Source organism: Zea mays, chromosome 5 (genome assembly GCF_902167145.1).
Source record: "Zea mays cultivar B73 chromosome 5, Zm-B73-REFERENCE-NAM-5.0, whole genome shotgun sequence".
NCBI lineage: Eukaryota > Viridiplantae > Streptophyta > Magnoliopsida > Poales > Poaceae > Zea > Zea mays.
This window is the reverse complement of record NC_050100.1, coordinates 45,647,234-45,719,322: the sequence shown is the minus strand read 5'-3', so window position 1 is coordinate 45,719,322 and position 72,089 is coordinate 45,647,234. Positions and strand designations below refer to the sequence as shown.

The window sequence follows — 72,089 nt, the reverse complement described above, 5'->3', positions numbered from 1 at the left end:
ATATACGGTTATGCATAAAACCGGGGCTTGCCTTTATTTTAACACTTAGGTAGTGTTTGTTGGGGCAGGTACTCGCTTGGCGAGCATCCACTGGTTAAGTCCATCCTTCCTTGGGTCGTCCACCGGCTACACCTTGTGGTTGGCACCACATCACTTGCACGATCGTCTCTCGGTCCTAAATGAGATGCAAGATGCATATGTATGAATATAATGAAAAATATCACAAGATACTGCAAGCACATGATAGCGAACTAAGCATTAATTAGTAAAACACTGCAACGACTATAAGCACGCGCTAGCTAGTCGTACGTTATCGACATTCATCCTTAACACCATTAAAAAGACGACGACATTTTAGATACTTACGCAACACAATAATACATCACAATTAACTAGAGAAAGAAACGTATAAAAACATGGCACATATGTTATCTCTAGCTTAACCATGGCAAGTCTACATTACTTAAGAGCAAACCAAACATTTTTAGCGAGAAGGGTGAACTAAACAATCAAAAGCGCACTAGCAGAATTTTTGGACAGCAATACAGCAGTCGCTAGTTTTAATCATAACTCACAAGATATTTACCCAAAAATAGTAAACTAGGACTTTCTAGAAAGCTTGAAAGGTGTTTTACAACTTTGGTATTGTCATCACAGCATGATTAAACACTTAGCAAGGTCAAAAGGTGTTAACACAACAGCGCTGTCCAGATTTGGACAGATTCAGACTTATGACTTTAAAAATTCATAACTGAAGATTCAGGCATCCAAACAAGGTGATCCTAGACTTTTTGAAAAGCTTAGAAAAAGCACTACATAACATTTATAATCACTAAGAAGTGATTCAATGTTTAACTAAATCAAACAGCACAGTTTTCGAAATTTGTTCTGACAGTGGACAGAACACAGCAAGCAGTTTGTAAAATCCATAACTCTTAGACTATCAGGCCTGTGGTTATGAAATTTTAACACAAGCAAGATGAGAAAAGCATCTACAACTTCCTTATAATCGACAAGGACTGATTCTAACATTACATTAGGCAAACAATACAGTTTCTGAATCTGTACAGAATTTAGACAGATTTAGTCACTGAATTTATAAAAATCATAACTCCTAAACGATCAGACTTATGCCTGTCAAATTTTAACACCAGCAAGATAATCAAGTTATCTACCACTTTTCTATAGCACATATCTACAGAAAACACAATTTAGTTCATCAAACATACAGCACACCGAAAACAGTGCGTGCAGCCCAAAACAGCAATCAATACATTTTAGCTTCTATATAATTCAAGAATTGCGGCGTTCTAGATACTTAAATCATTCTAACACTTTGACAATTGTTAGAGTTAAAATAACTAAGTGAGAACTAACATGTAGACTTACTAGTTTTTATACAAGTTATTTTACGCACTAAAAGTACCATACTCAATTAACAATGCATTATCTATAACAATCAATATCGAAGCGCTTTTCACCAATAGTTTGCATTTTAATTTAGACATCACCTAAGCACTACTACTTTTTATTCGCAACCATAACCATACGCATTTAGAATACAACAAGCAAATTATCGTGGCTACGACCTTAACCAATTCATCGAACAATTTGGCTAACTAGAGCAACGACACGGTCCGCTATACAACATGCACGTCGACATACCTATTATTATCGCAGACTGAGACACAACATATACTACAACATTTTTATAACCATACATATTTATCATGTGAACAGAGCATTTCAATAATTACCCCAAAACAACTAACTCCATTACTCAACTTGTATTACGATCCTACTTGACTACCCGACGTATCTACTAGACTTCGCGAGTACAACCATATAATATATGCAAAGTATAATTTACGAGCACGTACCGCGCATCGACTCGACTCGACTTATAAACATAGAGGAGATGATGACTACCTTGGCATGTCACCACCTCCCTAATTAAGCCAAGACAATTTCTACCTATAACAGCCAAGCATTCATGTCGAGCACACTCTATTTTACTCTGTCTCGCATACAACCATATTGTCGCGCGCACTCGAGACTCTTCGGTTCAGCTTAACGAAATCACTACTACAATGCATTTCGACATATACGTTTGACAACATCATGCTCAGACAAACCCACACTTCTAGTCTACTTATCGCATCCAACCACACCATGTGACCACTGCATTCCTATAACCGATTTTTTTTAGCACAATTATTTATGACAACACTTAGCGACTAGACGAGTGAAACACCAACTGATTATTCATACATCCGCCTTTAAAACACTAATCATATGTGACATAATTTATATTTTCAACCCACTCTAACCTACACCATGATGAATACATAAAATATATTTACATAGACTAACTCATTAGCCGATTGCGGAAACCACCAAGTATGCTTTACGCTTCATTAACTTTGCCACACAAACACATTATTTTACGATGAAGCATTTTAACAATCAATTAATATATCGGCGAACTATCCTCGCGGCACGTAAATGAACTATCGCAGTCACACATGTTCAACACCAATATACACCATATCGACCAAAACATATTTAGACAAACTACAAATCGCACACATCAAACAACTTCTTGTTCTCTAACCGCAAATGTGATCCTACCAAAATATAAAAACATCCGAGTTCTTGTTCTACTTCATTCTCTTCTATATACGTATTCATTCATACAATTGTAATTCCACGCACATATTTACACACGCACATCATCGACCAACCACGTAAATAAAACAAATCGCAAATCATTTCAAGCGGACAACCTGGCTGAAATCCGATCAGAGTTGCACTTGCATGCCATCAGACGGGGCTTTTTGTCGACGAGCGACGGGCGAGGCGTGACGACGACACGGCTGCGAGTACGGCACATTTTATTACACGGTTTGCTGTTGCGGCCATTCAATCGAACACAAAAAGTGCGGGACAGCTAGTAGCTCACCGAGGTTGTTGCTCGCTGCACAGATTGACGACTAGCGGAGCTCGATGCCGACGTGCTGGGAAACGATGGCAGCCAGGGCCGTGTAGATCGACGGGGCTCGCTGCTGCGGACCGACATTGCTGCGCAGATCGGCTGACGCCGCACGGAGAGGGCCGAGCACAGGGGTGGATGGCGGCCAGATGGGGAGCTCACGGCTATGGGGTAAATGGAGCTGCGCAGGGAGAAAACAGGGGGCGTCCATTACAGGGGGATCCGGCCATGGCGAGAGCAGTTTGGGGGGAGGGAGATGTTGCTGCTGGGCGCCGGCAAGGGGTAGAAGAAAGGGAGCGCTGGTCTGCAATAGAGAGGCGATGAGCTAGAGGTAGAAGGCAGAGGTCCGGCCATGGTGAAGAAGCTCTCTGCTGGAAAAATCTGGGCGTCACGGAGGAAAGCAGAGGCGCCGCGCCATGGCTGGGAGGTGCCTGAGCACCGAGTTTTTGAGGAGGGAGAGGGATGGCGTGGGAGAGGGAATGGGTGGAGATGCAGTGGATCTCGGGTGCCTAGAGGCTGACAGCGATGGAGGCTTGGGCGAGCTCGGCCATGGAGCTCCCGCGCGCAGAGAAGAAAAAGCTCCCTGCTGCCGACGTTGTGGATAAGGGGGCGCTCCCATGGGGGCCCTGCTCCTGCGATGGCGTGCTGCTGCATCCTAGGGAGCCGAGGGGGAAGAATGGCGCTGTTGCTGGGTGGCCATGGTTGGAGCAGAGAGACCCGCGCCCATGGAGCAGGGAGGGCGTCGCTGGTGGCTGTTGCTGCCGTGAAGAAGAAGAGGCAGGGAAGAAAGAAGGTGGCGGCTGGGAAAAATGGAGGGGTGGGAGTGCAAAATTGCCTCCACTTGCAAGGAGATGGCTCCTATTTATAGAGAGGCACTAGGGCTAGGGTTTTCTTAGTGGGCTGGGCCGGATTTGGCCCAAATACGTACTCGGGCCGCGCTAATTTATTTTCCCGAATAAAAATGCTCCCGCGGAATTTGTCTCTACGGAGAACAGAGCGAATTTGGGTTTCGACGAACGGACGATTGAGCGATTAATTCGGCCGAGAGTTGGATTTCACTTTGCTCGGAAATAATTCCTCGCGCATGATTCGAAAATAAATCGTCCTGAGATTTGATCGGTTTTGGATTTTTAGTCGGAGAAATCGGATCGTGGTATTTTAAAATTGCCGTCGATACGGGGTTTTGAGTTCGGTTCGGACATGAGATATTTGGCCGAGTCGGATGAAATTAATTAGAGGATGACATATTGGGTATTCCGTTCGAGAGTATAGATTCGGATAAAATAGTCGAACATAGATCGAAGTTCGAGGAACTAGATTTGGGCTCAGATCAGATAACAGTCATCGAGAGTTTGATTTAAAGAGCTTCAGATGAGATTTATAAATCGAGATTGGCCATCGAGTTTGCATTCGTTCCGAGAATAAAAGTTTTAACAGGCTCCAAATTTGACCTTCTGTGAGACTGAGAAACTCCGAAATCAGTGAAACATAAATGAATAGTCTGGATAATCAGAGACATACGCGAGCGAGAAATAGAAATTTTCTCTGAGCATCCGAGATTAGGATAAATCTCGCGACGTAACACGAAACTGACACCTGGGGTGTCACAAGACAGTCATGGAGGGCTTGATTGCTAAATTTCAGGAATGTGGCTTGTATGAATTCATGGGGCAGAGGACTGATTTCAATGAACTGACAGTCAAGCAGTTTCTTGCCACTGCTAAAATTAATATTGAAGATCAGCTGATTATATGGATGACATGATTCAAGAGATATATGGCTACTTTTACTGAGTTTGCCACTACAAACAGTCTAGACTATGGTATGATCTCACATGGGATAGACCTTTATACTGAGGATCAGTTTAAAGACTATGCTCAGTATTATGAACCTGCCAGGCTAGGTATCCCTAGGCGTTTTGGAGAGACTCCAAGACTGAGGCATCATCCTGCTGTTATCAACAAGATTGCCAGGGTCACTATTCTTCCCAAGAGTGGGGACAAAAGCAAGATCAGAGATAAATTATGGAATATTATTGATCATGTAATGAAGGGTGAAGTGATGAATGTGGTTCTATTTATGATGAGGCAGCTCAATGACCTAAAGATGGATAAAAATCAGAACTTGGCCTACGTTCCATATATTATGGCTCTAATTAGGGGTCAAAACTAGATTTGAGAGGCGGTGTGAGACTGCTCACACTCCATTTAGGCCTTTCAAGAATGAGATTGGTTTTCTCACTAGGCCTCTCACCCCCTTTCCTGATGATGAGGGAGTTCCTGTAGATGACTTCACCGCTCAACATGAGGCACATCCAGTTCAGCAGATGCCACCTTCTCCACCTCCTCATCAGCAAGGACAGTACTGTCAGCCCGCACCTGGTTACTTAGATTCTAATTTTTAGCAGATGTTGCATAGGCTCCAGACTCATATGGATGGACGGTTCCAAGGCATGATGACACATGTGGATGGCCGCTTTGATGCTATGCAATCTCATTTTGATGGCCAGTATTTTGCTCTGGACAATAGATTCAATGTTGTTGACACCTAGCTTGATGGGGTACATTCATAGTTTGTTGATCTTCACACTCATATTCAGAATATTGTGCATGATCCCATTATGAGTAGAATGAACAACATGCAACAGAGCTTTCAAGACAATATGGGTGCTCTTTCTGGTCAACTCGAGACTCTGTCTACCAGTGATAGCATTCATTCACTGGATGAGAGGCAGCAGCAGCTTTAGAATGACTTCAGTCAGTTCACCTCCATCTTTGACAGCTTTAGCTCCCATTACTATAGATTGTATCCGCGTCCACCACCTGGTGCACACCTCTTTATGGAAATTGATGGCAAAGGGGGAGAGAAATGAAGATGCGAAGATGACAATCAGGGAGAGCTCGCATGTGGACATTCAGACATTTACATATGCATATTTATTATGTCTATGTTTTATTATGCTTTATATTGCTGAGTTGTTGAACTATGTTATTTTGAACTGTGTTTGACTTCTTAAGGTTCTATTAGTTTGAAATCTTGTGAACTTGTATTGGTTAATCGAGGTGTTATTTCTCTTGTTGTGTCTATTTTTCATATTATTATACGTGTATACCTCAATAACCATGATTATAGGAAGATCTCCACCAAAACTCTGATATATTATGTGTGTGAATTCTTCAACTGGATATTCTTCATGCACACATGTAGGGGGAGCTATTCCTACACTTTGAGTTTTCTGTGCTGACTTATCAATATTTCAGATGAACTTTAAAATCAAGATAAGTCATCAAAACTCATCTCAAATCTTTCTTATACCGAGTATGTAAGGAAGGTTTTAAAAACAAAATCTACTTCCTATGTAATATACAGTGTTGTCATCAATTACCAAAAAGGGGGAGATTGTGAATCATCTAAGCCCCTTAGTGGTGTTTTGGTAATTACTGACAACTGCGTGTGACTACCAGTTCTTGGAGAAATAAGAATGCAGGATTGGATCATAGGAAACAGGAAACCTTGGTGACTTATAACCATTGATTGTGGGTCAAGTGAAGGAAAAGGTATAACGTAGGTTTTGTTTTTGCCGGTCATCAGGAGTTTAGAGAAGTAGTTGACCGGATTAGTAAGCTAGATAGTCGTACTATTAAGAGGGGTCAATGAACTTGATCCGTGTAAAACTTAGTGCCTCATAGAGCATAAACTATTGCATTTGCATGAGGACTAACAACGCTTTGGTTTTCAAAAGTCAAAATCTTTTGTTAAAGCACAATCTAAAATTCTGGTCTCTAGGGTCGGCGGATTGTCCGAGCCAAGAGGTTGGACCGTCCGCGACTCTGCCAGAGGTGTCTGCTGGCGCACCTATCTCTGTGTTCCTGCGCGGACCATCCGGCCAAGGTCGTCGGACCGTCCACATGAGCCAAAATGAGTTTGGGCAGAGACGGCGTGTTTTTGGTTCATTGTACTATAGGCTGTCCGGGGTTTTTACATAGATAGTATGTGGTCCTGGGGCAGACCGTCCGACCATGGCTAGTGGACAGTCCGCCTGTGTTGTTCATTTTGGTCAGTGCTTTGGCATTTCATTTTGACAGGTCCCGGACCATCCGACCTAGGCTGGTGGACCATCCGGGCTTGACTTTTTCTGACAACACTAATAGGTTTCAAATGCCATTATAGTCGTTATCGGTACGGGGGACCGTCTAGCCATGGGGCGTGGACCTAATTGAGAGCACCTAGAGGGGGGGTGAATAGGTGATCCTGTAAAAGCTTAAACTTAAGGCCACAAAAACTTGATTAAGCGTTAGCACAATAATGCCAAGTGGCTAGAGAGGAGTCTAAGCAAGACACGATAACCACAAGAAGATCAACACAGATAGACACAGTGGTTTATCCCGTGGTTCGGCCAAGTCCAACACTTGCCCACTCCACGTTGTGGCGTCCCAACGGACGAGGGTTGCAATCAACCCCTCTCAAGCGGTCCAAAGACCCACTTGAATACCACGGTGTTTTGCTTTGTATACTATATCTCGCTTGCGAGGAATCTCCACAACTTGGAGCCTCTCGCCCTTACACTTTGATGTTCACAAAGAAGCACGGAGTAAGGGAGGGATGAGCAACGCACGCAAGAGACAAAATCAGAGTGACAAAACGCACACAAGTCGCAACAAGAGCTCACAACACAACCCGACGAGTTCACAACTCAAATAGAGCTCTATATGCTATCACAAGGAATCAAATGCGCGGAATCGAGGTCTTGGTGCTTTAGAATGCTTGGGGAATGCTTGGTGTACTCCTCCATGCGCCTAGGGGTCCCTTTTATAGCCCCAAGGCAGCTAGGAGCCGTTGAGAGCATTCCAGGAAGGCAATTCTTGCCTTCAGTCGCCTGGCACACCGGACAGTCCGGTGCACCACCGGACACTGTCCGTTGCGGATTTCCTTCCTTATTTGGCGAAGCCGACCGTTGCAGATTGAGAGCCGTTGGCGCACCGGACACTGTCCGGTGCACACCGGACAGTCCGGTGCCCCATTGTGACCGTTGGCTCGGCCACACGTCACAGGCGGAATCCCCGGCCGACCGTTGGCCCGGCTGACCGTTGGATCACCGGACAGTCCGGTGCACCACCGGACAGTCCAGTGAATTATAGCCGTACGCCGTTAATCATCTCCCGAGAGCGACGAGTTCTCCTGTGAATGGCTCACCGGACAATCCGGTGCACCACCGGACAGTCCGGTGATTTATAGCCGTACACCGCCGTCGAAGTCCCGAGAACAGTGAGTTCGCCAGAGCCAGCCTGGCGCACCGGAAACTGTCCGGTGCACCACCAGACACTGTCCGGTGCACCACCGGACAGTCCGGTGTACCCAGACTGAGCAGACTTTGGCTGAACAAAGCTAAGTCTTTTCCAATTCGATTTCTCCTGTTTCCAGCACTTAGACACAATACATTAGTTCTAAAAACAATGTACTAAGTCTAGAAACATACCTTTAGACTTGATTTGCACTTTGTCCATCAATTGGCATAGATTTACACTTAAGCACTTGTGTTGGCACTCAATCACCAAAATACTTAGAAATGGCCCAAGGGCACATTTCCCTTTCAATCTCCCCCTTTTTGGTGATTTATGCCAACACAACAAAAAGCAACTAAAGGAAGTGCAACATCAATACAAATGAAAACTCAAAATTGTTTTGATTCAAATTGGCATATATGGATCATACTTTGCCACCACTTGGTTTGTTTTTGCAAATCAAACTCAATTTCCTATCTCTAAGTCAAATTCACTTGTAGAGACATAAAGAGAGATATTCCAAGAGAAATTGATCAAAGATTCACAAACTCCCCCTTTTTCCCATAATCAACTACTCTCCCACAAGAAACCAACTTTTGGCAATAGAGACAACAAGAGAGTTTTGACAAACCAAAATCTCTATTCTACTATTTTCAAAATTTCTCAAGTGGTAGCTGATCCATTTATTGCTTTGGCCTTATTTTCTCACCCTTTGGCATCAAGCACCAAAACGGGATCAATTTTGGCCCTTGAACCCCATTGCCTCACCAAAATCTTCAAATAAGAATACAAAGGCAATAAGAGTATATGAGATGAACTTGGAATAAGTTACCCTCTCATCGGAGTGCAGTGGAAGTCTTTCATAGTCCAAGTCCATCTTTTCCCTTTCAAACCTCCTTTGAGACTAAATCAAGCAAACTCAAGCACACGGTTAGTCTCAAAGGGTCAAGTTGTAGCAAATCTCCCCCTAAATATGTGCATCAATTGCAAAAGGACTTGTGAGGTCCAGGGAGTGTTTGTACAACTTGAGCACCACAAGTAAACAACAAAATGCATAAGGAACATGATCAAGGCATAAACATATGTATGCTATAAATCAATCCAAGTTCCGTGAATCTAAGACATTTAGCTCACTACGCAGCCTGCAAAAGGTCTTCTCATCTAGAGGCTTGGTAAAGATATCGGCTAGCTGGTTCTCGGTGCTAACATAAAACACTTCGATATCTCCCTTTTGCTGGTGGTCTCTCAAAAAGTGATGCCGGATGTCAATGTGCTTTGTGCGGCTGTGCTCAACAGGATTTTCCGCTATGCAGATGGCACTCTCATTGTCACATAGGAGTGGGACTTTGCTCAGATTGTAGCCAAAGTCCCGGAGGGTTTGCCTCATCCAAAATAGTTGCGCGCAACACTGTCCTGCGGCAACATACTCGACCTCAGCGGTGGATAGGGCAACGGAAGTTTGTTTCTTAAAATTCCATGACACCAGGGACCTTCCTAAGAATTGGCACGTCCCCGATGTACTCTTCCTATCGACCTTACATCCAGCATAGTCGGAGTCTGAATATCCAATCAAGTCAAAGTTAGACCCCTTTGGATACCAGATCCCGAAGCAAGGCGTAGCGACTAAATATCTAAGAATTCGCTTCACGGCCACTAAGTGACACTCCCTTGGATCGGATTGAAATCTAGCACACATGCATACGCTAAGCATAATATCCGGTCTACTAGCACATAAATAAAGTAAAGACCCTATCATTGACCGGTATGCCTTTTGATCAACGGACTTACCTCCTTTGTTGAGGTTGGTGTGTCCGTCAGTTCCCATCGGAGTCTTTGCGGGCTTGGCGTCCTTCATCCCAAACCGCTTTAGCAAGTCTTGCGTGTACTTCGTTTGGGAGATGAAGGTGCCATCCTTGAGTTGCTTCACTTGGAACCCAAGGAAGTAGTTCAACTCGCCCATCATCGACATCTCGAATTTCTGCGTCATCACCCTGCTAAACTCTTCACAAGACTTTTGGTTAGTAGAACCAAATATTATGTCATCGACATAAATTTGGCACACAAACAAATCACCATCACAAGTCTTAGTGAATAAAGTCGGATCGGCTTTCCCAACCTTGAAAGAATTAGCAATTAAAAAGTCTCTAAGGCATTCATACCATGCTCTTGGGGCTTGCTTAAGTCCATAGAGCGCCTTAGAGAGCTTACACACGTGGTCGGGGTACCGTTCATCCTCGAAGCCAGGGGGTTGCTCCATGTACACCTCCTCCTTGTTTGGCCCGTTGAGGAAAGCGCTCTTCACATCCATTTGGAACAACCTGAAAGAATGGTGAGCAGCATATGCTAGCAATATATGAATAGACTCTAGCCTAGCCACAGGAGCAAAAGTCTCCTCAAAGTCCAAACCTGCGACTTGGGCATAACCTTTTGCCACAAGTCGAGCCTTGTTCCTCGTCACCACCCCGTGCTCGTCCTGTTTGTTGCGGAACACCCACTTGGTTCCCACAACATTTTGCTTGGGATGAGGCACCAGTGTCCAAACTTCATTTCTCTTGAAATTATTGAGCTCCTCCTGCATGGCCAACACCCAGTCTGGATCTAGCAAGGCCTCTTCTACCCTGAAAGGCTCAATAGAAGAAACAAAGGAGTAATGCTCACAAAAATTAACTAATCTAGAATGAGTAGTTACTCCCTTGCTAATGTCACCCAAAATTTGGTCGACGGGATGATTCCTTTGAATCGTCGCTCGAACTTGAGTTGGAGGTGCCGGTTGTGCTTCTTCCTCCATTACATGGTCATCTTGTGCTCCCCCTTGATCACACGCCTCTTCTTGATGAACCTGTTCATCGTCTTGAGTTGGGGGAAGCACCATTGTTGAGGAAGAAGGTTGATCTTGCTCCTTTTGTTCCTGTGGCCCCACATCTCCAATCGCCATGGTGCGTATTGCGGCCGTTGGAACGTCTTCTTCATCTACATCATCAATATCAACAACTTGCTCTCTTGGAGAGCCATTAGTCTCATCAAATACAACGTCGCTAGAGACTTCAACCAAACCCGATGATTTGTTGAAGACCCTATACGCCTTTGTATTTGAGTCATAACCTAACAAAAACCCTTCTATAGCTTTGGGAGCAAACTTAGAATTTCTACCTTTCTTCACTAGAATGTAACATTTGCTCCCAAATACACGAAAGTAAGATACATTGGGTTTGTTACCGGTTAGAAGCTCATACGAAGTCTTCTTGAGGAGGCGGTGAAGGTAGACCCGGTTGATGGCGTGGCAAGCCGTGTTCACGGCTTCCGACCAAAAGCGCTCGGGGGTCTTGAACTCTCCAAGCATCGTCCTCGCCATGTCTATGAGCGTCCTGTTCTTCCTCTCTACCACACCGTTTTGCTGTGGTGTGTAGGGAGCGGAGAACTCGTGCTTGATCCCTTCCTCCTCTAGGTACTCCTCCACTTGAAGATTCTTGAATTTGGACCCGTTGTCGCTCCTTATCTTCTTCACCTTGAGCTCAAACTCATTTTGAGCTCTCTTTAGGAAGCGCTTGAGGGTCCCTTGGGTTTCAGATTTATCCTGCAAAAAGAATACCCAAGTGAAGCGGGAAAAATCATCAACTATAACAAGACCATACTTACTTCCTCCTATGCTTAGATAGGCGACGGGTCCGAAGAGGTCCATATGAAGCATCTCCAAAGGTCTTGATGTGGTCATCACATTTTTGATATGATGAGAGCTTCCCACCTGTTTTCCTGCTTGACAAGCTGCACAAGGTCTATCTTTTTCGAAATGCACATTAGTTAGACCTATCACGTGTTCTCCCTTTAGAAGCTTGTGAAGGTTCTTCATCCCCACATGTGCTAAGCGGCAATGCCACAACCAGCCCATGCTAGTCTTAGCAATTAAGCATGCATCTAGATCGGCCTCCTCTTTTGCAAAATCAACTAAATAAAGTTTGTCGTCTAGTGCACCCTTAAAAGCTAATGAACCATCACTTCTTCTAAAGATAGACACGTCTACATTTGTGAATAAACAATTATATCCCATATTGCATAATTGACTAACGAATAACAAATTATATCCAAGTGACTCAACTAAAAACACATTAGAAATAGAGTGCTCGAATGAAATAGCAATCTTCCCTAACCCTTTCACCTTGCCTTGGTTCCCATCACCGAATATGATTGAATCTTGGGAATCCTTGTTCTTGACATAGGAGGTGAACATCTTCTTCTCCCCCGTCATGTGGTTTGTGCATCCGCTGTCGATAATCCAGCTTGAACCCCCGGATGCATAAACCTGCAAGGCAAATTTAGGCTTGGGTTTTAGGTACCCAACTCTTGTTGGGTCCTACAAGGTTAGTCACAATGGTCTTAGGGACCAAAATGCAAGTTTTATCTCCCTTGCATCTTGCCCCTAATTTCCTAGCAATTACCTTCTTATCCTTTCTACAAATAGCAAAGGAAGCATTGCAAGTATGAAAAATTGTAGAAGGTTCATTAATTACTTTCCTAGGAACATGAACAATATTCTTTCTAGGCACATGATGAATATTTTTCCTAGGCAAATCTCTATCATGCACAACATGGGAACTAGAAGCAGTCATAGCATATGAATCATAAGCACAGGTCCTATACGCATTTCTAGAAAATTTTCTATCACCATAAATGAAAGCATGGTTCTTTTGAACACTACTAGCCATAGGGGCCTTCCCTTTCTCCTTGGTGGAGATGGAAGCCTTATGGCTTGTTAAGTTCTTGACTTCCCTCTTGAAGCCAAGACCATCCTTAATTGAGGGGTGTCTACCAATTGTGTAGGCATCCCTTGCAAATTTTAGCTTGTCAAATTCACTCTTGCTAGTCTTAAGTTGGCCATTAAGACTAGCCACTTCATCATTCAATTTAGAAATTGAAACTAGGTGTTCACTACAAGCATCAACATTAAAATCTTTACACCTATTACAAATTGTAACATGTTCTACACAAGATGTTGATTTATTTGTTATTTCTAACTTAGCATTCAAATCATCATTTATACTCTTTAAGCTAGAAATAGAGTCATGGCATGTAGACAATTCACTAGAAAGCATTTCATTCCTTTTAATTTCTAAAGCAAGGGATTTTTGTGCCTCTACAAACTTATCATGTTCTTCATACAAAAGATCCTCTTGCTTTTCTAATAACCTATTCTTATCATTCAAGGCATCAATTAATTCATTAATTTTATCAACCTTGGTTCTATCTAGGCCCTTGAATAAACATGAATAATCTATTTCATCATCATCACTAGACTCATCCTCACTTGAAGAAGCATAAGTAGTATTCTGAGTACATACCTTCTTCTCCTTCGCCATGAGGAATGTGTGACGCTCGTTGGGGAAGAGGGTCGATTTGTTGAAGGCAGTGGTGGCGAGTCCTTCGTTGTCGGAGTCGGACGACGAACAATCCGAGTCCCACTCCTTGCCAATGTGTGCCTCGCCCTTAGCCTTCTTGTAAGCTTTCTTCTTTTCCCTCTTGTTCCCTTGTTCCTGGTCACTATCATTATCGGGACAGTTAGCGATAAAATGACCAACCTTACCACATTTGAAGCATGGGTGCTTCCCCTTTGTCTTGTTCTTGTTAGGCTGCCCCTTGCGTCCCTTTAGCGCCGTCTTGAAGCGCTTGATGATGAGGGCCATCTCTTCATCATTGAGCCCAGCCGCCTCAACTTGCGCCACCTTGCTAGGTAGCGCCTCCTTGCTCCTCGTTGCCTTAAGAGCAATGGGTTGAGGCTCATGGATTGGACCGTTCAACGCGTCGTCCACGTATCTCGCCTCCTTGATCATCATTCTCCCGCTCACAAACTTCCCAAGTACTTCTTCGGGTGACATCTTGGTGTACCTAGGATTTTCACGAATATTGTTCACAAGATGTGGATCAAGGACAGTAAAAGACCTTAGCATTAGGCGAACGACGTCGTGGTCCGTCCATCGCGTGCTTTCGTAGCTCCTTATTTTGTTGATGAGGGTCTTGAGCCGGTTGTATGTTTGGGTTGGCTCCTCTCCCCTTATCATTGCAAATCTCCCAAGCTCGCCCTCCACCAACTCCATCTTGGTGAGCATGGTGATGTCGTTCCCCTCATGTGAGATCCTGAGGGTGTCCCAGATCTGCTTGGCATTGTCCAAGCCGCTCACCTTATTGTACTCTTCCCTGCACAAAGATGCTAAAAGGACAGTAGTAGCTTATGCATTTCTATGGATTTGTTCATTTATGAACATGGGACTATCCGAGCTATCAAATTTCATTCCACTCTCTACAATCTCCCACATGCTTGGATGGAGAGAGAACAAGTGACTACACATTTTGTGACTCCAAAATCCGTAGTCCTCCCCATCAAAGTGTGGAGGTTTGCCAAGAGGAATGGAAAGCAAATGTGTATTTGAACTATGCGGAATACGAGAATAATCGAAAGAGAAGTTTGAATTAACCGTCTTTCTTTTCTCGTAGTCGTTGTCGTCATCCTTTTGGGAAGAGGAAGATTCGTCGTTGTCGTCGTAGTAGACGATCTCCTTGATGCGCCTTGTCTTCTTCTTCCTCCCATCTTTTCATTTGTGGCCCGAGCCCGAGTCGGTAGGCTTGTCGTCCTTCGGCTCGTTGACGAAGGACTCCTTCTCCTTATCATTGATCACAATCCCCTTGCCCTTAGGATCCATCTCTTCGGGCGGTTAGTCCCTTTCTTGAAGAGAACGGCTCTGATACCAATTGAGAGCACCTAGAGGGGGGTGAATAGGTGATCCTGTAAAAGCTTAAACTTAAGGCCACAAAAACTTGATTAAGCGTTAGCACAATAATGCCAAGTGGCTAGAGAGGAGTCTAAGCAAGACACGATAACCACAAGAAGATCAACACAGATAGACACAGTGGTTTATCCCGTGGTTCGGCCAAGTCCAACGCTTGCCTACTCCATGTTGTGGCGTCCCAACGAACGAGGGTTGCAATCAACCCCTCTCAAGCGGTCCAAAGACCCACTTGAATACCATGGTGTTTTGCTTTGTATACTATATCCCGCTTGCGAGGAATCTCCACAACTTGGAGCCTCTCGCCCTTACACTTTGATGTTCACAAAGAAGCACGGAGTAAGGGAGGGATGAGCAACGCACGCAAGACACAAAATCAGAGTGACAAAATGCACACAAGTCGCAACAAGAGCTCACAACACAACCCGACGAGTTCACAACTCAAATAGAGCTCTATATGCTATCACAAGGAATCAAATGCGCAGAATCGAGGTCTTGGTGCTTTAGAATGCTTGGGGAATGCTTGGTGTACTCCTCCATGCGCCTAGGGGTCCCTTTTATAGCCCCAAGGCAGCTAGGAGCCGTTGAGAGCATTCCAGGAAGGCAATTCTTGCCTTCAGTCGCCTGGAGCACCGGACAGTCCGGTGCACCACCGGACACTGTCCGTTGCAGATTTCCTTCCTTATTTGGTGAAGCCGACCGTTGCAGATTGAGAGTCGTTGGCGCACCGGACACTGTCCGGTGCACACCGGACAGTCCGGTGCCTCATTGTGACCGTTGGCTCGGCCACGCGTCACGCGCGGAATCCTTGGCCGACCGTTGGCTCGGCTGACCGTTGGATCACCGGACAGTCCGGTGCACCACCGGACAGTCCGGTGAATTATAGCCATACGCCGTTAATCATCTCCCGAGAGCGACGAGTTCGCCTGTGAATGGCTCACCGGACAGTCCGGTGCACCACCGGACAGTCCGGTGATTTATAGTCGTACACCACCGTCGAAGTCCCGAGAACAGTGAGTTCGCCAGAGCCAGCCTGGCGCACCGGACACTGTCCGGTGCACCCAGACTGAGCAAACTTTGGCTGAACAAAGCTAAGTCTTTTCCAATTCGATTTCTCCTGTTTCCAGCACTTAGACACAATACATTAGTTCTAAAAACAATGTACTAAGTCTAGAAACATACCTTTAGACTTGATTTGCACTTTGTCCATCAATTGGCATAGATTTACACTTAAGCACTTGTGTTGGCACTCAATCACCAAAATACTTAGAAATGGCCCAAGGGCACATTTCCCTTTCACTAATGCGTATGCGCAGAACATGTGCTAATTGCACATAATGGCTAGCTTTGTGTTGGGGGCTATAAATAGAAGTGGAGCTCGTGTGTGAGGCCTCTCTTGGCCATTCCTAGCACCCATTGAGCTCATTTGTGATCCTCTAACTTAAACTCTCACACTCGTTGCTTGAGATTGCATTCAAGTGAGTGATTGAGAGCTTCTAATGCATTTACATCCATTGTGATCTTTTGAGGCACTAGGTGGTACACCGGGCAAGCGTCATCGAATTGTTACTCTTGGAGGTTGTCGCCTCATTAACGGCTCGGGTGTTGTCTCCATCGAGCTCTCTGTGAAGATTGTGGAGGAGCCATGGTGTTGGTTGTGAGGGGTTCATGCCCACCTCGCCAGAGTGGCAAAGGCGACGCTAGTGGAATCAAGGTATTGAGTGAGTTCTTGTCCACTTGGCTCAAATATCAAGTCGTGTCTTGATAGAGAACCAAGTGAGAGCTTGAACTCCACTTCAACGTGGATTAGGGGTGATTAGCAAATCACCGATACCACAGGATAAATTTCAATGTCATTCTCTCACCCTTTACTCATTACTTGCAAGTAGTTAGTAATTTGTGTATTGTCTATCATTTGTAGTATTGACATAAATTGCTTAATTTTGTTAGCCTATCAAAGCTAGGAAATTTATATCTCTTGTTGTTGTGATTAAATTTTTCTAGTGTCTTTATTTTTAGTTAAAACAGTCTATACACCCCTCCCTCTAGCCGGTGTCCTAGATCCTACACCAACGTTGATCTGGTTCTTCTTCGTCGCCTCCGTTTGAGGGACTGCACCTCGTATACCTTCCTGCATCGACTGTGTACGACTACATCGAACATACACACGAGATGTCTCTTGCGAATGGAATCACTGATACCTTGATCATCGGTCCCTCCGTAGGGTACATTTTGTTCTCTGTATTTGTGTATGTTTTACTGTTGTTTACTGCTTATGTGAGTAGTGAAACACAAATGCACATACATGTCATCACATACATCACATTGTTTTTCTAGATTAAATTAGAACTGATAATTGCTAATTCTCTAACATATTTCACCTCTTGGGGTTTGTGTGAAAGTTGGGATCGCAGTCACGGTGTTGTTCTCGAAAGAGAATTTTTAGTGGCTCCCATTCATCCTCTGGTTGCCTCACCAGTCCTTCATGATTGTAAAGGAAAAGGAATGAAAGAATGCCGCCTGGGTGAATTGTTATGGTTATGTTCCTTATATTATGGTTTCCATGTTACAAATGAATACAGTTATACCTTTTGATGACTCGGGTTGCCATCTCAAGATAGGGGTCAATACAACTTTGAATGAGCAGTAAATTATGGTCACACAAATACGTGAATCCTTATCCCCTGTGTGTCACACTCGGTTTTGAAGATAAACCGAATGCGAACCATGTACGTGCCAGGATCAGAAATTCACATACACAACGATTACATAAATGACTCATCATAGCACAATGCTTCGAATAACAATAAAGAGTAAGTAATAATATTTAAAACTAGAGTCATTTACATATATGAATCAAAGTGCACATAATAGAAACGTAGCCAATGTAAATAAACCCACCATAGGCAGCTGACTGGGGGAGGTCGCTAGCCTAATCCTTGAACTCATCGACGTTCTGGAACTCCTGGAGATTCGCCTCGACGCCTTCTTCTCTTTCTTTACCTGAGCATAGATTACACCAAAGGCAACCTAGTATTTTGTGAAAGCAAGGGTGAGTACACATCAACATACTCAGCAAATGTCCCGTTTGGCTTAGGTGGACTAGCTTTATATGGGGTTAGGGTCAAAGTAGTTGTTTTAGTTCGTCGGGTATTTATTATTAGTAAAAGCCAAGTTTTAGCAATAACCAACCTGTGAATCATTTCCTCATCGAGGAACATCATTATCATCATCGAACCAAAAACCATTAATAGAACCATTGCATCTCAAACCATCTGTATCTCTAATCAAAGAGGATCTCAAGGCTGCTCTTAACCGTGAGCACGACTAATATATCAGTTTCATTACACTCTACAGAGGTTGCACACTTTACCCATGAGCCGTGATTCCCTTTCTGTCCAAGGAGCGCTACTCCCCATTGATCACTACCTAGGTGGTCTGGCAGGGTATCACTACATATCCTTTACAAAGATTCCCTAGAGGTCATAGCCGCCCGTTAGGTTTCTCCAGTTTGATAAACACAGTACCTCTCCCCACAGGAAGGGTGACTAACAAAACCAAATCGAAAGAACCTCGGCAACCAGCCTTGGCAGAGCAAGTATTGTGCCTGTACCCCATTGACGGCACGATGGCAAAGCCGGCTACACCTCAAGTTCCTCTTGAAAGTCGCCTAGAGGGGGGTGAATAGGGCGAAACTGAAATTTACAAATATAAACACAACTACAAGCCGGGTTAGCGTTAGAAGTATAATTGAGTCCGAGAGAGGGTGTGAAAACAAATCGCAAGCAAATAGTGAAGTGAGACACGAGGATTTGTTTTACCGAGGTTCGGTTCTCTCAAACCTAATCCCCGTTGAGGAGGCCACAAAGGCCGGGTCTTTTTCAACCCTTTCCCTCTCTCAAACGGTCCTTCCGACCGAGTGAGCTTTCTCTTCTCAAATCAACCGGGAGCAAAACCTCCCCGCAAGGACCACCACACAATTGGTGTCTCTTGCCTTGGTTACAAGTGAGTATTGAACACAAGAAAGAATGAAAGAGAGAAGGCAATACAAGCGCAAGAGCTCAAATGAACACGGCAAATCTCTCTCACTAGTCACTAGGGCTTTGTGTTGAATTGGAGAGGATTTGATCACTTTGGGTGTGTCTAGAATTGAATGCCTAGCTCTTGTAAGTGGTTGAGAAGTGGAAAAACTTGGATGCAATGAATGGTGGGGTGGTTGGGGTATTTATAGCCCCAACCACCAAAAGTGGCCGTTGGGAGGCTGTCTGTTCGATGGCGCACCGGACAGTCCGATGCACACCGGACAGTCCAGTGCCCCCTGCCACGTCATCACTGCCGTTGGATTCTGACCGTTGGAGCTTCTGACTTGTGGGCCCACCTGGGTGTCCGGTGCACACCGGACATGTACTGTTTGCTGTCCGGTGTGCCAGCATGGGCGATTCTGACTCCTGCGCGCGCTGCGCGCGCATTAAATGCCGTTGCAGGTAGCCGTTGGCGCGAAGTAGCCGTTGCTCCGAGGTTGCACCGGACAGTCCGGTGCACACCGGACAGTCCGGTGAATTATAGCGGAGCGGCGAGGGAGAGAACCCGAGGCTGTCGAGTTCCGGAGGCCGACCTTCCCTGGAGCACCGGACATGTCCGGTGTACACCGGACAGTCCGGTGAATTATAGCCGAGTCGCCTCTGGAAATTCCCGAAGGTGGCGAGTTTGAGTCTGAGTCCCCCTGGTGCACCGGACATGTCCGGTGGCACACCGGACAGTCCGGTGCGCCAGACCAGGGGTGCCTTCGATTGCCCCTTTGCTCCTTTGTTGAATCCAAAACTTGGTCTTTTTATTGGCTGAGTGTGAACCTTTTACACCTGTATAATCTATACACTTGGGCAAACTAGTTAGTCCAATTATTTGTGTTGGTCAATTCAACCACCAAAATTAATTAGGGACTAGGTGTAAGCCTAATTCCCTTTCAATCTCCCCCTTTTTGGTGATTGATGCCAACACAAACCAAAGCAAATATAGAAGTGCATAATTGAACTAGTTTGCATAATGTAAGTGTAAAGGTTGCTTGGAATTGAGCCAATATAAATACTTACAAGATATGCATGGATTGTTTCTTTCTTATATAACATTTTGGACCACGTTTGCACCACATGTTTTGTTTTTGCAAATTCTTTTTGTAAATCCATTTCAAGGATCTTTTGCAAATAGTCAAAGGTAAATGAATAAGAGTTTGCAAAGCATTTTCAAGATTTGAAATTTTCTCCCCCTGTTTCAAATGCTTTTCCTTTGAATTAACAAAACTCCCCCTAAAGGAGATCCACCTCTTAGAATTCAAGAGGGTTTTGATATATCATTTTTGAAATACTACTTTCTCCCCCTTTTGAATACAATATGATACCAATTGATAAATACTCTTGGAGAACACTAAGTTTTTGAAATGGGTGGTGGTGCGGTCCTTTTGCTTTGGGCTCATACTCTCTCCCCCTTTGGCATGAATCGCCAAAAACGGAATCATTAGAGCCCTTAAAGTACTATCTTCCCCTTTGGTCATAAGTAAATGAGTTAAGATTATACCAAAGACGAAGTCCGGTCCTTTTGCTTTGGGCTTTTACTCTCTCCCCCAAAGACAAGGTCCTTTTCTTGGAGCGATGGCGAAAGATGAGTTACGGAGTGGAAGCCTTTGTCTTCGCCGAAGACTCCAATTCCCTTTCAATATACCTATGACTTGGAGTGAAGTGATCTTGAAAAACACATTAGTCATAGCATATGAAAGAGATATGATCAAAGGTATATAAATGAGCTACGTGTGTAATCTAGCAAAAGAAATTGCGCGAATCAAGAATATTGAGCTCATGCCTAAGTTTGGTAAAAGTTTGTTCATCAAGAGGCTTGGTAAAGATATCGGCTAATTGATCTTTAGTGTTAATATAAGAAATCTCGATATCTCCCTTTTGTTGGTGATCTCTAAGAAAATGATACCGAATGGCTATGTGCTTAGTGCGGCTATGCTCGACGGGATTGTCGGCCATTTTGATTGCACTCTCATTATCACATAGCAAAGGGACTTTGGTTAATTTGTAACCGTAGTCCCGCAGGGTTTGCCTCATCCAAAGTAGTTGCGCGCAACAATGACCTGCGGCAATGTACTCGGCTTCGGCGGTGGAAAGAGCGACCGAATTTTGCTTCTTTGAAGCCCAAGACACCAAGGATCTTCCCAAGAACTGGCAAGTCCCCGATGTGCTCTTCCTATTGATTTTGCACCCTGCCCAATCGGCATCCGAATAACCAATCAAATCAAATGTGGATCCCCGAGGGTACCAAAGCCCAAACTTAGGAGTATAAGCCAAATATCTCAAGATTCGTTTGACGGCCGTAAGGTGGGATTCCTTAGGGTCGGATTGGAATCTTGCACACATGCATACGGAAAGCATAATGTCCGGTCGAGATGCACATAAATAAAGCAATGAACCAATCATCGACCGGTATACCTTTTGATCCACGGACTTACCTCCCGTGTCGAGGTCGAGATGCCCATTTGTTCCCATGGGTGTCTTGATGGGCTTGGCATCCTTCATCCCAAACTTGCTTAAAATATCTTGAGTATACTTCGTTTGGCTAAGGAAGGTGCCCTCTTGGAGTTGCTTCACTTGAAATCCTAAGAAATACTTCAACTCCCCCATCATAGACATCTCAAATTTCTTTGTCATGATCCTACTAAATTCCTCACAAGTAGATTCGTTAGTAGACCCAAATATGATATCATCAACATAAATTTGGCATACAAACAAATCATTGTCAATAGTTTTAGTGAATAGAGTAGGATCGGCCTTGCCGACTTTGAAGCCATTAGCGATAAGGAAATCTCTAAGGCATTCATACCATGCTCTTGGGGCTTGCTTGAGCCCATAAAGCGCCTTAGAGAGCCTATAAACATGGTTAGGATACTCACTGTCTTCAAAGCCGGGAGGTTGCTCAACATAGACTTCTTCCTTGATTGGTCCATTGAGGAAGGCACTTTTCACGTTCATTTGATAAAGCTTAAAGCCATGGTAAGTAGCATAGGCTAATAATATGTGAATTGACTCAAGCCTAGCTACGGGTGCATAGGTTTCACCGAAATCCAAACCTTCGACTTGGGAGTATCCCTTGGCCACAAGTCGAGCTTTGTTCCTTGTCACCACACCATGCTCGTCTTGCTTGTTGCGAAAGACCCATTTGGTTCCTACAACATTTTGATTAGGACGTGGAACCAATTGCCATACCTCATTCCTCATGAAGTTGTTGAGCTCCTCTTGCATCGCCATTACCCAATCCGAATCTTGAAGTGCTTCCTCTACCCTGTGTGGCTCAATAGAGGAAACAAAAGAGTAATGTTCACAAAAATGTGCAACACGAGATCGAGTGGTTACCCCCTTATGAATGTCGCCGAGGATGGTGTCGACGGGGTGATCTCGTTGGATTGCTTGGTGGACTCTTGGGTGTGGCGGTCTTGGTTCTTCCTCATCCTCCTTTTCTTGATCATTTGCATCTCCCCCTTGATCATTGCCATCATCTTGAGGTGGCTCATCTTCTTGATTTTGCCCTTCATCAACTTGAGCCTCATCCTCATTTTGAGTTGGTGGAGATGCTTGCGTGGTGGAAGATGGTTGATCTTGTGCACTTGGAGGCTCTTCGGATTCCTTAGGACACACATCCCCAATGGACATGTTCCTTAGCGCTATGCATGGAGCCTCTTCATTACCTATCTCATCAAGATCAACTTGCTCTACTTGAGAGCCGTTAGTTTCATCAAACACAACGTCACATGAGACTTCAACTAGTCCAGTGGACTTGTTAAAGACCCTATATGCCCTTGTGTTTGAGTCATAACCAAGTAAAAAACCTTCTACAGTTTTAGGAGCAAATTTAGATTTTCTACCTCTTTTAACAAGAATAAAGCATTTGCTACCAAAAACTCTAAAGTATGAAATGTTGGGCTTTTTACCGGTTAGGAGTTCATATGATGTCTTCTTGAGGATTCGGTGAAGATATAACCGGTTGATGGCGTAGCAGGCGGTGTTGACCGCTTCGGCCCAAAACCGGTCCGGTGTCTTGTACTCATCAAGCATGGTTCTTGCCATGTCCAATAGAGTTCGATTCTTCCTCTCCACTACACCATTTTGTTGAGGGGTGTAGGGAGAAGAGAACTCATGCTTGATGCCCTCCTCCTCAAGAAAGCCTTCAATTTGAGAGTTCTTGAACTCCGTCCCGTTGTCGCTTCTTATTTTCTTGATCCTTAAGCTGAACTCATTTTGAGCCCGTCTCAAGAATCCCTTTAAGGTCTCTTGGGTTTGAGATTTTTCCTGCAAAAAGAATACCCAAGTGAAGCGAGAATAATCATCCACAATAACTAGACAGTACTTACTCCCGCCGATGCTTATGTAAGCGATCTGGCCGAATAGATCCATGTGTAGGAGCTCCAGTGGCCTGTCACTAGTCATGATGTTCTTGTGTGGATGATGAGTGCCAACTTGCTTTCCAGCTTGGCATGCGCTACAAACCCTGTCTTTCTCAAAATGAACATTTGTTAGTCCTAAAATGTGTTCTCCCTTTAGAAGTTTGTGAAGATTCTTCATCCCAACATGTGCTAGTCGGTGATGCCAGAGCCAGCCCATGTTAGTCTTAGCAATTAAGCAAGTGTCGAGTTCAGCTCTATCAAAATCTACCAAGTATAGCTGACCCTCTAACACTCCCTTAAATGCTATTGAATCATCACTTCTTCTAAAGACAGTGACACCTATATCAGTAAAGAGACAGTTGTAGCCCATTTGACATAATTGAGAAACGGAAAGCAAATTGTAATCTAATGAATCAACAAGAAAAACATTGGAAATGGAATGGTCAGGTGAAATAGCAATTTTACCAAGTCCTTTGACCAAACCTTGATTTCCATCCCCGAATGTGATAGCTCGTTGGGGATCTTGGTTTTTCTCATATGAGGAGAACATCCTTTTCTCCCCGGTCATGTGGTTTGTGCACCCGCTGTCGAGTATCCAACTTGAGCCCCCGGATGCATAAACCTACAAAACAAATTTAGTTCTTGACTTTAGGTACCCAAACTGTTTTGGGTCCTTTGGCATTAGAAACAAGAACTTTGGGTACCCAAACACAAGTTTTTGACCCCATGTGTTTGCCCCCAACAAACTTGGCAACGACCTTGCCGGATTTGTTAGTCAAAACATAGGATGCATCAAAAGTCTTAAATGAAATGCTATGTTCATTTGATGCATTAGGAATTTTCTTCTTAGGCAACTTAGCACGGGTTGGTTGCCTAGAACTTGATGTCTCACCCTTATATATAAAAGCATGATTAGGGCCAGAGTGAGACTTCTTAGAATGAATTTTCCTAATTTTGTCCTCGGGATAACCGGCAGGGTATAAAATGTAACCCTCGTTATCCTGAGGCATGGGAGCCTTGCCCTTTACAAAATTAGACAATCTTTTAGGAGGGGCACTAAGTTTGACATTGTCTCCCCTTTGGTAGCCAATGCCATCCTTAATGCCAGGGCGTCTCCCATTATAAAGCATGCTACGAGCAAATTTAAATTTCTCATTTTCTAAGTTGTGCTCGGCAATTTTAGCGTCTAGTTTTGCTATATGATCATTTTGTTGTTTAATTAAAGCCATATGATCATGAATAGCATCAATATCAACATTTCTACATCTAGTACAAATAGTGACATGCTCAATGGTAGATGTAGATGGTTTGCAAGAATTAAGTTCAACAATCTTAGCACGAAGTATATCATTTTATCTCTAAGATCGGCAATTGTAACTTTGCAAACATCAAAATCTTTAGCCTTAGCAATCAAATTTTCATTCTCTAATCTAAGGCTAGCAAGAGAAATGTTTAATTCTTCAATCCTAGCAAGCAAATCATCATTATTATCTCTAGGATTGGGAATTGAAACATTACAAACATGAGAATCAACCTTAGCATTTAAACTAGCATTTTCATTTCTAAGGTTGTCAATCATCTCACGGCAAGTGCTTAGCTCACTAGACAATTTTTCACATTTTTCAACTTGTAGAGCGTAAGCATTTTTAACCTTAACATGTTTTTTATTTTCCTTGATTAGGAAGTCCTCTTGGGAGTCCAAGAGATCATCCTTCTCATGGATGGCACTAATTAGTTCATTTAATTTCTCCTTTTGTTCCATGTTAAGGTTGGCAAAAAGAGTACGCAAATTATCTTCCTCACCACTAGCATTATCATCACTGGAAGACTCATATTTAGTGGAGGAGTTGGATTTAACCTTCTTCTTTTTGCCGTCCTTTGCCATGAGGCACTTGTGGCCGACGTTGGGGAAGAGGAGTCCCTTGGTAATGGCGATGTTGGCGGCGTCCTCGTCGTCGGAGGAGTCGCTTGAGCTTTCGTCGGAGTCCCACTCCCGACAAACATGGGCATCACCGCCCTTCTTCTTGTAGTACCTCTTCTTCTCCTTTCGCCTCCCCTTCTTGTCGTCACCTCGGTCACTGTCACTAGATATAGGACATTCAGCAATAAAATGACCGGGCTTACCACACTTGTAGCAAACCTTCTTGGAGCGGGACTTGTAATCCTTCCCCCTCCTTTGCTTGAGGATTTGGCGGAAGCTCTTGATGACGAGCGCCATTTCCTCATTGTCGAGCTTGGAGGCGTCTATTGGTTGTCGACTTGGTGTAGACTCCTCCTTCTTCTCCTCCGTTGCCTTGAATGCAACGGGTTGAGCTTCGGATGTGGTGGCATCATCAAGCTCGTTGATCTTCCTCGAGCCTTCGATCATGCACTCAAAACTCACAAAATTCCCGATAACTTCCTCGGGGGTCATTTTAGTATATCTAGGATTACCACGGATCAATTGAACTTGAGTAGGGTTAAGGAAAATAAGAGATCTTAGAATAACCTTAACCATCTCGTGGTCATCCCACTTTACGCTCCCGAGGTTGCGCACTTGATTCACCAAGGTCTTGAGCCGGTTGTACATGTGTTGTGGCTCCTCCCCTTTACGAAGCCGAAACCGACCGAGCTCCCCTTCAATCATTTCCCGCTTGGTGATCTTAGTGAGCTCGTCTCCCTCGTGCGCGGTTTTGAGCACATCCCAAATCTCCTTGGCGCTCTTCAACCCTTGTACTTTGTTATACTCCTCTCTACTTAGAGAGGCGAGGAGTATTGTTGTTGCTTGAGAGTTGAAGTGCTCGATTTGGGCCACCTCATCCTCATCATAGTTCTCATCCCCTACCGACGGTACCTGTGCACCAAACTCAACAACATCCCATATACCTTTGTGGAGCGAGGTTAGATGAAATCGCATTAAATCACTCCACCTAGCGTAATCTTCACCATCAAAAGTTGGTGGTTTGCCTAATGGGACGGAAAGTAAAGGTGTATGTTTGGAAATGCGAGGGTAGCGTAGGGGGATCTTACTATACTTCTTGCGCTCTTGGCGCTTAGAAGTGACGGAGGGCGCATCGGAGTCGGAGGTCGATGTTGATGAAGTGTCGGTCTCGTAGTAGACCACTTTCCTCATCCTTTTGTGCTTATCCCCTCTCCGATGCGGCTTGTGGGAGGAAGATCTCTCCTTCTTCTCTTTGTGGTGCGAAGAAGATTTCTTCTCCTTCCCTTTGTTGGAGGAGCTCTTCTTCTTCTCCTTCCTTTTGGTGTGGGACTCTTCCGATGAAGTGCTCCCGTGGCTTGTAGTGGGCTTTTCGCCGGTCTCCATCTCCTTCTTGGCGTGATCTCCCGACATCACTTCGAGCGGTTAGGCTCTAATGAAGCACCGGGCTCTGATACCAATTGAAAGTCGCCTAGAGGGGGGTGAATAGGGCGAAACTGAAATTTACAAATATAAACACAACTACAAGCCGGGTTAGCGTTAGAAGTATAATTGAGTCCGAGAGAGGGCGTGAAAACAAATCGCAAGCAAATAGTGAAGTGAGACACGAGGATTTGTTTTACCGAGGTTCGGTTCTCTCAAACCTACTCCCCATTGAGGAGGCCACAAAGGCCGGGTCTTTTTCAACCCTTTCCCTCTCTCAAACGGTCCTTCCGACCGAGTGAGCTTTCTCTTCTCAAATCAACCGGGAGCAAAACCTCCCCGCAAGGACCACCACACAATTGGTGTCTCTTGCCTTGGTTACAAGTGAGTATTGAACACAAGAAAGAATGAAAGAGAGAAGGCAATCCAAGCGCAAGAGCTCAAATGAACACGGCAAATCTCTCTCACTAGTCACTAGGGCTTTGTGTTGAATTGGAGAGGATTTGATCACTTTGGGTGTGTGTTGGGGACTTGTTCTCAAATGCTAAAAGTTAAGAACAAGGCAACATAGAAAATGTTAATCGTTAATATCCTTCGTCCTCCGAAGCATTATTTCCCTTAGGAGATAATGACTTGCGGACGAAGGTGATGAAGGTCATACCTTCATCAATTCATCAAACAATGACGAAGGATGAAATATAAAGAATGTAAAAGAAAACGTGAACAATCATTTATTATTATTGAGCATAAACAAAGATATTATTGAATTACAAGTGTACCTTCAATTGGAAGGGAATGACAGTACAAGCGTGACGCAAAAAGCGAATGCCAAGTCAGCGTGAACAGTACGGGGGTACTGTTCACCTATTTATAGGCACAGGGTACAACCCATACAAAATTACATACATGCCCTTTACATTTGGTGATAATTCCATAACAATCTATCGAGGTCTAAATGGCCTTTTCATCTTTAAGTCGGTTCCCTTTTCTGCGAACATGCCGAAGCTTTCCTGCTTCACAGCTTCGGCGCTGTGCCAACCTTCGTATCTTTTGAGCTTCTCCCTTTCTGATACGAGTCCGAAGATGCCTGTTCACACATTATACTCCAGAAACATTGTTAAATCATGTTTTGAGGACCTTCGGAAGCCGAAGGTCCCCAACAGTAGCCCCTCGCAATATTAATTTGTTCGAAATAATAAATTTAGATTGCGATATGGACGAAGGCTTTACGCCGAAGGTCCGAAAAAACACCTTCCCTTTGCTAGAATAGCAACATTCAATGACAAGTGGGGTCTTTCAGCTTTCAACGCACCGAGCGTATAAATACGGCCATACCGCAAACTCATTTTGCACGCTTTCTGGCCAACCACTCTTGCTCATTCGATTTTTAGCTTTTGCGTGCTAAGATTCCCTGAGTCTTTAGTTTTAAAGCTTCGGCATTGAAAATAGTTTTTTAGTGTTTCCGAAGATGTCTGGAGACAAGGAAGCTGTTACTGAGACAAAACTGTCTCTTGATGAGGAGAAAAACCTGGGGTTTCTTATAGCGATGTCGAAGACAAACACGGAAAAAATCACCAAGGAAATTCTGGAAGGCTTGTCTGAAGATACTGGTGACAGTGACAGTTTTGATGTAGATAGTGGCGGCGAAGACTCCGAAGATCGCCCCTGGCGACCAAGCCATGCGGTTTTCGGCAAATCAGCTATCAAAGAAAATCATCTTGCCAATATGAGGGGAAGGTACTTCCGGGATCTGTCCATTGTGAGGGCGGACGAAGGGGAAAAGACTTGTCCACACCCTGAAGAAAATGAAGTTGTGGTGTACCGAAGCTTTTTGAAAGCTGGATTGCGATTCCCCTTGAGTAGCTTCGTCGTGGAGGTGTTGAAAATCTTCGAAGTCTATCTTCATCAACTTACTCCTGAGGCAATTATAAGGCTAAATATCTTCATGTGGGCCGCGAGAAGCCAAGGTCTGAAGCCTGACGCAAGAAGCTTCTGTAATATACATGAATTATTATATGAAACAAAGCCTTGGGGCAAAGAACAGTACCATAATAATTTTGGCTGCTACAGTTTCGTATCTTGGTCCGGGGCAAGCTGTCCCGTACCAACCTTTCGGAAGAGATGGCCCGGGGATTGGATGACAGAATGGTTTTATGTGAAGAATGACCTATCAGCACGAGAAGACATCAAAGGTATAATTATGCGTCCTATTTGGCAAAGCTTCGGCCTTCGGAGGCCGAAGGTGGAAATGAATGAAGCTGCCGAAGAATGCCAGAGGGCCTTCGGTGTTATCTGCTCTTTTATTGGAACAAGAGATTTAGTACAAGAGCATATTGCCTTCCGGGTGTGGCCGCTTGCGGAGAAATGGGAAATGCCTCAAGAAACCACAAAAGAGACCGACGAAGGTGGGCTTGTGAGACTGAAGTACACCTTCAAGTTTGGAGATAAATTTACTGAGCCAGATGACGACTGGCTAAAGAGTATTGAAAATTTAAGTGACGAATTGCTTGGTGCTTATTCGAAGGCCGAAGATACTGCGATGTCAGCAGCCTTCGGAGGCCGAAAAAAGAAGAGGCTGAATCGGGTATTTGATGCAATTGGGTTTGTTTACCCCGACTATTGCTACCCCGTCCGAAGGCAGAAAAGAAAGAACATAACCTCTGCAAAAGAAGAAGCTGCAACTGCTCCTAGCGAGCCAGAGCCTGAAAGAAAGAAAATAAAGGTCCTCACTCACCGGCCGCGTTATATCGAACCAGCTTCGGTGCCGGAGTTTACCGAAAAATCTTCTTCGGTCACCGAAGCTAAAAAACCAGCCGAGCCAACTTTGCTGCCAGAAGTCGCAGAAACGGCCGAAGTGCCAACAAAGACAAAATTGGAGCAATCAAAGATTCTGTTACCAGAAACGAAAGAGAAGGCCGAAGCGCCATTCACAGAAAAAATGGAAGAGACAAAGGAAACAACTGAGGGCTCCAAAACATCAGAAGTTTTGAGTCCTACAGCAATCATTGGGACAACAAAAAATGAAAAAGTGCCAGCCGTGACTCCGAAGAGAAAAAGAATGGCGAATGTGCTAGATGTTCTAGAAACGATCAAATCTTCGAGCACACCTCCGAAGAAGGCTGCTGTTATTCCTGAAACAACAGTTGAAACTTCTGGTTCTACAATCCCAGAGCAAGGGGCTGAAGCCGAAGCTGGGCCCTCAGAGCCCGTAAAGGGAAAACCTTTGGAAAGTGAGGTAGAAAAAATAATAAAGCCAACTTTTGTTGAAGAAACCGGTGTTGTTGCCCCCGAAGCATCCCTCAAAATTCGTGATTATATTTTCCGTCATGCTTCGGGGAAAAAATTATCAGAAAAAGAAGAACAAGAGGCCCAGCATTATGCCCAAAAACTGAAATATCCAAAGGGGGCGTTAATATTTAATGGCAGTGGAGAAGAAGACTTCTTGTATTGTCTTCCCGACAGCAAGGAAATTTCTGTCTGCCGGGAGATGAGCAAGAGCTTCGGATTCCCGACCTTAGAAGACGGGCTCTCAGTGCTGTCGAAGAATGATCTGGCCGACAGCCTGGCTTACAATAGCTTAAAGGTACGATATATGAAATCCTTGTATTTTTCCGTTCGTTTAAACCCACTGACACACACACATATTTCTTTTTGCAGGGCTTGATACTTAGCAATGCCCTTAGAGCACAGAGAGATGCTGAAGACGAAGGGTGTACAATAGCCCTGAGCAACCTTCGTTCCGAAGTAATTGAACTGAGGAACGAAGGTCTCGAAAAAGACAAAATATTATACTCATTGATAAATAAAATAAAAGAGGACGAAGCTGCTTCTAAAATTCAAGCTGAAGCTCAGAAACGCGAAACTGAAGACCTTCGGAAACAACTGGCCAGAGCCAAGGAAGAACGCATACTTGAAGAAACAAAGCGTGAACTCAGCGATCAATGGGCAGATCACCTAGAAGTGACTGTTGAAGAGCTTCGTTCGTCCAAAAAGAGATGCTACAGTAAATCTATAGATTGTGTCAAGAAATTAAAGGCTAGCTTCGCCAAGGTCGGCGCATTCTCAAGTGAGGAAAACTTTTCAAGAGGCAATCCCGAAGGTGTCATCGAATGGATTAACCACGAAGCTGAAGCCTTTGAAGAAATTTTAAATAGCCGAGGAGATATATGTGCCTTCTCTGGCGCCAGAGGGATTGCCACTATCTTAGAGAAGGAGGGCTGTGAACATGTAAAAATTCTAGCACAGTCCGAAGCTGCTTTGTCCTTTGAAGATACAAAAGATCCTTCGGCCGAAGCTAGTATAATTGGTGGAAAGTTTTTTACTGACATCTGGGATAATGGTGGCCGAGAAATGGCCGGAGAAATTATTCGAAGAAGTGAAAAGGGTATTCACGATGCTAGAGAAGTAGCTGAAGCTGCTAAAAAGAGCGCAGAGGCCGAAGGTCAATTAGGTATCAGCTAATAGTTTCTATCGTATTGTAATCTTAGGTTTTAAGATTTGTTTATGATTTGTAATAGCAAAGTAGCCGTGTTCTGTCCTTCCTCAGATCCTACTGAAGTATCCCCGGGTACACGGCCTAAGGGTGACGATGAGATTAAAAAGATGGCTGAAGCTATTATGGATGGAGTTGTCGATCGACTGTTGAACGAAGCTGCAGAAGTGGTACTTAGGGAAGACTAGGTGCTATTGTAAAAACATTTTAAATGTAACATGTGTAATATCTTGTAATCCTGTATGTAACATATTTGTTTTATTTTTCTTTGTGGTTCAATTCTTTACGATGCATGAAACTTTACATACGTACCTTTTTTGAGCCTTTGGCGAAAAAACACCTTCCCTTCTTTTCATGCTTCGTGAAGAAAAATTTTTATGTATCACAACAATGTCCATAGTGCTCAGATGAAGAATATCAAGCTTCGTGAAAACATTCTCCGAAGCTATACTCCGAAGATGAAGATTATGTCTCCTTGTGACAACACGATTTTCACTCTTTCAAAGCATACTTCCGAAGCAATATTGTGTCCCCTTCTTGTGTCATATGCAACATGATGTATGATGCTTATGCTATGCAAAATGATGTGATGATGTTATGTTACGTAGATGACATTTGTTCCGAAAGATACACACATATCCCCACACAATATTTTTGTATCAGCGCTGATTTTTCGCTGTAAGCTCTGCATTCCCTTAGGAACGTCTTTGGAGCTTCTTTGCCTTTTACTTAGGCGGTATAAGCTCTGCATTCCCTTAGGAACGTCTTTGGAGCTTCTTCGCCTTTTACTTAGGCGGTATCAGCGTTGACTTTTCGCTGTTTGCTCTGCATTCCTTTTGGAACGACTTTGGAGCAGAAAACTTACGCTGCGCTCCCTTCGGAACGACTTTTTGTGACTTCGTCAAACTTACTCTGCGTTCCTTAGAACGACTTTTTGTTGCTTCGAAGAATTTTCGATAGTCCGAAGGTCCTTTTTATTATCACAAACCTGTGAAGAAAACATATTTTTCTTGTATGAATCAACGAAACTAATTACATAAAACCTAAACAATGTCCTTTATTACAGAAAATAAAACTGAATGAAAAAGATTGCTATTAAGGTAGGATATTTGTCAATAGATGTGCTTTGATTCTGGCACAGTGCTGTTGACCGTGCGAGCTTCGGACTGTTCTCTGAAGTCCCTTTGATGCGGAGCATATTGACTCCCTTCTGGCTGCTGGCCTTGTTGCAACGGAGGTGGAGGCGGAGGCTGTTGCCAGGAAGCTTGAGGCTGACTCGCCGAAGCAGCAGAGACTGCAGGATGGTTGCCCACATATTCTGGGATGTAGGGCGAATGATACGAAGCTGTATGCATGACCTGCTTCGGCTGGGCTTGTTGTGCTGCTGCTTCAGCTATTTCCTTTTGCTTCTGTATAGTAACATGGCACATCCTGGTAGTATGGCCTTTGTTCTCACCGCAGAATAAGCAAAAGATTCTTCTCGGTTGATCGCCAAATCTTCCTCCGAAGCCCCTGGCGCCTCTGCCTCTTGGAGCTGGTGGCCGGAAGGAGCTTTGCTGTTGTCCAGAAGCCTGTGAGGAGCATTGTGGCCTTTGCTGTTGGCTTCCTCTGTCATCATTTTGTGTAGAATTGTGAATTGATCTCACATGCCTCGGGTAAAACCTCCCTCCGAAGCCCCTGGTCATTTCAGAAAACCTGAAAGCCTCCTCCCTTCTTTGGCGAAAGTCATTGTCGGCCCGAATGTATTCATCCATTTTCTGGAGAAGCTTCTCCAAAGTTTGAGGAGGCTTTCTGGCGAAGTACTGAGCTGACGGACCTGGCCGAAGCCCCTTGATCATGGCCTCAATGACAATTTCATTGGGCACCGTTGGTGCCTGTGCCCTCAAACGCAAGAACCTTCGGACATATGCCTGAAGGTATTCTTCGTGGTCCTGAGTGCACTGGAACAGAGCCTGAGCAGTGACCGGCTTCGTCTGAAATCCTTGAAAGCTGGTTGACAACAAATCCTTCAGCTTCTGCCATGAAGTGATCGTTCCTGGTCGAAGGGAGGAATACCAGGTTTGAGCAACACTTCTGACAGCCATAACGAAAGATTTGGCCATGACTGAAGCATTGCCACCGTACGAAGACACTGTTGCTTCGTAGCTCATCAAAAACTGCTTCGGGTCTGAATGGCCATCAAATACGGGGAGCTGAGGCGGCTTGTAGGACGGAGGCCAAGGTGTAGCCTGTAACTCAGCGGACAGGGGAGAAGCATCATCAAAAACAAAATTCCCATGATGGAAATTGTCATACCAGTCATCTTCGTTGTGAAAGCCCTCCTGATGAAGGTCTTGATGCTGAGGCCTTCGGTGTTGCTCATCCTGAGCAAGATGACGAACTTCTTCAGAGGCTTCATCTATCTGCCTCTGTAGTTCAGCTAGCCTGGCCATCTTCTCCTTCCTGCGTTGAACCTGCTGCTGAAGGATTTCCAGATTTTGAATCTCCTGATCTAGATCATCCTCCGGAGGTGTTGGACTGGTAGCCTTCCTCTTCTGGCTTCGTGCCTCTCTAAGAGAAAGGACGTCTTGATTGGGGTCCAGCGGCTGCAACGTGCCAGCCCCTGGTGCTGAAGCCTTCTTCGGCGGCATGACGAAGGTGATGCTTGCCGAAGGTGTTGAAAAGCTCAAAAAATGGAAGTGAGTTCACCCACGGTGGGCGCCAATGTTGGGGACTTGTTCTCAAATGCTAAAAGTTAAGAACAAGGCAACATAGAAAATGTTAATCGTTAATATCCTTCGTCCTCCGAAGCATTATTTCCCTTAGGAGATAATGACTTGCGGACGAAGGTGATGAAGGTCATACCTTCATCAATTCATCAAACAATGACGAAGGATGAAATATAAAGAATGTAAAAGAAAACGTGAACAATCATTTATTATTATTGAGCATAAACAAAGATATTATTGAATTACAAGTGTACCTTCAATTGGAAGGGAATGACAGTACAAGCGTGACGCAAAAAGCGAATGCCAAGTCAGCGTGAACAGTACGGGGGTACTGTTCACCTATTTATAGGCACAGGGTACAACCCATACAAAATTACATACATGCCCTTTACATTTGGTGATAATTCCATAACAATCTATTGAGGTCTAAATGGCCTTTTCATCTTTAAGTCGGTTCCCTTTTCTGCGAACATGCCGAAGCTTTCCTGCTTCACAGCTTCGGCACTGTGCCAACCTTCGTATCTTTTGAGCTTCTCCCTTTCTGATACGAGTCCGAAGATGCCTGTTCACACATTATACTCCAGAAACATTGTTAAATCATGTTTTGAGGACCTTCGGAAGCCGAAGGTCCCCAACAGTGTGTCTAGAATTGAATGCCTAGCTCTTGTAAGTGGTTGAGAAGTGGAAAAACTTGGATGCAATGAATGGTGGGGTGGTTGGGGTATTTATAGCCCCAACCACCAAAAGTGGCCGTTGGGAGGCTGTCTGTTCGATGGCGCACCGGACAGTCCGGTGCCCCCTGCCACGTCATCACTGCCGTTGGATTCTGACCGTTGGAGCTTCTGACTTGTGGGCCCACCTGGGTGTCCGGTGCACACCGGACATGTACTGTTTGCTGTCCGGTGTGCCAGCATGGGCGATTCTGACTCCTGCGCGCGCTGCGCGCGCATTAAATGCCGTTGCAGGTAGCCGTTGGCGCGAAGTAGCCGTTGCTCCGAGGTTGCACCGGACAGTCCGGTGCACACCGGACAGTCCGGTGAATTATAGCGGAGCGGCGAGGGAGAGAACCCGAGGCTGTCGAGTTCCGGAGGCCGACCTTCCCTGGAGCACCGGACATGTCCGGTGTACACCGGACAGTCCGGTGAATTATAGCCGAGTCGCCTCTGGAAATTCCCGAAGGTGGCGAGTTTGAGTCTGAGTCCCCCTGGTGCACCGGACATGTCCGGTGGCACACCGGACAGTCCGGTGCACCAGACCAGGGGTGCCTTCGGTTGCCCCTTTGCTCCTTTGTTGAATCCAAAACTTGGTCTTTTTATTGGCTGAGTGTGAACCTTTTACACCTGTATAATCTATACACTTGGGCAAACTAGTTAGTCCAATTATTTGTGTTGGTCAATTCAACCACCAAAATTAATTAGGGACTAGGTGTAAGCCTAATTCCCTTTCACCTCTAATTAATCAGCTAAGGGTATCCCATACCACCCTCATGGTTGCACTGTTTTCCCGGGTGGTCTCTCAACGAATAGGTCCTTACAAAGAGGTACTCAGGAAACAGCTTGAGTACTCTAAAGTATCACAGTTCATCATCAAGATAACATCATCATATCATAAATATTCTCATCATGTTCGTTGATTTAAAGTAAAGCAATAGCATGAAGCTAACCATAATAACCCAAAAGGTAATTAAAGACCAAGTAAATACAAAGCTAGTCAAACCTTAGGTTTCAATTAAGTAATGCGGGATAGCGAATTATAAGTAAGTAGGACATAATGGGTTAGACGACACTTGCCTTCACCAAACAGATGCTCAAGGTCTTCAACTTTGTAGAACTTGAAGAACCTGACCACTTGGTTGCTTAAGCTTGACCGTCGATTCCTTGAAGCTCAGAAACGAATCGCGATCTAATCTCAACGAGAAGAGAAGACGAACAGGCACAAGCAAACAAACATATATATATATATATATATATATATATATATATATATATATATATATATATATATATATATATATATATATATATATATATATATATATATATATATATATATGCATAAGAACATTACACCATTCAAAGAAAAACATAATAAAAACATGCAATACGAAATAGAGCTCGCTACTATGGTCACGCGACGAAAAGAAACGTGACAGTCGGAGCTACGGTCGAGAAGCTATCGCGTTTACGCTAAACAAGTACTAGTTAAAACATTTGATTCAACGTAATTATAATAATTGACATTTATGAAATATAAGTTAAAATTACTTAGTTTTGACTAACTTACTGTTTTAATTGTAGATAATTAAATAAATAACTAATTAACTAACATGAGTGATTATAAGCGAACGATTTAATCTCACGCGCGAATGGCGAGCGACAACGTGTGCGAACAGCACGTGCGACACTTACGAACGACACGCGACAATGCACGCGAAATAGCACCGCGACATGCGCCCGGTACGCGCACGGCACGCAGGCCGACACGATACGCGAAACTAATAAATAAACATGATTAAACTAACCAATTATTTAATAAGAATAGTTCAGTTAACATTAACTGCGCTGATGTTGATTTATATTCGTAATTTGAAATTATAAATTAGATTTAAATAAAATGTCGTTCTATTAATCTCCGGTCAAACAAACGTTTAAATAAATTAAATAAAATATACAACAGTAGGAAAAAAAATACTTCTAGCATGTAAATAATTTTAATATGAATCTAACGCAACTTGAACAGATTGAATTGGGTTTAAAACACAAAAGTTATCACTGTTTTAAATTAGACTAAATTCATGCGTACGGTTTTGAAATATGACAGGGGCGTTTTCGCAAATTAATCATCTTCTTCCTCACCTCTCTCTCACGCAGGAACTTCCATGGCCATGGAGGAAAGAGGGAGGGGTGCACGCAGGGGAGGGGAAGAGGGCCAGGCCGCGCGGGGCACCGCCACCGGGCAGGCATGGCGGCCGAGACGCGGGCGGGCGTGCCAGCCGCCGCAGGGGCAGGGGCAGGGCGCCGCCGGGCCGAGGGGTGAGGGAGAGCGGCTGTCGAGCGAGGGAACCTCCATGGGGAAGGAAAACGAAGAACTAGGTTGAAAACAATTGAAAAGTATCACCGGAAAAGTAACCTTCGCCGGAGCCGAGGAGAAAATAGTCGATTGACGGAGATTCGGGGGTCCGATCGACGAACCGAACGCACCGAGACGAAGCCCTCGACGAGACAAATACAGTGGTGCCCACAGATTCCACAGATGATGCACGGATTGGGAGTAATTGCTCGCTGAAGTTGGAACCACTCCGAACTTCGGCGAGCAATTCCGGGAGCTGGGAATTGAATATGAGAAAATGGTTTCATGCTCTGAAACGTGCTCAACGAGGAGAAGTCGGGCATATATATAGGGTTCGGACGAGATGAAAATTCGGGTCAAATTCGGATTTTACCATTTATAAAATTCATAAAAGCCTAGAAATCTATATTTTGTGCTCAAAATATTGTAGATGCTTCCAAAAATTCTAGAAAAAAATCCTATAAATGTTTTGGCACCTAATGAACTCAAAAAACATATTTAGAGTTTCTAAAAACATTTTTAAGTATCTCAAACAAATAGATTTTGGCTTCCGGAAAATAAAAAAATATTTCGAAAAATATGAAAAATCTACCGAGAGCTTCTATAGGATATACTTACATGTTTCAAACAGATTTTGCACTTAGAAACATCGTGCAACTGCACAAATGCAACAACCAAAGTGTCTCAACGGCTTATTCCACTAGGCTTATGCTAATATAAAACAAAATAATTCTCCATTTTTAGGAAAAGAGAGGGAAAGCAAAGAAATGAGAGAGTAACACCTGAATTTGTTGGATGAGAAAAGAAATTTTATACCCCAAATTTAAAGTGTTACACTGTGTCTATGTATTGTCCATCTATTTATAGGGACGAGCTCGTATACAACTATGTGTCATAGCCTTGAACCTTGTACCTATAGCTACGAAAACGGTTAGTGGTAGCATCTTCATTTCTTCCCGAAATCGTGGTGCATGCATTGGTGGGTCCCTTCTTTACCCGCTTTGGATTAAGATCGTGAAGTCGAAGCTATTCTTTTCTCTTTGGCTTATATCGTCGAGATGAAGTTCCAGAACAAAGATTGTATTCCTTATTCCTTCGACAGGAGAAGGCCCCCAACAAGAGGTAGAGACGAGTAAGATGTTGAAGATAGCCTAATAATCTATTTTTATGTCTGTTTTACTTTTGGTATATTGAGCATGTTTGCTTTGACAAGGGTACCTGACCGGTCAGCCCCTGAGGCGGTTGGTTTCCTAACGTGACAGGCCACTCAGCTAAGGATATATACCACTATGTTTTGAGGTTTCTAGAGGTAAGTAAAAAATATAAATAAATCATATTTTCGTCAAGTTATATCTTTGATATGGTTATTTAAGTTTAAAGATCAGCTTCACTTTTACAATCATCATTATTCGTTAATGAGCCGTGTTTTAAGAAGTTTTTAAGAAATAACATACAAAACTTATATGCACTCCATTATATCAATGTATATGTCTTAGATGTCTTTTTAAATTTGAATAACCATACCCCTATATCTGATTTATATAACTAAGTAAATGATGTATATACCTAAGTAAACACGTCCAACATGCATATACCGATCAAGCAAACAAGCCATGCGTGTACCGACTCACTTAGCCCACACATGCGTTGCTTGTTAAGGAACCTTTTTATGAAGGGTTAAACCAGATGCTAACAAATTCTTCTAGATGATGTCTTTAATTTGCGCTTGTTATATATAATGGAGTGTTTGGAGCAAACTATTTTTGAAGTTTTGAGGTAAAACCATGTTATTGGATAATACCATAGTATTTTTGCCAAAAGGTGTTTGGCTACGTGGTACAAAACTCTATTTTGAATATGATGATTTTGTAGATAACATAGTATTTTTGGAGTATTTGAAACTCTACTCCAACCCAAAGTTTTGTCTATGACTAGCCTTGCACATGTATACTCAATATCATGGTTTAAGATACTTTGTCTCTAAACACGTATTGCTAAGAGTGATGGAAAAATACTACGGTTGTGTCATGACATCTTAAAACCGTAGTATTCTAAACCTATAGTTTTAAAATATTTTTCTTCCAAACACACCCTAAATGATAGTATGCACTATGCTTTAGGCTTTGTTTGGGTTGGCTTTAGCTCCAAAAAATTTGGAGTCGGTAGAGCAAGATCAATAGCTACTCTAGTAAATTGTGATTTTATTTATTATTTAAATATAAACCCTAAAACCTTTAGATTAAATAAGTTATTCTATTTGTTATTTAAATTAAAATGTTTTTGAAATCATTTAAATTTATATTATAAAACTACAGCTCCCGAAACATGTAGGAGTCACAAACACCAACTTAATTTCTTTAATTCACTCACGTTCCTTACACTCGGATCAAGAAGCAAGCGGAACACCAATATTTATTATAAAAAGCTTATTTTTCTAAACTCAACCGGAGCGTCTGGCTTCATAGGGCATAGAGAACAAACAAGTGGTTCAAATCGTTTGCTTAAATTCTCAAAAATCTCATCGTTCCGCTTAGAAATGCTTTATTCCAAATTGATTTTCAAAGATAGAATAATATATCATACTTCAATAAGGCTGAATTTATAGGGCCATTTGTCCTAATTTATAATTCGTTTAATTTTTTTACTAAATTTGGTTTACCTTATTTAATATTTTAGAAAAAACAAAAAAAAAATTGAAGTCATATTAACCACAGTAAAATTAATAATAATTATTAAAAAAGTCAAACATAAGGTTAAAAGGTCAAACGATTGGGAGGGATTGAATAAAAAAAATTCGGTATTTTTGTACTAGCCGGGAAGGACGTCGTTATCCAGCAACGTCGTTATCTGGTTACAATGTACTAGTTAATCCACTGATAACGACGTTGTAACAGTCAACAGCAACCAATGATGCCTTTCGTATCCTTGCAGAGCAAAGATGCAGTGGAAAAGTGAAAACAAAAGCACCGTCTGGATAAGCGGTATTTGAAGAACAAGGCAGACAACGAGTTTCAATCTGACGATTTGCTCAATTACACAGCTCGACGACAACATGTACGCTCACAGAATGTTTTCTTGGACAAGATTTTATTTGAAGTCTATCAGCAGCTTAAGATGTAAAAGACGAACTACCACAGTTCCAGGCTACTTCATTCAACTCAATGGAAGGGTCAGATCACCTGCATATAAGAATAAGACAAGACTGATGTAGTTACTCATGTAGTTCAATACACAATGGCTATTTAACGTTGCTTGCTTATTCCATAAGTGATTTCTATAGATACGCAAGGATTGTGATGATAGATACAACAATAAAGCATTTTGTCCAAAACTAGTTGAGGTGGGGTAGAGTTGAAACCCATCACACACTACAATTCAAGATTTAAATATGTGCATAGCTGTTTTTCATTCGCTCCTATTCAAGGCTAAACCTTTAGATATATTCTATTTTTAAAAGTCTTCTTTTAGTGTCTCTTCTCATGTCAACTTTGGTCTTCTCCAACCTCTTTTTCTATTACTATCGTGCTTTAGGATTCTACTATGCACTAATAACTCTCGAGCATTGTTATTAAAACATCGTTTAAACGAGAAAACATGTTTAAAAGTTGAAACGTCTGAACGTTTTAGGTTTAGGGCGTAGAACGTCCGTTTCAAGTGTTTAAACAACATTTAAGCGTCCAAATAGCGTTTTAGACGTTCTATCCGTCCTAGGCCTTTAGCATTTTCTAGGTCATTTCCTAGGCACTGCCCGCGCCCTCACTCCCTCAGCCAGCCGCCGCCGCTCTGCTCTCCTCTCCTCAGCCACAGCCGGCCGCCCTCTTCTTCAGCGCCAGGCGCCGCTCTCCTCTCCTCTCTCCTCTCCTAAGCGACAGCCAGCCACCGCTCTCTCCTCTCTCCTCTCCTCAGCCAGGCAGCCAGCCGCTGCTCTCTGGTGCCCTCAGCAGCCCAGCGCCCCAGCCGCTGCTCTCTGGCGCCCACAGCAGCCCAGCCGGCAGCCGCTGCTCTCCTCAGCCAGCAGACCATATTGGTGAGTACTGATTTTGTGCAACCATATTGCCCACCAGTGGATCAATCATTCAAGCTCTATTTGCGCAACCAAGTTGATGAAGCTATTGGTGCATCTGCACATCTCAGAGGTCGTAATTTTCCTAGGAGAGCTGCTGGTGGGTGTGTGAGAAGGAATGAAGACCTTGAGGAAGAGAAGACTAATTTAGCAAATGAAGATGACGAGGATGAGGAATATATTCTTGATGATCTTGATGTGGAAGATAAAATTGAAGGAAGCAATAGTGAAAAAGATGGTGATGATCAAGGTGTGGATGCTCATGGTCTTCATATTAATGAGTTCGATGATGGTTACTGATCATGCATAAAAGTTGTAACTTATGTGGTTGAACTTGTGTTGTTGAACTTGATCTGTTTCTTTTTATGCTATTTGGTTTGTGAACTCAACTTATGTACGAACTTATTCTATATTTGAATTTCTATGTCAAGTCTGAAAAGACGTTTTAACATTCGTTTAAAAGTTAAAAGTTAGTTCATAATGTTTTAACGTTTTACCGCTTTAATAACCATGCTCTCGAGGTCTTCGTTGGACATGTCCAAACCATCTCAATCAATGTTGGCCAAACTTTTCTTTAACTGGTGCTACCTCTAGCTCTAGCTTATTATTATATCATCGTTAAGATAGTAATACCTTCTTTCTTTTTTATGTGTGAGAACATTACAGAAGATATAATAGAAAATGATGTCCATATTAAAAATTAATAGTATTTTATACTATTCAGATCAAACTCAAGAATCAAACAAATGCTATATAAAATGATACAAAGATGCTCTTCATTCTTCTAAAAAGAATTATCTAGACAGCATGCACAGACTTTGAACTTTTGGAGTTGTATGATTGTATAATGTTTCCCAATCTTTTCACCTATTCACAAATTAGTAATGAGTATTTTCAGCCATTCAATTTGTCATTAGCCCTGATCACCCGTTCAAACCTGGTACTAATAAAGCAGTAGTTTAACAAATCTTTAGATATAACACCACTCTGAAGGCAGTCTTGCATAGTTTCATGTAATCACTGTTCTAGGCTGAATTAGGCCCCCTTTAGAATACAGGAACTTCAGAGTAATCTTACAGAAATTTCACAGGAATCAATTTATTTTCGCAGAAAAAAACACAGGAAATAGGGAAAATTCCCGCATTCCAAAGGGGGCATTAGTTGGGAGGTAACCAGGATACATCTATTTTGTTGCATCAGAGTAAAGATGTTTAAGTTATACCAGCACAAATAGTAAGTTGAGTCAACCTCTCATAAAAATCTATGGAAAACAGGCATAGAAAGTAACTTAAGATCAGAAATTCAACAGATGGAATTACTAGTTGACTGCAGACTGCTGCCACTACTAATGGCAACAACGAAGAAATTAGATTTTTAACTCAGATGTGATGCATAACTTGGGCCCAGGCATGCAACGCCTAACAGGCTAACACCAGTATACCACTGATGCCATCTTCACATGTATCCAGTTCCCTTCACAATCCAAGTATATGTAATATGATAGCACAAAGACATAAACCATTTGCTAGAGGACATGAGAATTCATGCTCAGCAAGTGAAAATCCTTACAAATACTTAAATGGAAAAGGCAATTCACATGCAGAGACAACTGAAAATCTTCCTGTGTTTATCGTTGCCAGTTAGCTTTCATTCTATTATTATATTCCATTTCTCTACTTCTGGTTATCCCTTCTAGGTGACTACTGCATCTGTGACGTACTCACAGCCCTAACTAGGAGGGAGCTGCTGCTGCTGGAGGGGGCGCGTGTCTAGGGCAGGGAGGCACAGGGAGAGAGAGAGGCGCAGGGAGGAGGGCAGTGGCTAGGGCAGGGAGGCACAGGGAGAGCGAGAGGCGCAGCGAGGAGGGCAGTGGCTAGGGCATGGCAGGCACAGGGGAGGAGGGCCGCGGAACAGAGGGAGAGAAGGGAGAAGACCAAGGCTTAGAAGGGGAAGAGGGATAAGAGAAGAGTCAGGCTCTTGTTTATGCTTAAGATTTGAAAGGTTAGATGACCCCTCTATTTATAGTCCCGAGGGGCTTGACCTTTAAGCAATCTACGCTTGATCTCCAACAAATATAAGGATAGAATCCTTATGGATCTAAACTCCTCTTTTCTAAAAGAACCTATTTCCTTTTATTTTAATCATTATCCAATCATATCTTTATTTTCCATCTAACCCAGACTCCTACGAGTGGGAGGGCTGACGCAGCGGAGGCCGCCTCACCTACTGGTTGTGTGCTGAATCGTTAGTTGTGCGGAGGTGAGGTCATCGAAAATGAGAGTTTGGTGCCGACGGTTGTGATCGTCGACTGTGACAGTGCCATGTCCTCTAACAGGGATGGTAGTGGATTTGATGGTCACAGTTGCGGCGTCAGTGTCCTCCTTAGTGGAGGAGGTTCCATCTAAAGACCCCTTAGATGAATCTGTAGAAAAATAATTAGGAGTAACTTTTGTGTGGAGCATGTTGTATGTTGGCACTTTTGTTGGTGGTGCTCCTCCTTCTGGCGTAATTGGTGCTCCCGGTGTGTTGCCCTCCAGTTGATTTGGATCTATTATTGACGAGCTTTGGTGTCGTGCAATAATCTTGTCCAGCTCCATCCAATGATCAATGACATTGTGAACATCCTCCATTGATCAATCTGCCTTCTCCATGGCACACTTCGTGTCATCCTAGAGTTTCTTAGCGATGATCTCACGATCCCACTTCACCTTGGCCTAAATTGCGACGTCGTGGCAAGGGCGTCGAGCCATGCCTTTGTCCACACGTTCATGGTGTTGTTGTTCAAAGGATCGATCTGGTCTCCGAATACCAGGTGTCAGAGTCCTACTTGGGGGAGGGCGCAGGGGGTGCTATGTTTCTTCTGACAGCTAGGGTAGGGAGGAGGCACACAACTAGGGTAGGGATGCACAGGGAGAGGAGGGCAGTAGCTAAGGCATGGCAGGCGCAGTGGGAAGAGAGGCTGCACAGCGACTCAGCGAAAGAGAAGGGAGAAGACCAGGGCTTTGAAGGGGAAGAATGATAAGAGGAGAGTAGGGCTCTTGTTTTATCTTAAGATCTAAAAGGTTACATGACCCCTATATTTATAGTCCTAAGGGACTTGAGTACTTGACTTCCAAGCGATTTAGGCTTGATCTCCAAGAAATCTAAGGATAAAGTCCTTAGACTATCTCTAGCAGCTTACTTATTCTCATCTTCTGTTTCAAACCCCGCTCTGTAAACAGTGTAGTATGTAGTGCAAAACAGTGTTTTGCACGGCCATATGCACGATCTCTTGTCGTAACCTTAAGGATCTAGAGTCTCTTTTTGTAAACAAATATATTTTCTTTTTATCCTAGTATTCATCTAATGCTATCTTTATTTCAGCTTGAGCCAGGGCCCTGTCATGGACCTTCGGTCCATGGGGATAGCTTTCTTCTCCGGCGAGGTTATACCCCTCTGCCGCAGGCTTGGTTCTAGGGTAGCAGCCCTAGGCGCTTGAGAGTCATTGCAAGAGAGAGAGATTGGTTTGATGATATCTTCCTTTTCCTTTGTCTCCTGCGTACAGGCCTATATATAGGCCACCGGTTGACCAACTAGGCAACCACTAATTAGGCAAGTGACTAATTGGAATTATCTCCCCTACAATTTAGGTCTATCAATTTAGCCACCAAATCAGTCACTTTCCTTTGCCATGCCTTCCTTGCGCGCGCTGCTGCCAGCGCCCCCTGCGGCCTCTCGCTTTTGGCGCGCATAGGTGCGGCCCCACATGAGTGACCGCTCCCTATGATGCCCATGACATCTCCCCCTCCCTTGAGGACCAGCTCGTCCTCGAGCTGCCATAGACTTACCTGACATGACTTAAGGTTAAGCCTTTTACATCTCGGCTTACCTTTATTATTTAAGACGAAAATACAAAATAATTGTGGAACTAAAATATAAATTTGAACTGCAGCTATGTCCTCCTGTCCTCCTGGATCCCAAGGAAAGAGCTGAACTGCGGCCTTCACGTAGGATGAAAGCTGGAGGAGGAACCAGCCTGTTCTTATGTTGGGTCTGTCCAGCACCAAGGCAGGTGCCTGAATGAAGGAGACGACCCTCTTTAGCTGTGCAGGGGGGCTGCATACCCAGATCTCGACTTCTGCAGGGGGTTCAAAAAGTATAGACGAGACCTGGTGGTTGGGCGCGCAGGCTGCGAGTTGGTGCAGCGATGAGCTGATCAGCAAGTGCAGCTTCCACACCGCCCGCCTAACAAGGAAGCCGCGCACTGCGGCTTGCAGGCGCACCACGGCCTGCTCATGTGATGACGGCCATGGGGTGGCCCTGGAGGCCACAGCAAGGTGTTTCTCCCCACGAAGGGACTGTACCTGGCGGCGTGCCAGGAACCCTCGTGCTGCCGTCTGAAGCCGCACCGCTGCTTGGAGTTCCTTCTCTGTCTTCTCCTTGTAGCGGTGGAACATCACAACGAACTGATCCCACTGCTCTGCGAAACGGCCAAAACTCTCTTTGAGCCGAGTGAATGCATCTGGAGTTGGAGAGGGCGGGTAGGAGGGTGTTGCGGCGGCTGATGGCGCGGCAGCTGGTGGTGGTGAGGGATGGGCGGCTGGTGGTGGTGAGGATAACCTGGAGCTGATACCAGGTGTCATGGACCTTCGGTCCATGGTGATAGCTGTCTTCTCCGGCGAGGTTATACCCCTCTGCCGCAGGCTTACCAAATTTATATTTTAGTTCCACAATTATTTTGTATTTTCGTCTTAAATAATAAAGGTAAGCCGAGATGTAAAAGGCTTAACCTTAAGTCATGTCAGGTAAGTCTATGGCAGCTCGAGGACGAGCTGGTCCTCAAGGGAGGGGGAGATGTCATGGGCATCATAGGGAGCGGTCACTCATGTGGGGCCGCACCTATGCGCGCCAAAAGCGAGAGGCCGCAGGGGGCGCTGGCAGCAGCGCGCGCAAGGAAGGCATGGCAAAGGAAAGCGCACGCAAGGAAGGCATGGCAAAGAAAAGCGCGCACAAGGAAGGCATGGCAAAGGAAAGTGACTGATTTGGTGGCTAAATTGATAGACCTAAATTGTAGGGGAGATAATTCCAATTAGTCACTTGCCTAATTAGTGGTTGCCTAGTTGGTCAACCGGTGGCCTATATATAGGCCTGTACGCAGGAGACAAAGGAAGAGGAATATATTATCAAACCAATCTCTCTCTCTTGCAATGACTCTCAAGCGCCTAGGGCTGCTACCCTAGAACCAAGCCTGCGGCAGAGGAGTATAACCTCGCCGGAGAAGACAGCTATCACCATGGATACCAGGTGTCTTCGGTCCATGGGGATAGCTGTCTTCTCCAGCGAGGTTATACCCCTCTGCCGCAGGCTTGGTTCTAGGGTAGCAGCCCTAGGCGCTTGAGAGTCATTGCAAGAGAGAGAGATTGGTTTGATGATATCTTCCTTTTCCTTTGTCTTCTGCGTACAGGCCTATATATAGGCCACCGGTTGACCAACTAGGCAACCACTAATTAGACAAGTGACTAATTGGAATTATCTCCCCTACAATTTAGGTCTATCAATTTAGCCACCAAATCAGTCACTTTCCTTTGCCATGCCTTCCTTGTGCGCGCTTTCCTTTGTCATGCCTTCCTTGCGCGCGCTTTCCTTTGCCATGCCTTCCTTGCGCGCGCTGCTGCCAGCGCCCCCTGCGGCCTCTCGCTTTTGGCGCGCATAGGTGCGGCCCCACATGAGTGACCGCTCCCTATGATGCCCATGACAGGCCCTTCCTGGGATTTTGTCCGGTCCCACCATGGACCCATATTTGGGCTGGTGACAGCCTCCCAAAATTGTAGGGATGCATACTTGCAGAGTGATTGCAATGTATTTCCAGCATCACAAATGGCTTTGGAATGAAATTTCGGTTTCCACCACATAGATTAATTATTCATAGAAAGGAAAACATTTCATTTGAAGCTGCGCTTAGTTCAGGCATCACCTCTCCAATCCAGGAACAGCAGCACGAGAAGCAAGGCAGCAGCGCCGCTACTCCGCCTTGACGGTCTTCTTGGGCTCTGCGAAGCAGAAGAAGCAACAGCCAAATAAACCAATAGATCATGCCGGGATAAGGATAAGACGAGGCATGGATTCTGACCGTGGAGTTCAGGCGGGCGGGCATCCTTGCCCCAACCCACGCCGCGGGTAGCCTCTAGGTATTGGTCGACGAGGTGGCGGCACTTCTGGTGGTGGTTGATGCCCTCGATGCGGTAGCACCAGCGGAGGCGCTCCCGGATGATCTTGGCGGTCTCGATATGGATCCACTTCTCTCGCACCAGGTGTTCCCGGTACTCGAGCATCGCCACCGGGTCGGCATACGGGTTCTTCGGGTCGAAGTTATCCGGCGGCTGCTCGTCGAACTCAACCTTCGCCTTGCGCACCATCTTCTCCGATCGCCGCCGCCGCTGCCGCTCGCTAGGTCCTTCGATTGGGTGGAGGATGGGATTGGTGCGCTACATTCGGTCGGCCGGTCGGATGGGACTTGGAAGACGAAGCTGAATGGGTCCACGAGCCCATTATGCGAACTAGGCCTGTGGGCTGTTACTGACTAGAGTCGGCCTAACAAAATGATTAGAGTTGGCCCAATAGAATGACGAGTCAGCCCAACGAAATGAAGCGTAGGTGGGCCAAGAGACGACTAATCGGTAGGAGGCACCGATTCACCCAGGTGGAGGGCGGATTCGAGAAGAGCCGGCGCGATGAGCTCGCCGGCAAGGTCGACCGTCTCGGCGGCGAGTGGGGGAGCCGTCTCGGCCGCCGAAGACGTTGCCGATTCCATCGACGCGCTCTACCGCAAGGACGAGACCATGGCTGGTGATACGCCTCTCCCTTGTGCAAGCGTTGACAGGTGAATGCCTTAGAGAGTCAGAGTGACTGACCGATCGGATTGGCCTTACAGAACTCAAGTTTGAGGTGATGGAAGCGCTGCGGAGGTGAGGTCGCTCGACGATGACAATTGGATGTTCGCGCGCGTCGCGGTTCCGCATCAATCTCGAATCCAGAACTGGTATAGCAAGGGATTCCTCCTAAAATTAGTTGCATAACTTGGTTTTCTAACCAGTTTTTTTAATCTGTCTATATGGCTTGAGTTCAGTGTTCCTGTTCCTAATGAATGAACTGTGTACATTCCTGATACAGTTGCTACATTTGTACCCCATTGGGGCATGTGTTTTTCAGGTGCTTACATGCCCAAGCAACACGGGAAACTCTCGGAGCTGGGGCAAGCATCCAAGAAAACAAGGAACTTCTAGGGTGTAGATGTTTGTGCTTGCAAGAAGCCTAATTCATGACTCCATGATGATAGTGAAGGTGGGATTCCATCTAGGCTGTAGCGTCAAGGATGATTTTGTCCAGTTCCAAATCAATCTAGTTGCTTCCTGCTAGTTCAATTTCAAGCACATGTAAGGATTTTCGAGTGATTGAGATGTCAATGTCATGGTATTGTACTATTGTTCATGACTTGTGCCCTTTCTATCTTTTACAAACTCAGCCTGCCTTGTTTTTTCTTACATTCATGATCCATCGTTTACTTTCTGAAACAAATATGTATGACTTCTCAAGAGACACAATTGTCATTTTAGGGCTGATTTAGTGACCATATAGGGGTATTTGGTTCCGTCGATTAAAGTTTAGTTCATGTCACATTAAGTCTGTTTGGAAATATAATATTTTCTTAGTCTCAAGACAATACCGTAGAATTTTATTATACGTATTTTACACTAAAAGGCGTTTGGAAGCACATCTAAAAACTTTATATTTTAAACCATGGTTTTACCAATACAATGGTATTTTTGTGGTAAAAAAACTTTGGTTTGGACCAAAGTTTTTTTCTTGCACACAACTCTAGTCTTCTCTTCCCCTACGCTACAACTGAAATATTATGTCTCCAAATAAGTGTTGGATTAGACTGATGTAAAATACACTATAGTTATGTCATAGGATACAATACACTATGGTATTATAAAATGTGGTTTTGAGAAACAGAGTTCTCAAACAGGCCTTAAATGTTTGAATATCAATTGTGAGTATTAAATATGGGCTCAATTAGGTTTAATAAATTCATCTCATATTTTAGTATTTATATGTGTAGTTAATTTATAATTAGACTATATTTAATACCTGTAATTATCATTTAAACATTTGATGTGACAGAGACTAGATGGGTGGAACCAAACACCCCTTTAGTTGGAGAGATAGCAAAATGAAGGATCGAATAGGCGACTAGAGGGGGTGAATGGTGTCCAATAAAATTCAGTCTTTCAAAACTACAAATTAAGCACTTAATTTCAATAGAAATGAAGAAATTGTTCAAACAAAAAAAACACATCAACTAACCAGTGATTTCATGTTTTGAAAATGTTATTAAAATTCACACGATACCAAAGAAACAAATGGATCGCAAAATGAACACTGAAAAGTTTGAAACAATCCAAAATTGTATCGCTTTTCTAACGTTGTTTTTAGCAGCTTAAAATTTAGTTTTTGAATGCAAAATCGATCCAAACAGACTCCGATTGAGCTAAAATTTTCCACACTTTTACAAGTGAGTTTCTCAGGTGTCCACAAATTTTGAACTCAAACAGGTTTAAACTTCAATAGCATACCAGAAAACCCGATCTTAACTTAGAGTTTTGTCAAATGACCAAATTTGTTAGAAACATGTCCACGAAATGGATAAACTTATAGAATAATTTTGCAATGATGCCAAGACAGTTTCTAATCCAGAGAATGTCCCCCAAAACCTCTCTCAAACTCTTGAAGGCAAGGATCCACTTAAAAAATTAAACGAAAGAGTTTGAAAGGAGAAGAAACAACTCAAAAGCCAATACCATCATAGTTGACACAAAATGAAATGCCACGAGTACTAAGTGTGGTTACAGCCACACTTCCTCAAAAATCCATAGATTTCAATGTTGTGGTCCAAAACATCTAAGGATCTCCTAGGTAGAATAAGAAAAAGAAGGATTACAAACTATGTGAGGCAATGAAAGTGCTCAAGAGATAGCTCAATGGTTCAGCGCTCCTCTCCTACTTATGGCCATGTTTGGCTCCGCTTCTCAACTAGCTTTTGAACAACTTTAAGCGCTTAGCGTGCCAAACATCCAGATTCTCCAACTGTGGAGCAAACCAGCGCTTATTTTTTCTTCGTAAAACCTGCAGGCAGCACAAGCGGGGGCACCCAGCTTTCCACCGCTTATGCGGTCCAAATACCCCTAAAGTTCATACATATTTACCCACCTTTGCCATCGTATAAAAAAGTCTGATTTCTCTCATCCCTCCCGCACCATGGCAGTAGCCAGCAGGCCCTAGCCACGATTTCCCCAAGCCGCCGCCCCTCTCCTCGCTCTGTGCCCCTGCTCCGCCGCCGGTTCGACGCCGCCTGCTCCAGATCGACGCCGCCGTCCTCCATCCTTGTCTGCCTGCTCTAGATCGACGCCACTTGCTCTAGATCGACGACGCCTTGTCCACCTCTGTCCTCTGTGCCCCTGCCCTGCCGCTCCCAGGTCGACGCCCAGTCGCTCCAGGTCGAGCTGCTGCTCTAGATCGACGCCCAACTGCTCCAAATCGAGCTGCTGGTCCCAGATCGACGCTAAGGTAATTAGTTCAGTGCTTTTATTTTGTGGTAATCTGAACATTGTGACTGGTAAGTTTTTTGTCAAAGAAGTAGTTGCAATTTAGAAGGTTGGAAGTCTCCAATTTTTCTGTCACTGAACAGCCAAGAATAATTATTTCAACCTGTCATGCATAGATGGATAACATGCCAAAGAACAGGAAACCAAATGCTCAATGGGATCTCAGTGCTGCTAGAATTTTTAATGAGATATGTGTGGAACAAGTATTGGCAAATAATAGACCACAAGGTTGTTTGAACAACAAAGGGTACGCCAATCTTGTAGCCAAGTTTAATGAACGGACAGGCAGAAATTACACCCGTGTTCAAATGAAAAACCGTTGGGATGCACTGAAATATGACTTTACAACATGGAAAACACTACTCCTTAGTGCATCTGGGTTAGGAAGAGATCCAAGGACTAGTTCTATTGCAGCTAGTGACGAATGGTGGGAAGAAAAAATAGAGGTATGCAACCTTGGCTTTGTTTCTATTGTATGAAATGGTTATGTTGCTTGTTATAACTATTAGAGTTGTTGTGTTTCAGGCCATGCCAGCATGCAAAAAGTTTAGGCTTGCATCATTCAAGAATGAAGAAGATCTTGAAATAATGTTTAGTGGGGTGTCCTGCACCAATGCATATGCTATGGCTCCAGGGGCAAAAGAAGGATTGCCTGCCAATGATAGTGATGATGTGGAGGAGGTGTCTCCAAGTGTTGAGGACAAGCAAGCTAGAAAAAGAGGTGGTGATCACAAATCCCCAATTAAAAAATCAAAGAAGAATTTTAGAGATATGCAGTTCAAGCGTTTTGTGGATTCATTTGTGGAAAAAGCTAGTTCAAGCAAGTCTTCCGCAACATCTTCGCCTAATGATCATGTTAGGCAAGAGATAGCAGAAATGATGGAATCAATTATCTCAGCTGGGGCAGTTGAAGGAAGTGATGAACATTTCTATGCCACTCAACTTCTCATCAAGAAGGAGTATCGAGATGTGTTTCTCACACTAAAGACTCCAGAAGGGAGGCTTGCATGGCTCAAGAGAACTTGGGAGGAGAGGAAAAAAACATTAGCTAGTTATATGTATTCATGTTGTATCTTGAACTTGATTAGTACTGCTATTTGTTCATGTTGTATCTTGAACTTGATTAGTACTGCTATTTATTCATGTTGTATCTTGAACTTGATTAGTACTACTATTTATTCATGTTGTATCTTGAACTTGATTAGTACTGCTATTTATTCATGTTGTATGGTTGAGTTATTTTATTCATGTTGTATGGTTGACAGATGGCTTTCACCTCAAGTGAGTCAAATGAATCTGACATAACAAGTAATTCAAGTGACTCAAGTGACTGGATGTGTGAAGCTGCTGCAATTGCAGCTTATGCAATGCTCGATTGCGATACATCATCTGGAAAGAAGCAAAAAAAGTGCAGGAGACTGGTTATTAGTGGGTTTAGAGGCATCTCAGTTATCCAGAGAGTTGTTATGATATGTTTAGAATGAGAAGGTCAGTGTTCTATAGTTTGCATGGCATTTTAGTTAACAGTTTTGGATTACGATCATCAAATGAGATGTGTTCAATTGAAGCACTTGGCATGTTTTTATGGATGTGTGGTGCACCTCAGTCATTTCGGCAAGCAAAACACATATTTTCTCATTCTACAGAAACTATTTTATGAATTTTCTATCATTAAAATAACAATACCATATGTCTCTAGGTAATAAATATATATTCAGAAATAATAAGGGTATCTCAGACATTTCTCTATTCTATCAGGGTTTTAGTCCATTCAATAAGCGAACTGCCAAACAGCTAGTTTCTCAGACCAGCTGCTTCTCAGACCAGCTGCTTCTCAGACCAGCCAGCCATAAGCAGGCTTCTGCACAAGTTCCAGCTGTGCCAAACAGGGCCTATATAGGGTTATTCCTCTTTTCTAAATTACCCCTAGATACATAAAGCCTATCCATTCAGTCAGTCGCAAAATGGAACCACTCTTGGAATTTTGAGCTGACGTACACACCGTCTTCACGAAGTTACTTCGCCTTTGACGCACCCCTCCATGATGACGCCTGAAAGGGAAATAGGGTTAACCTTTTCCTACAATTAATTTTGGTGGTTGAATGTCCAACACAAATATATGGACTAACTAGTTTACTCTGGAACTCATGTATTACAGGTGCATAAGGTTCAACACAAACCAATAAATATTCAAGTTAGGGACCCAATTCAAAAGGAGCAAAAAGGACTTGAGTGTATTGTGGTCTTGCGCACCGGATTGTCCAGTGTGCCACCGGACAGTGTCCGGTGCACCATGCCCGTACAAATTCGAAGCAGTCACTCTCGGGAATTTGAAGGCGCCCTTCGCTATAATTCACTGGACTGTCCGGTGTGCCAGCGGGGCAACGGCTAACTTCCGCAACGGTCGACTTTGCAAAGGCTACAGTGCGTGAACAGTGCGCGACAGAAGTCAGAGCAGAAAGTCAGAGGGGCACCGAACTGTCCGGTGCCATAAGAAGACAAATCTCCAACGGTCGACCGAGCTCCGAACCCTAACGGTTGGGTGACGTGGCAGCGCACCGGACAGTGAACAGGACCTGTCCGGTGGCACACCGGACTGTCCGGTGTGCCCATCGACAGCAGCCTCCCCAATGACTTCTTTGGTGGTTGAGGGCTATAAATACCCCCAACCACCACAACTCCAAGCATCCAAGTTTTCTGAAGTTCTCATTCAATACAAGAGCTAGTGCATTCACTCCAAGACACATTTCTAAAGATCAAATCCTCTCCAAGTCTAGAATTCATTCCAACCACCTAGTGACTTGAGAGAGTGTGCGTTCGTGTTCATTTGCGCTCTTGTTGCTTGGATCGCTTTCTTCCTTTCTCATTCTTGTTCCCAAGTGACTTGTAATCAAAGCAAGAGACACCTAAATGTGTGGTGGTCCTTGCGGGGTCTAAGTGACCAGTTTGATTAAGGAGAAGGCTCACTTAGTCTAAGTGACCGTTTGAGAGAGGGAAAGGGTTGAAAGTGACCCGGTCTTTGTGACCACCTCAACGGGGACTAGGTTCTTTGGAACCGAACTTCGGTAAAACAAATCACCGTGTTCATTCGCTTGTTTTCTCACTTTATTTGTTTTCCCCCTCTCTCCCGGACTTGATTTTAGTTCTAACGCTAACCCCAGCTTGTAGTGTGTGTTTTAAGTTATAAATTTCAGGTTTTGCCTATTCACCCCCCTCTAGGCAACTTTCAATTGGTATCAGAGTCCGGTGCTTCATTAGAGTCTAACAACTCGAAGTGATGTCGGAAGATCACGCCAAGAGGGAGATCATGACCGGTGACAAGCCCGCGAGCTCGGGGAGGACTCTCTCATGGGAGTCCGGCAACAAGCACAAGGAGGAATCCTCTTCCTCCATCAAGTCCCATCAGAGAGGCGACAAGAAAAAGAAGATGAAGAAAGTGGTCTACTACGAGACCGACTCATCGTCGCCCTCCACATCAAGCTCTGACTCATCCGTCGCTTCTAAGCGCCATGAGCGCAAGAAGTATAGTAAGATGCCCCTACGCTATCCCCATATTTCTAAACGCACTCCATTACTTTATGTTCCCCTAGGCTGTCACACCCGGTTTTGGAAGGCAAACCGAATACGAACCATGTACGTGCCAGGATCAGAAACTCATGTACACGGCGATTACATAATTGGACATCATCACACAATGCTTGAAATAAATAGCGGAAAGGTACTTTATTACATCAAGATGTCCAAGACATCCACAGAGTCTAATACATAACCATTGTTCAACATAAATATCAAAGTGCGGAATTACGAAACGTAGATGCTAAGCCTACACAGGCAGCTGACTAGGGGTTTGCCACTAAGAAAGAACTAGAACTCGTCATATTCCTGGAACTCCTCGAAGTCATCCATGTTACCAGCTTCACCTCCTGAGCACTGAGAACAGTGGGGACAACCTAGGGTGGGGTGGTTTGTAAAGCAAGGGTGAGTACACATCAACGTACTCAGCAAATGTCCTGTTTGGCTAAGGTGGACTAGCGGTATATGGAGTTAAGGTTAAGTAGTTGCTTTTAGTTGGTCAAGTTTTATTATTATAAGTAGAGCCAAATTTTAGTAATAACCCAGTTATTACCCAGAGGCACTCCGTCAAAGAGGAAATACCAGAGATCAGGATTATAATCACCATTGTTAATCATCATCATAAAAGTAACCATTGCTCTTCTAATCGAAGAGGATCCAAGGCTGCTCATAATCGTGAGCACGACTGATATACCAGTTTCTAACACTCTGCAGAGGTTGCACACTTTACCCACAAGTCATGATTCCCATTCTGCCCGGGGTTCTAGCCTCCCCATTAATCACTACCAAAGTGACCTAGCAGGGTCTCACTATGTAGCCTTTACAAAGATTTCCCAGAGGTCATAGTCGCCCTTTAGGTTTCTCTAGTTTGATAAACACAGTACATCTCCCCAAAGGAAGGGTGACTAACAAAACCAAATCAAAGAACCTCTGCAACCAACCTCGGCAGAGCAAGTACTGTGCCCGGACCCCATTGACGGCCCTACGGCGAAGCCAACTACTCCTTTGGTTCCTCTAATTAATCAGCTAAGGGCGTCCCATTCCACCCTCATGGTTGCACTGTTATCCTGGGTTGTCACTCCCCAAATAGGTCCTTACGGAGAGGTACTCAGGAAAGAGCCTGAGCCCCTAAAGTAATCACAAGGACCCCATCGGGATAACATCATCATATCATAAAAGATCACATCATGTTCATTGATTAAGTTTAATCAATAGCATAAGCTAACCATGATTAACCCAAAAAGGTAAACAAGGGTAAGGGAAATACAAACTAGTCAATCCTTAGGTTTCAATGAAGTAATGCAGGACAATGAATTATAAAGTAAAGTAGGACATGATAGGTCTGAGGACACTTGCCTTCACCAGGTTGTTGCTTAGAGGGATCTTCGGCAACACACTCAGGAACCATGAGATGCTCGTTGTCTAAGTAAAGCGAGCATACATTCAATACATTTGGAAGGTAAAAATGAACATCACATCACAAATGTACAAATATTGGCACACAACTCAAGAAGGTACAGTATTAAGTACAAAGGAATGAGGTCAAGTTATAAAAATGGACTAATCCTAATTGGGGAATTGATTACTCTCTAAATGTTTGGAACATAGCTCAAAAAGGTTAAGTAGTGATTAAAACAAATGAAAGCTAGAATTATAAGATAAACTACTCTCATTTAGAAATTTGATTATCTTTTAAGTATTACCCATAATTACATTCCTAATTCTATTTATGTCATTAAGGCCTAGAGGTTAAGCCAAAAATAAATCCAAGTAATGCATAACACTAATCTCTCAAGATTGAATATACTTTATTCCTAGGGTTCTCCTTTTATTTATTTTATTAAATAAATAAATCAACATATACTTTAATTCTATATTCTAAGTGTAAAAATTAAAGTGTACAGATTATAGTTAGTCATATTTTATTTGAAAAGAGAATAATTTGGTGAACATTTTGCAATTTGAACCACTAAATTTGGAGTTCATATGAAAAAGATATGAAATAAACAAGTTTTGAAGTTTGAAATATGAAATTAGGGCTAAATCTATGATTAAATAAAAGTCCAGGGGTCTAATTAAAACAAACCAGGGACCTATGCGCTAAAACAGAGGACAGCGGGTTGATTTCCTTAAACTAGGGGGTTTCTTAAGCAAAACAGCCACACGAAGGGGTATCAGGCTCCCTCAACCGTTGCATCAGAAATCGACGGCTGAGATTAGATCGCGTGGGTGCGCAGGCGCGGCTGACAAGCGGGGCAAGGGGCGTCAGCGGTAGAGGGGGAGGGCGCACTGACCGAGCGGGCCTAGCGCTAGAGGACTTGGGCGCTGATAGGCGGGCCAGGGCGTCAGGGCACGCGTGCGCGAAGCGTGATCCGTGGTCCGAGCCGTTCAATCTGAATCGGACGGAGGGGATCAAACTAGGGGAAATAGACGGCTGCTGGTGGCGAAGCATTATCCATGGTCCGAGCCGTTCGATCTGAATCGGACGGAGGGGATCATACCAGGGGGAAACAGACGGCTGCGGGCGGTGCCGCTCCTCTCTGCAGCAGTGAGGTCGCCGAAGTTGAGGCAGGCGCGAGCTAGGGTGGCTCCAGGGTCGCCAGAGTTGGGCAGAGGGGAAGAGTGCGCCACGGCGAACTCAATGGCGAGGAAGAGGCCATGAATCCACGGGAAGAGAGGGGAGAACGGTGGTAAGAAGGTCTCGGGCAGGCCGGAGTAACTCTGGTGAGCCATTCCGGCCACGGGGAGGGGACTTAAGGCACGCTAAGGCCTGAGCTAGCTTCAGCAGAGGCAGGGGTGACACAGAGACCTACTCCGGGGAACTAGACCGGGCTAAATCGGCCGGCCACTGCGCGAGCACGGCGGACCGCCGCGGCCGAGCATCGGCAAAGGCGAAATTGGCCGAGCACAGGGCGCAATAAGGGAAATTGGGCACAGGGACGGGTGTCTCACCTCGGGGCAGAGCTCGAGGAGGCTTGGAGCGGTCTGTGGCAAGCTGGATGCTCGGGAACGCGGGCGCGGGTCTCCGGCGGCGGCTGGTGGTGTGGGCAGAGCGCGAGAGAGGGCAAAGCTTCACGAAATGAGGTGAGGGGTGTGCGCGGGGCACTGGCGGGGCTCTAAGAAGGGAGCTGGGCGTGTGGGCGGGCGTCATGGCCGAGAAATCCGGCGACGTGTGCGAGTGCGCACGCGCTGGTCCACGGCGAGCGCGAAGAGGGTGGAACTGACAGGTAGGGTTCATGGCGTAGAGAGAGGATAAAGGGGCGTGCGGGGCAACGACTCGGCGACTGGTGGACCGGGCCCACGAGACAGAGATAGAGAGGGAGCGCACGGGGAAGAAAACTAGTGCCGACAGGCTGGCCCCACTGGGCAGCGAGCGAGGGAGGGAGGGCGCGCGCAAGGGAGAACTGCCGCTGACAGGCGGGATCCGCCTGTCAGAGGCGCGGGCGCGCGGCCTGGCTGGGTCGACTGGGCTGGTTTGGGCTGCTTTCTCCTTTTCTTTTTCTCTGAAATTTCTAATTCCTTTTCCATTTCTTTTTCTATAGGGTTTTTTAAATCCAAATTCAAACTAGGTTTCAAATTCAAATAAATTCAAACTTGTGCAACACTTCAAAGAATATTTTAAACTCAGCATGATGCAACATGTCATGACACATAAGGTTTTGGCAAAAATAAATAATTAACCTCCACTAGTTTAGTCTATCTCTAATCAGAAAGGAAAAAGGGAGAATGAATCTAGAGAGAGAGAAAACCTAGAGTGAGAAAAAGAAGAGTAACACATGATTTTGGGTGATAATTAGAATGAAATTTTATACCCCCAAAATCAGGGTGTTACAGACCTATCCCCCTTAAAAGAATCTCACCCTCGAGATTCAGGGCTAGCTAGAAAAGAGCTCAGGGTACTTGGCTTTTAAATCATCTTCTCTTTCCCAGGTTGCTTATTCTTCTGAGTGATGGCCCCATTTGACTTTGCATATTCTGATGGTGTTCCTCCGGGTGACCCGATCTGCTATCTCCAGAATTTGAGTTGGCTTCTCAATATAAGTCAGATCTTCTTGAACTTCAAGATCCTCTGCTGGCAACTGCTCTTCTGGCACTCTTAAGCATTTCTTCAACTGAGACACATGGAACACATCGTGCACAGCTAACAGATTCTCTCGTAAGCTGAGTTGATAAGCCACTTCTCCACATCTTGCCTGAATCTGATACGGACCGATATAGCGAGGGGCTAGCTTGCCCTTGACTCCGAACCTCTTGGTTCCTCTGATAGGTGACACCTTCAAATAGACATAATCTCCCACTTCAAAACTGAGTTCTCTTCTTCTGGTGTCAGCATAGCTTCGTTGTCTGGACTGTGCTGCCTTCAAATTCTCTCGGACCATTCTGATGTTCTCTTCGGCTTCAAGCAGAATATTTGGTCCGAACACCTGTCTTTCACCAGGTTGGTCCCAATGTAGTGGAGTTCTGCAATTCCTTCCATAAAGTGCTTCAAATAGTGACATCTTCAGGCTGGCTTGGTAGCTGTTGTTGTAAGAGAATTCTACATATGGTAATCTCTTGTCCCAACCTATCTTGTCTTGTAAGGCACAAGCCCTCAACATATCCTCCAAAATCTGATTAGTTCTCTCTGTTTGACCATCTGTCTACGGGTGATAAGCTGAGCTGAACTTCAAATGCGTGCCCAAAGCTTCATGTAACTGCTGCAAAAAAATGAGAGGTGAACTGGGTGCCTCTATCTGATACTATCTTCTTCGGAACGCCATGCAAGCACACAATCCGAGCCATGTATAGTTCGGCCAACACCACACTGTTGTAGGCGGTCTTGACTGGTATGAAATGGGCCGCCTTTGTCAAACGGTCCACTACTACCCAGATAGAGTCATAGCCAGTACGAGTGCGGGGCAAACCGACTATAAAGTCTATTCCGATCTCATCCCATTTCCACTGAGGAATCTACAACGATTGCAACAAACCTGTAGGTCTCTGATGTTCTGCTTTAATCCTCTGACAATTGTCACATACAGCCACATACTCTGCTATCTCCCTTTTCATACCGTACCACCAAAATCTTTTCTTCAAGTCTTGGTACATCTTCTCACTACCAGGGTGTATAGAGTATGTTGTCTCATGAGCTTCCTTGAGAATTAGTTCCCGGATTGGTTTGATATCGGGAACACACAGTCTGTCCTTGAACCATATCACTCCTTCTGCATCTTCATGGAAATCCTTGCCTTTTCCATCTATGATCAGCTGCCAGATCTCGTTGATTTTCTCATCATCCTTCTGACCCTTCCTGATGTCTTGCTCTAGAGTGGGTTCCAACTCAATTGTCACTCCTTGAGTGTTGTCCAGAAATCTGAGAATCAACCTGTCAAATTCCTTCGCTAGCTCATATGGCATCGGGTGAGCGGCCAACATATTGACTTGACTCTTCCTGCTAAGAGCATCTGCAACTACATTTTCTTTGCCTAGGTGATAATGAATCTCCAGCTCATAATCTTTGATCAACTCTAGCCATCTTCGTTGCCTCATGTTTAACTCTGACTGAGTGAATATGTACTTGAGGCTCTTGTGGTCCGTGTAGATATCATACTTCTGCCCATAAAGATAATGCCTCCAGGTCTTCAATGCATGAACCACGGCTGCTAACTCCAGATCATGAGTAGGATATTTCTTCTCATGAATCTTCAACTATCGGGACGAGTATGCCGCTACTCTCCCTTCCTGCATCAACACACATCCCAGTACGGTGTACGAAGCATCGCAATACACTGAGAATGGCTTGTGAACATCTGGCAGAATCAGTATTGGTGTCGTTGTCAACTTCTCCTTCAATGTCTCAAAGGACTTCTGGCATGCTGGGGTCCACTTGAACTCAACCTTCTTTGCCAGCAAGGCTTTCATTGGCCTGGCGATCTTGGAGAAACCTTCAATGAAACATCGATAATAACCAGCCATTCCAATAAAACTCTTGATTCCTCGGACATCTTTCGGTGCTTTCCAGTCCAAGATAGTTGTTACCTTCTTTGGATCTACAGCCAATCCCTCTCGGTTTATAAAGTGACCCAAGAACAGGACTTCACTGATCCAGAACTTGCACTTGCTAAGCTTGGCATACAACTGACAATTTTGTAGCCTCTGAAGTACTTTCCTCAAATGCTCCTCATGCTCTTGCTCATTCTGGGAATATACAAGAATATCATAAATGAACACCACTACGAACTTGTCGAGGTAGTCCATGAACACACTGTTCATCAAGTACATGAAGTAAGCTGGTGCATTCGTCAAAACGAATGACATGACCGTGAACTCATATAGTCCATACTTAGTGATGAAGGTTGTCTTCAATATGTCTGAGGGTCGGATTCTGAGCTGATGGTAGCATGACCTCAGATCTATCTTTGAGAACACACTGGCTCCTCTCAACTGATCGGATAAATCCTCAATTCTAGGCAGGGGGTACTTGTTCTTGATAGTAACCTCATTCAAGGATCTGTAATCGATGCACATCCTCTTTGTGCCATCCTTCTTCTCCACAAACAACACTGGGGCTGCCCAAGGCGAAATACTCGGTCTGATGTAGCCTTTCTCTAACAACTCATCAATCTGCTTCTTGAGTTCCACCAACATTGGTCCGGACACTCAATAAGCTCTCTTGGAAATAGGAGCGGTGCCTGGGATAAGCTCTATGGCAAATTCAACTTTCCTTTCAGGTGGCATGCCTGGTAACTCTTCAGGGAATACATCAGGGAATTCTGACACAATCCTAATTGCCTCAATCGGATTGGACTCCTTGTCATCTATTGATAAATGGTGACAAGCTCCTTCTTCTAGTTTAGGTAAGTACAGCTTGGTTACTACTTCCTTTCCAGATGGGGACACAAACTTAACTGTTCTCTTGTCACAACTGACAGTGGCTTGATTTCTGTGTAGCCAATTCATCCCTAGGATCACATCTAACCCTTGAGTTCCCATGACTACTAGGTTAGCGGGGAAGGCTATCCCCCTTATTTCAATCCTTAGATTCGGACAAATCCTATCGGACTGAACTTTCCCCCCAACTAAATTAACTCTCAAAGGTGGGATCATTGGTTCTATGGGGATGTTATGTGATTCTACCCAAGATGCAGAAACAAAAGAATGTGTGGCACCAGTATCAAATAGTACTTTTGCTGGGTATGATTCGACTGGAAACATACCTACTGCCACGTCCTGAGCATCCTGGATTGCTTCGGCCTCCAGGTGATTCACCTTTTCATGATTGTAGGCCTGACCACGGACTCCTGGTGCTTGCTGTGGTGCTCCTTGTCTTGCTGGGCATTGATTGCTGGCGATTGCTAGGCTGCTTTCTTTGGACAATTCTTCGCCCAGTGATTTTGTTCTCCACAGTAGAAGCATGCACGACCTCCTACTTGTGCTGGGGCTGCTTGGCCATTCTGGTTGGTTGCGGGGGCAGGAAGACGAGCTGCCTGGTTGTTCTGACGTCGGTACTGATTTCCTCCCAGCTGAGTGTTCTGACGGTACTGCTGCTGCTGTTGCTGATGAAACTGCCTCTGGTACTGGTGCTGGTGCTGATGCTGGTGGCCTTGCTTGAATTGTTGTGGCGAGTTGCCTAAGTAGCGGGGGCGACTTGAAAGGGAAATGTGCCCTTGGGCCATTTCTAAGTGTTTTGGTGATTAAGTGTCCAACACAAGTGTCTAAGTGTAAAAAGGTGGACAAAGTACAAATCAAGAATAAAGGTATGTTTCTCAGACTTAGTACATTGTTTTATGGACTAATGTATTGTGTCTAAGTACTGGAAACAGGAAAAATCCAATTGGAAATGTCTTGGCTCGAGCAGCCAAGAATCTGCTGAGTCTGGGAGCACCGGACTGTCCGGTGGTGCACCGGACAGTGTCCGGTGCGCCAGGATGGCTCGAGCGAAGTGGCCGCTCTCGAGAATTCACCGGCGACGTACGGCTAAAATTCACCGGACTGTCCGGTGTGCACCGGACTGTCCGGTGTGCACCGGACTGTCCGGTGAGCCAACGGTCGGCCGGGCCAACGGTCGGCCGCGCAATCTGCGCGGGACACGTGGCCGAGCCAACGGCTAGAAGATGGCACCGGACTGTCCGGTGTGCACCGGACATGTCCGGTGCGCCAACGGCTCCAAGTCTGTCAACGGTCGGCTTCGCTATTTAAGGAAGGAAATCAGGCACCGGACAGTGTCCGGTGTGCAGCGGACTGTCCGGTGCCCCCGATGACAGAAGGCAAGAATGGCTTTCCAGATTTGTGCTCAACGGCTCCTAGCTGTCTTGGGGCTATAAAAGGGACCCCTAGGCGCATGGAGGAGATAAAAAAAAGCATCCTTTGAGCATCATTGATCACTCACACTTCATTCTTGCACACTTGTTCGACACTCTAGTGATTTGAGCTCCGTTCTAGTGTGCTAGTCTCTTGAGCTCAAGTCTGGGTTTTGCGTGTGCGTATTCACTGTGATCTTTATGTCGTGTGTGAGTTGCTAATCCCTCCCCTGCTCTGTGATTCTTCGTGAACATCTTGTGTAAGGGCGAGAGGCTCCAAGCTGTGGAGATTCCTCGCAAACGGGATTAAGAGAAGCAAAGCAACACCGTGGTATTCAAGTTGGTCTTTGGACCGCTTGAGAGGGGTTGATTGCAACCCTCGTCCGTTGGGACGCCACAACGTGGAGTAGGCAAGCATTGGTCTTGGCCGAACCACGGGATAACCACTGTGCCATCTCTGTGATTGATATCTCTTGGTTATTGTGTTGTGTTGAGATCCTTCTCTAGCCACTTGGCAAATTACTGTGCTAACAAGTAACCAAGTTTTGTGGCTTAAGTTTTTGAAGTGTTACAGGATCACCTATTCACCCCCCTCTAGGTGCTCTCAATTGGTATCAGAGCCATTCTCTTCAAGAAAGGGACTAACCGCCCGAAGAGATGGATCCTAAAGGCAAGGGGATGGTGATCAACGACAAGGAGAAGGAGTCCTTCGTCAACGAGCCCAATGATGACAGGGCCATCGACTCAGGCTCGGGCCACAAAAGAAAAGACGGGAGGAAGAAGAAGACAAGGCGCATCTAGGAAGTTGTCTACTACGACAGCGACGAATCTTCCTCCTCCCAAAAGGACGACGACGACTACGATAGACGAAAGACGGTTAACTCAAACTTTTCTTTCGATTATTCGCGCATCCCGCATAGTTCAAATGCTCAATTGCTCCCCATTCCACTTGGCAAGCCCCCTCACTTTGATGGAGAGGATTACAGATTTTGGAGCCACAAAATGCGTACTCACCTGTTTTCTCTCCATCCAAGCATTTGGGAGATTGTGGAAAGTGGAATGAAATTTGATAGCTCGGATAGCCCTGTGTTCATTAATGAACAGATTCATAAAAATGCACAAGCTACTACTGTGTTGCTAGCCTCTTTGTGCAGGGACGAGTATCACAAGGTGAGCGGCTTGGACAATGCCAAGCAGATCTGGGACACCCTCAAGATCTCTCATGAGGGAAACGACGTCACCTTGCTCACCAAAATGGAGTTGGTGGAGGGCGAGCTTGGACGGTTCGCGATGATAAGGGGCGAGGAGCCAACACAAACATACAACCGGCTCAAGACCCTTATCAACAAAATAAGGAGCTACGGGAGCACGCGATGGACGGACCACGACGTCGTCCGCCTAATGCTAAGGTCATTTACCGTTCTTGATCCTCATTTGGTGAACAATATACGTGAAAATCCCAGGTACACCAAGATGTCGCCCGAAGAAGTTCTTGGGAAATTCGTTAGCGGGCGAATGATGATCAAGGAGGCAAGGTATGTGGACGACGCCTTGAATGGTCCGATCAACGAGCCGCAACCCCTTGCTCTCAAGGCAACACAAAGCAAGGAGGCGCTACCTAGCAAGGTGGCACAGATTGAGGCGGCCAGACTTAATGATGAAGAGATGGCTCTCATCATCAAAAGATTCAAGACGGTGCTTAAAGGTCGCAAGGGACAGTCAAGCAAGACCAAAGCCAAGGGGAAGCGCTCATGCTTCAAATGCGGTAAGCTTGGTCATTTTATTGCTAACTGTCCCGACAATGATAGTGATCAGGATCAAGGGAACAAGAGGGAGAAAAAGAAGAACTATAAGAAGGCAAAAGGCGAGGCTCATCTTGGCAAGGAGTGGGATTCGGACTGCTTTTCGTCCGACTCCGACAATGAAGGACTCGCCGCCACCGCCTTCAACAAGTCATCCCTCTTCCCCAACGAGCGTCACACTTGCCTCATGGCAAGGGAGAAGAAAGTAAGCACTCATAATACTAGTACTTATGCTTCTTCAAGTGAGGATGAGTCTAGTGATGATGATGAGATAGATTACTCATGCTTATTCAAAGGATTAGATAGAACCAAGGTAGACAAAATTAATGAATTGATTGATGCCTTGAATGATAGGAATATACTTTTAGAAAAGCAAGAGGATTTGTTGTATGAAGAACATGATAAATTTGTAGAAGCTCAGAAATCTCTTGCTCTAGAAATTAAGAAGAATGAAATGCTCTCTAGTGAATTATCTTCTTGTCATGAAACTATTGCTAAGTTAAAAAGTTTTAATGATGATTTAAATGCTAAACTAGAAGTAGCTAGTAAATCTAATTCTTGTGTAGAAATTGTTGAAACTTGTAATAGGTGTAAAGATGTTGACATTGATGCTTGTAATGATCATTTAGTTTCAATTTCCAAATTAAATGATGAATTAGCTAGTCTTAATGCCCAACTTAAGACTAGCAAGAATGAATTTGACAAGCTAAAATTTGCAAGGGATGCCTACACGATTGGTAGACACCCCTTAATTAAGAATGGTCTTGGCTACAAGAGGGAAGCCAAGAACTTGACAAGCCATAAGGCTCCCATCTCCGCCAAGGAGAAAGGGAAGGCCCCTATGGCTAGTAGTGTGCAAAAGAACCATGCCTTTATGTACTATGATAGAAGACAACCTAGAAATGCTTATAGGAGTTGTAATGTATATAATGCCTTTGATTCTCATGCCATGTTTGCTTCTAGTTCTTCTTATGTGCATGATAGAAATGTAGGTAGGAGAAATGTTATTCATAATATGCCTAGGAGAAATGTCGTTAATGTTACTAGGAAAGTTAATGAACCTTCTACAATATATCATGCTTTAAATGCTTCTTTTGCTATTTGTAGAAAGGATAGGAAGATAGTTGCTAGAAAATTAGGGGCAAGATGCAAGGGAGACAAAACTTGCATTTGGGTCCCTAAGGATATTTGTGCTAACCTTGCAGAACCCAACATGAGTTGGGTACCTAAGACCCAAGCCTAAATTTGCCTTGCAGGTTTATGCATCCGGGGGTTCAAGCTGGATTATTGACAGCGGATGCACAAACCATATGACGGGGGAGAAGAAGATGTTCATCTCCTACGTCAAGAATAAAGATTCCCAAGATTCAATAACATTCGGTGATGGGAATCAAGGCAAGGTAAAAGGGTTAGGTAAAATTGCAATCTCAAATGAGCTATCTATCTCTAATGTGTTTTTAGTAGAGTCTCTTGGATATAATTTGCTATCTGTTAGTCAATTATGCAATATGGGATATAACTGTTTGTTTACAAATGTAGATGTGTCTGTCTTTAGAAGATGTGATGGTTCACTAGCTTTGAAGGGTGTACTAGACGACAAGCTTTACTTAGTTGATTTTGCAAAAGAAGAGGCCGGTCTAGATGCATGCTTAATGGCTAAGACTTGCATGGGCTGGTTGTGGCATCGCCGCTTAGCACATGTGGGGATGAAGAACCTCCACAAGCTTCTAAAGGGAGAACATGTGATAGGTCTAACAATGTTAATTTCGAAAAAGATAGACCTTGTGGAGCTTGTCAAGCAGGGAAACAAGTGGGAGGCTCTCATCACACCAAAAATGTGATGACAACATCAAGACCCCTGGAGCTGCTACATATGGACCTCTTCGGACCCGTCGCCTATCTGAGCATAGGAGGAAGTAAGTATGGTCTAGTTATTGTTGATGACTTTTCCCGCTTCACTTGGGTGTTCTTTTTGCAGGATAAGTCTAAAACCCAAGGGACCCTCAAGCGCTTCCTAAGGAGAGCTCAAAATGAGTTTGAGCTCAAGGTGAAGAAGATAAGGAGCGACAACGGGTCCGAATTCAAGAACCTTCAAGTGGAGGAGTTCCTTGAGGAGGAGGGGATCAAGCACGAGTTCTCCGCTCCCTACACACCTCAGCAAAATGGTGTAGTAGAGAGGAAGAACAGGACACTCATAGATATGGCGAGGACTATGCTTGGAGAATTCAAGACCCCCCGAGTGCTTTTGGTCGGAAGCCGTGAACACGGCTTGCCACGCCATCAACAGGGTCTACCTTCACTGCCTCCTCAAGAAGACGTCGTATGAGCTGCTAACCGGTAACAAACCTAATGTATCGTATTTTCGTGTTTTTGGGAGTAAATGCTACATTCTAGTGAAGAAGGGTAGGAATTCCAAATTTGCTCCCAAAGCCGTAGAAGGGTTTTTATTAGGTTATGATTCAAATACAAAGGCGTATAGGGTCTTCAACAAATCATCGGGTTTGGTTGAAGTCTCTAGCGACGTTGTATTTGATGAGACTAATGGCTCTCCAAGAGAGCAAGTTGTTGATCTTGATGATGTAGATGAAGAAGACGTTCCAACGGCCGCGATACGCACCATGGCGATTGGAGATGTACGGCCTCAGGAACATTTGGAGCAAGATCAACCATCTTCCTCAACTATGGTGCACCCCCCAACCCAGGATGACGAATAGGTACCTCAAGTGGAGGCGCATGATCAAGGGGGAGCACAGGATGTTCAAGAGGAAGAAGCACCTCAGGCACCTCTAACCCAAGTTCGAGCGACGATTCAAAGGGATCATCCCGTCGACCAGATATTGGGTGATATTACCAAGGGAGTAACTACTCGCTCGAGATTAGTTAATTTTTGTGAGCATTACTCTTTTGTCTCTTCTATTGAGCCTTTCAGGGTAGAAGAGGCCTTGCTAGATCCGGACTGGGTGTTGGCCATGCAGGAGGAACTCAACAACTTCAAGCGCAATGAAGTTTGGACACTGGTGCCTCGTCCCAAGCAAAATGTTGTGGGAACCAAGTGGGTGTTCCGCAACAAGTAGGACGAGCACGGGGTGGTGACGAGGAACAAGGCTCGACTTGTGGCAAAAGGTTATGCCCAAGTCGCAGGTTTGGACTTTGAGGAGACTTTTGCTCCTGTGGCTAGGCTAGAGTCAATTCGCATCTTGCTAGCATATGCCGCTCATCATTCTTTCAGGTTGTACCAAATGGATGTGAAGAGCGCTTTCCTCAACGGGCCGATCAAGGAGGAGGTGTACGTAGAGCAACCCCCTGGCTTTGAGGATGAACGGTACCCCGACCATGTGTGTAAGCTCTCTAAGGCGCTCTATGGACTTAAGCAAGCCCCAAGAGCATGGTATGAATGCCTTAGAGACTTTTTAATTGCTAATGCTTTCAAGGTTGGGAAAGCCGATCCAACTCTTTTTACTAAGACTTGCGATGGTGATCTTTTTGTGTGCCAAATTTATGTCGACGACATAATATTTGGTTCTACTAACCAAAAGTCTTGTGAAGAGTTTAGCAGGGTGATGACGCAGAAATTCGAGATGTCGATGATGGGCGAGTTGACCTACTTCCTTGGGTTTCAAGTGAAGCAACTCAAGGACAGCACCTTCATCTCCCAAACGAAGTACACACAAGATTTGCTAAAGCGGTTTGGGATGAAGGACGCCAAGCCTGCAAAGACGCCGATGGGAACCGACGGACACACCGACCTCAACAAAGGAGGTAAGTCCGTTGATCAAAAAGCATACCGGTCCATGATAGGTTCTTTGCTTTATTTATGTGCTAGTAGACCGGATATTATGCTAAGCGTATGCATGTGTGCTAGATTTCAATCCGATCCGAAGGAGTGTCACTTAGTGGCTGTGAAGCGAATTCTTCGATATTTAGTCGCTACGCCTTGCTTCGGGATCTGGTATCCAAAGGGGTCTAACTTTGACTTGATTGGGTACTCAGATTCCGACTATGCTGGATGTAAGGTCGATAGGAAGAGTACATCGGGGACGTGCCAATTCTTAGGAAGGTCCCTGGTGTCATGGAACTCTAAGAAACAAACCTCCGTTGCCCTATCCACCACTGAGGCCGAGTACGTTGCTGCAGGACAGTGTTGTGCACAACTACTTTGGATGAGGCAAACCCTCAGGGACTTTGGCTACAATCTGAGCAAAGTCCCACTCCTATGTGATAATGAGAGTGCTATCCGAATAGCGGAAAATCCTGTTGAGCACAGCCGCACAAAGCACATTGACATCCGGCATCACTTTTTGAGAGACCACCAGCAAAAGGGAGATATCGAAGTGTTTCATGTTAGCACCGAGAACCAGCTAGCCGATATTTTTACCAAGCCTCTAGATGAGAAGACCTTTTGCAGGCTGCGTAGTGAGCTCAATATCTTAGATTCGCGGAACTTGGATTGAAATGTAGCATACATGCGTTTATGCTTTTGATCATGTTCATTCTGCATTTTGTTGCTTATTGTGGTGCTCAAGTTGTACAAACACTCCCTGGACCTCACAAGTCCTGTTTGCAAGTGATGCACATATTTAGGGGGAGCTGTGCTACAACTTGACCCTTTGAGACTAACCATGTACTTGAGTTTGGTTGTTTTAGTCTCCAAGGATAATTGAAAGGGAAAAAGGTGGACTTGGACCATGCAAGACTTCCACTGCACTCCGATGAAAAGAGTAACTCTTCCAAGTTCATCTTTATACTCTTATTGCCTATTTGCTCTTAGTTGAAGATTTTGGTGAGGCAATGGGGTTAAAGGGCCAAGATTGATCCCGTTTTGGTGCTTGATGCCAAAGGGGGAGAAAGTAAAGGCCAAAGCAATAAATGGATCAGCTACCACTTGAGAAATTTTGAAAATAGTAGATTAGAGCTTTTGGTTTGTCAAAACTCTTTTATTGTCTTTTATGTCAAAAGTTGGCCTCTTGTGGGGAGAAGTGCTGATTATGGGAAAAAGGGAGAGTTTTTGAAATCCTTGATCAAATTTCTTTGGAAAACCTCTCTTTATGTCTCTACAAGTGGTTTTGACTTAGAGATAGGAATTTGAGTTTGATTTGCAAAAACAAACCAAGTGGTGGCATAGAGTGATCCATATATGTCAAATTGAATCAAAACAATCTTGAGTTCTAATTTGAATTGTTTTTGTACTTGTTCTACTTGCTTTATGTTGTGTTGGCATAAATCACCAAAAAGGGGGAGATTGAAAGGGAAATGTGCCCTTGGGCCATTTCTAAGTGTTTTGGTGATTAAGTGTTCAACACAAGTGTCTAAGTGTAAAAAGGTGGACAAAGTACAAATCAAGAATAAAGGTATGTTTCTCAGACTTAGTACATTGTTTTATGGACTAATGTATTGTGTCTAAGTACTGGAAACAGGAAAAATCCAATTGGAAATGTCTTGGCTCGAGCAGCCAAGAATCTGCTGAGTCTGGGAGCACCGGACTGTCCGGTGGTGCACCGGACAGTGTCCGGTGGTGCACCGGACAGTGTCCGGTGCGCCAGGATGGCTCGAGCGAAGTGGCCGCTCTCGGGAATTCACCGGCGACGTACGGCTAAAATTCACCGGACTGTCCGGTGTGCACCGGACTGTCCGGTGAGCCAACGGTCGGCCGGGCCAACGGTCGGCCGCGCAATCTGCGCGGGACACGTGGCCGAGCCAACGACTAGAAGATGGCACCGGACTGTCCGGTGTGCACCGGACATGTCCGGTGCGCCAACGGCTCCAAGTCTGTCAACGGTCGGCTTCGCTATTTAAGGAAGGAAATCAGGCACCGGACAGTGTCCGGTGTGCACCGGACTGTCCGGTGCCCCCGATGACAGAAGGCAAGAATGGCTTTCCAGATTTGTGCTCAACGGCTCCTAGCTGCCTTGGGGCTATAAAAGGGACCCCTAGGCGCATGGAGGAGATAAAAAAAGCATCCTTTGAGCATCATTGATCACTCACACTTCATTCTTGCGCACTTGTTCGACACTCTAGTGATTTGAGCTCCGTTCTAGTGTGCTAGTCTCTTGAGCTCAAGTCTGGGTTTTGCGTGTGCGTATTCGCTGTGATCTTTGTGTCGTGTGTGAGTTGCTAATCCCTCCCCTGCTCTGTGATTCTTCGTGAACATCTTGTGTAAGGGCGAGAGGCTCCAAGCTCTGGAGATTCCTCGCAAACGGGATTAAGAGAAGCAAAGCAACACCGTGGTATTCAAGTTGGTCTTTGGACCGCTTGAGAGGGGTTGATTGCAACCCTCGTCCGTTGGGACGCCACAACGTGGAGTAGGCAAGCGTTGGTCTTGGCCGAACCACGGGATAACCACTGTGCCATCTCTGTGATTGATATCTCTTGGTTATTGTGTTGTGTTGAGATCCTTCTCTAGCCACTTGGCAAATTACTGTGCTAACAAGTAACCAAGTTTTGTGGCTTAAGTTTTTGAAGTGTTACAGGATCACCTATTCACCCCCCCTCTAGGTGCTCTCACGACTGCTACTCCCGGCCTGAGGTCCACCAATCTTGCGCTTCCTATCCTCCATCTCCCGACGCTTCCTTTTAGTCATGATTGCTTTGTCAATCAAATGCTGGAAGGTGGGGAAAGTGTGGTTCATCAACTGATAATGGAGGGGATCAACCAATCCTCTCAGAAAGCGGTACTACCTCTTGGCATCTGTGTTGACGTCTTCTGGGGCGTAACGAGACAGCTGTAAAAACTTATCCCTGTACTCACTGACGGACAAGGGACCTTGCTTCAGGGCGAGAAACTCCTCCTTCCTCACTATCATCAGTCCCTCGGGCACATGGTAGCGACAGAAGTTGTCCCTGAACTCCTCTCAAGTGATGGCTTCAGGGTTGGCATGGGTGGCGAGGTAAGACTCCCACCAAGACTGTGCTGCTCCCCTCAGCTGTCGGGGACCATACAACACCTTCTCTCGATCGTTGCACTGGGCAGTGTGCAACTCACGCTCCACGGTACGTAGCCAATCTTCGGCGTCCATGGGGTCAGTAGAGTGGGCAAAGACAGGGGGATAGCCCCTCATGAATTCTGCCCGCTTGTCTCTGGGCACTTGTGGCATCTGGATTTGCACTGGAGGCTGAGGTGGTGGTGGCTGCTGCTGAACTTGCTGCATTGCTGCTAATGTCTGACCAATTGCCTGAACTGCTTGGGTCTGCATCAAGAACATCTGCTCAATGGTCATCGGGGGTGGCGATGGCAAATGCTGCTGCGGAGCTGCCTCCTCTTGGGGTGCCTACTGCTTTGGCTATGCACGCCTCGCACCTCTACGCCTGTTCTCAGACATCTGTAGGAATCACACACATATCAGATCTGACTCTGCAATCTTTCAGCATAAGAAAAGATGTATAGAAAATCTCCATAGCACTAAACGCATGACCATCTTCACTGACAGCTTCTCATATAAAGAGGAAAGGGGAAATAACGGGATTACCCAACTAAATAACAGACTTTATTAATAACTACACCAAGTTGCAGGGGATATCCACACCTTGGTGACAATCATTATAAAGATCCAACTTCAGTACATGTCCATCATAACAAGCATCCAACATAAGTTAAGCAAACTAACTCTAACCAAAATTGACTTAGGATAAGACACTGAACTA

The 72,089-nt window shown here is 44.6% G+C and overlaps 1 protein-coding gene and 2 pseudogenes across 2 annotated transcripts; 2 read left to right on the top strand and 1 right to left on the bottom strand.

Moving 5' to 3' along the window:
- Positions 1-39,983: 39,983 nt before the first annotated feature.
- On the bottom strand, positions 39,984-47,683 carry LOC100191555 (uncharacterized). 2 transcript variants are annotated; one of them, NM_001294148.1, is made up of 3 exons: positions 47,263-47,613; positions 47,107-47,182; positions 39,984-40,269 (listed from the first exon to the last, which is right to left on the bottom strand). In NM_001294148.1, exons 1-2 carry the CDS (start codon positions 47,546-47,548, stop codon positions 47,154-47,156), a joined length of 315 nt encoding a protein of 104 aa, NP_001281077.1. In that variant the 5' UTR covers positions 47,549-47,613; the 3' UTR covers positions 39,984-40,269; positions 47,107-47,153. The 2 variants fall into 2 exon arrangements, with proteins under 2 accessions (NP_001281077.1, XP_023158173.1); XM_023302405.2 differs by lacking the exon at positions 39,984-40,269 and having other exon boundaries at positions 47,000-47,182; positions 47,263-47,683.
- Positions 47,684-47,787: 104 nt separating this feature from the next.
- On the top strand, positions 47,788-48,673 carry LOC103626292 (uncharacterized; annotated as a pseudogene).
- A 1,835-nt stretch (positions 48,674-50,508) lies between these two features.
- Positions 50,509-51,915, top strand: LOC103626291 (uncharacterized; annotated as a pseudogene).
- Positions 51,916-72,089: the final 20,174 nt, after the last annotated feature.

What these genes read in the sequence shown, in the direction of transcription:
- LOC100191555 (XM_023302405.2), bottom strand. Translation starts at nt 47,548, where the DNA reads ATGGTGCGCAAGGCGAAGGTTGAGTTCGACGAGCAGCCGCCGGATAAC. An exon ending in CCGCCCGCCTGAACTCCACG is followed by an intron (nt 47,183 to 47,262) that starts GTCAGAATCCAT and finishes TCTGCTTCGCAG; the next exon opens with AGCCCAAGAAGACCGTCAAG.